The 72,089-nt window shown below is 38.3% G+C and overlaps 1 protein-coding gene and 1 long non-coding RNA gene across 2 annotated transcripts; both read left to right on the top strand.

Annotated features, from left to right (window-relative positions):
• Window positions 1–16,968: 16,968 nt before the first annotated feature.
• On the top strand, window positions 16,969–59,983 carry LOC114651471 (high-affinity choline transporter 1). Its single transcript, XM_028801334.2, has 9 exons — window positions 16,969–17,410; window positions 19,077–19,308; window positions 20,952–21,065; window positions 21,571–21,726; window positions 43,286–43,434; window positions 46,127–46,270; window positions 50,151–50,304; window positions 51,705–51,922; window positions 57,873–59,983. Exons 2-9 carry the CDS (start codon window positions 19,125–19,127, stop codon window positions 58,521–58,523), a joined length of 1,770 nt encoding a protein of 589 aa, XP_028657167.1. The 5' UTR covers window positions 16,969–17,410; window positions 19,077–19,124; the 3' UTR covers window positions 58,524–59,983.
• Window positions 59,984–60,235: 252 nt separating this feature from the next.
• Window positions 60,236–63,752, top strand: LOC127527701 (uncharacterized). Its single transcript, XR_007934864.1, has 3 exons — window positions 60,236–60,499; window positions 60,545–62,533; window positions 62,684–63,752. It is a non-coding gene; the product is annotated as an uncharacterized LOC127527701 (long non-coding RNA).
• Window positions 63,753–72,089: the final 8,337 nt, after the last annotated feature.

Here is a 72,089-nt window from a genome sequence, read left to right as displayed (position 1 = left end):
GTTTCTTAGCAAAATTGAGACGAGCCCTAATGTTCTTTTTGCTTAACAGTGGTTTGCGTCTTGGAAATCTGCCATGCAGGCCGTTTTTGCCCAGTCTCTTTCTTATGGTGGAGTCGTGAACACTGACCTTAATTGAGGCAAGTGAGGCCTGCAGTTCTTTAGACGTTGTCCTGGGGTCTTTTGTGACCTCTCGGATGAGTCGTCTCTGCGCTCTTGGGGTAATTTTGGTCGGCTGGCCACTCCTGGGAAGGTTCACCACTGTTCCATGTTTTTGCCATTTGTGGATAATGGCTCTCACTGTGGTTCGCTGGAGTCCCAAAGCTTTAGAAATGGCTTTATAACCTTTACCAGACTGATAGATCTCAATTACTTCTGTTCTCATTTGTTCCTGAATTTCTTTGGATCTTGGCATGATGTCTAGCTTTTGAGGTGCTTTTGGTCTACTTCTCTGTGTCAGGCAGCTCCTATTTAAGTGATTTCTTGATTGAAACAGGTGTGGCAGTAATCAGGCATGGGGGTGGCTACGGAAATTGAACTCAGGTGTGATACACCACAGTTAGGTTATTTTTTAACAGGGGGGCAATTACTTTTTCACACAGGGCCATGTAGGTTTGGATTTTTTTTCTCCCTAAATAATAAAAACCATCATTTAAAAACTGCATTTTGTGTTTACTTGTGTTATATTTGACTAATGGTTAAATGTGTTTGATGATCAGAAACATTTTGTGTGACAAACATGCAAAAGAATAAGAAATCAGGAAGGGGGCAAATAGTTTTTCACACCACTGTATTTGACAAAACTTCTGTTGGGAAACGAGTGTCCAGTGAACAGAGTGCATCGGTGGACAGTTGGACGATTAATTGTTAGGGTAATAGTGCACAAAGTGGACTCTGCATCACTAAAAGTTATATCCTCCAATTCTTGTTTTTAACGGACTTTTAGAGTGTGGACTGTGTGTTTTCCTTTTAAAAAAGGAAATTCATTCCTGATATTTTTAGATTTTGCTATGTTCGTTTATCTTTTTAATGTATTTTATATTTGCGGTGGGTTGGCACCCTGCTCAGGATTGGTTCCTGCCTTGTGCCCTGTGTTGGCTGGGATTGGCTCCAGCAGACCCCCGTGACCCTATGTTCGGATTCAGCGGGTTGGAAAATGGATGGATGGATGTATTTTACATTGTCTTATGTAATAGAAGTTACTGTTGCTTTTTCCGAAATTACTGTTGTGTCTTTCATTGTGTGTTTACTCAATGCTCAATTTAAAGAAACCTGTGTGCTATTATCAGTAAATTTCAAGAGTTCCCAGTCTCTTACTAAAACTGGGTGGCGTAATCAGATATTTTAACAGTGTCTAGGGTTAGATTACCTGTAAGTGTGATCAGACACCTGTCACACATACACTAGGGACAATTTAGGATCGCCAATGCACCTAACCTGCATGTCTTTGGACTGTGGGAGGAAACCAGAGCGCCCGGAGGAAACCCACGCAGACACGGGGAGAACATGCAAACTCCATGCAGGGAGGACCCGGGACCCGAGGTCTCCTAACTGCGAGGCAGCAGCACTACCACTGCGCCACCGTGCCGTGACTTTAAGACCTTCTTAAACAAGAAAATAAAATTCACACTATTATACTTAAAAATGTTCTGTCAGCGAACTGGCAGATAAACTTTTGAGCCAAAACTTGAGATGTGCTTAAAAAAACAAAGACAAAATATAAAGTTAAATGAAAGTGAAACCGAATACGAAAGACAATAAAGTATATCAAATCAAAATTAAAATAATCGTGATCGAGAGAAGAAGAGGGTCAAAACTGAAAGTACATGCAAGAAAGAAACACAAAGATAAACTATGAATACTTCAGAGCTTTGCTGTCCGCAGATTGGATAAGGATTTGCAGTCATAGTTGTCATTGTATCGCGTCACTTCAATTTCGCATGGGTCACAACCTCAGAGGCTACACTCCTAGCAATGCTAGAAGCAGACATAATGACAGAAATAAACTCCAGTGGCCTTTGTGGACCCAAAATCATACCAAATCATGACAAAAATAAAGCTTCAGAATTAACCATTCTAAATCCAAAATTCCCGTAAACTAAACAAAGTGACTCTAAACACAAAACAACTGACCAAACAGGTTTCCCAATTTACTTATTAAGTTAAGTGAATCTGAATTATGAAAACAAACAACCGGTGGCAATAATTAAAAGCAATCACTATGAAACTTAGCAGCTGAATTGTGCTGACAGCTGGTCAAAGTAGAATCAATATACACTACAAGAAGGATTTTTGGGGGGATAGGGATATACTGTGCAAGAGCTATTAATGTGTACAGCCTTGTTCACTCAATCAAGAGAAAAGAACTCCAAGAATAATGAAATCAATCAATGAGTGAGTCAAAAATAAGAGCAGCCCACAATCAATCATTGTTTAAGGGGAAAGAAAACCAACAGTCATTTATTCAATTATTCAGTCAAGAAGAAATACAACCCATGGTCAATGAAACTGAAAATATGTAAACACAATAAAATTTCCCTAACTTCATTTTGCATACTTTGTATTCCTTCCTTCCTTCAATTCCTCACTTTGGTAATAAGGGGTACAGAGTGATATATGGCAGGGTGAGAGTGATTCTGATAGCCTCAACCTTTGACCTGTTTATTTCTGTATCCTCCATGGCTAAGGATGTTTTCAAATCAGTTAATTTACAATGTGGAATATAGCAAGTCAGCAGACAGACAAATGCTTATCAGATTGATGGATGATGGATGGATGGATGAATCGATCAATAGGTGTATGCAATGGACTAATACATACTTTGAGCATTTGACCGAGTTTCTGATTTTCAGTTTCTTGTTGCTACAGTACAAGCTTGTTTCTTTTTTTTAACAGCAAAGAGAAATGTGATGTCTAACCGTGACAGTGTAACACAAATAGTGTATGACCATTGTTTCTTTTTTCTTCATTGTGACACACTACATGACCACTTTCTCTGAAGACCATTTCTTCAGATTTGACTAAATCAGGGGTCTCCAACACGTCGCTTGCGAGCTACCGGTAGCTCGCAACCCCTTTCCAAGTAGCTCGCCAAAGGGTTAATGAATCCTACATAAATTTGAAAACTTGATTAGTCGAATTAGGGGTGGGCGATCTTTCCAAAAAATCATATCACGACCCTTTTAACACAATATCACGATCCACAATCTGAGTTGCAATCTGTCTTTTCAATGTGGCATACACTTAAGAGAATATCCAGACTCAAACTCATCAATACCTAAGTAACACTTTATTTTAAATATCAAACAAAGTTGAATTCAATTGTTCTCTCGTTCGCTAGCTAAGCGGAGTTGTGGAATACGCCCCGAAGGTGGTGAGTGAGTGAGGAAGGCCCCTCTCCTCGGCTCCCGCATTGTTTCTTGGATATGAGCAAATAAATCAGTACCACAAGCAAACTATGATACATAGCGAAATGAGAGAAGTCGCAAAATCAACTGGAATGTTCAAGCAAATTATAGAAAAAAACCCGATCTTTCTGCAGGAACACTCTGGGAAACTCTAAAGGCCTTCTTAAGAGGCCAGATTATTTCATTTCTTTCCCACAGAAATAAATTAGAAACCAAGAAAGTGTCAGAGCTAAGAAATGAAATTACTAGAATAGATGAAGAACAAGCCAGGCGTCCAAATGAAGTTCTCCACAGGAAAAGGCAGGCCCTACATACAGAACTTAACATCTTAACAACTAAAGAAACTGAACAACTTATTTATAAGTCTAGACAGCATTACTATGAACACAGAGAAAAAGCTAATAAGCTTTTAGCTCAACAAATTCATAAACAAGAAGTTCACAATGCAATACCAGTAATCACCAACAAGAATGAAGAAGAAATCATCGACCATAATAAAATAATGCACACATTTAGAGATTACTATAAGTCTTTATATTCCACTGAGCCCAAAGAAGACAACACACAATCTAATGCATTTCTGTATAATTCACAAATACCAAAAATAGATGCTTTAAGTGCTGAGGAACTGGATAAACCTCTAACGCTAACAGAATTACTAGACGCTATAAAGTCACTACAAAGCGGGAAATCATCAGGCCCTGATGGTTACCCCGTAGAGTTTTATAAGAAATTCTCCACTCAGCTAGCTCCACTCTTATTGGCAACATTTACAGAAGCTAGAGACAACCAAATACTACCTCAAACATTTCGACAAGCATTAATCACCGTCTTTCCTAAACAAAATAAGGACTTGTTACAATGTGCATCATATAGACCAATTTCACTCCTGAATAATGATGTTAAGATACTCTCAAAAATCCTAGCTAGAAGGATGGAGAAAGTGCTGCCCTCGGTAATATCACAAGATCAAACTGGATTTATTAAAGGCCGACACCTATCTTCAAATCTCCTACGCTTGTTTAATGTTATATACTCACCAGCAAAATCAAACACCCCAGAGATATTACTATAATTAGACGCAGAAAAGACATTTGACATGATCGAATGGAATTACCTTTTCACTGCATTGGAGAAATTTGGGTTTGGCCCGAATATTTGTGCTTGGATCAAACTACTGTATACCAATCCAGAAGCTTCAGTTTGTATTAATAACATTTGCTCAGACTACTTTAAACTAGAACGTGGTACCAGACAAGGATGTCCCTTGTCGCCACTGTTGTTTGCAATCGCTATTGAACCACTGGCGGTTCACTGCCGAAATTCTTATCAGATAAAGGGGATTGTCAGAGAAGGACTGGAACAGAAAATTTCTCTATATGCAGATGATATGGTCTTATATATATCAGACCCAGAAAACACTGTCCCCGCTGTTTTAACAGCACTAACAGAATTTCAAAAGATCTCTGGTCTCAGAATTAATCTGAATAAAAGTATACTCTTTCCAGTGAATTCACAAGCATATAATATTAGATTAGACACCCTACCTTTTACCATAGCAGATCAGTTTAAATACCTAGGGGTAAATATCACAAGTAAACATAAAGCTCTTTATCAACAAAATTTTGGCGTTTGTATGGAAAAAATTAAGCAAGACTTGCATAGATGGTCAACCCTTCATCTCACTCTAGCCGGAAGAATTAACATAGTTAAGATGAATATCCTTCCTAAACTCTTTTTATTTCAAAACATTTCAATATATATCAATAAATCATTTTTTAAACAGTTAGATTCAATAATAACCTCATTCATTTGGAACTCAAAACACCCACGTATCCGGAGAGCGACCCTACAAAGACCTCAGGCAGAAGGTGGCATGGCTTTACCTAATTTTCAGTTTTATTACTGGGCAGCAAACATACAAGCCATAAAAACCTGGACACAAATAAATGAACATACACAGGCTTGGTCTGCAATAGAAGTAAAATCCTGTAGTACTTCTTTATATTCCCTGCTCTGCTCTCCAATAAATGAAAGTTATCGTAAATATACTAATAACCCAATTGTGCTTTACTCACTCAGAATATGGAACCAAATTAGGAAGCATTTTAAGATGGAAAATCTTTTATCAGTGGCACCTCTGCAAGGGAACCACCTCTTTCAACCTTCGCAAGTATATCCAGTTTTTAATACATGGAAAAGTTTTGGGATTAAAATGCTCAGAGATCTTTATATAGACAACATATTTACATCTTTTGAACAATTACATTCAAAATTCAACCTCCCAGCTACACATTTCTTTTACTATCTTCAAATTAGAAATTTTGTTAAACAGAAATTGCCCGATTTCCCCCACCTTGCACCCTCCACAATGCTGGAAAAAATACTGCTCAATTTCGAGGAAACAAACACTATTTCCGCAATATATAAAATCTTATTAGAGTCCCTACCTTTCAAAGATCCAAAAGGACATTGGGAAGAAGATCTCTTAATCAATATATCAGAAAAGGAGTGGAAGGTAGCAAAGCAGAGAATTCACTCGAGTTCTATATGCGCAAAGCATTGAATTATTCAACTAAAAATTATATATCGAGCCCATCTGTCTCGCTTAAAACTGTCCAAAATGTTTCCAGGGCAGGATCCAACCTGCAAACGCTGCAACCAAGCTCCTGCCTCACTGGGTCACATGTTTTGGGCCTGCACCAAACTAACATCATTTTGGACAAAAATTTTTAAGTGCCTCTCAGACAGCCTTGGTATCACAATCCCTCCCAACCCACTAACAGCTGTGTTTGGTGTCCTTCCAGATGGACTGGAATTGGAGAAGGACAAGCAAATGGTGATTGCATTCACTACACTCTTGGCACGCAGACTTATTTTGTTAAATTGGAAGAATCCTAATTCTCCTCTTATAAGTCAGTGGGAAACTGATGTTTTATATTATTTGAAATTGGAAAAAATCAAATTTTCAGTTAGAGGATCTGTACAAAATTTTTTCAAAACTTGGCAGGATTTAATCAATATTATTTTAGAATAAGAGAAATAACTATTATTGCATTTAACTCCCTTCTCCATCTCTTATTTACATAGATATTTACCTCTCCCTTTCTTTTGTTTAATGTTGCCTTATTAAAAAACCTAAAGCAATTTTCCTTTAGCTAAGCTCTCCTTCTCAGGGGTGGGGTTTAATTAGTCTTCAAATTTGTTAGGTTATAAATTGATCTGTTTGTATGGAATGATTACAATGAAAATGAATAAAATAAAAATATTAAAAAAAAAAACCCGATCTAAATCCGGTAAGTAGTTCTCTCGTGAAAAGCGGACAGACATACAGACAGACAGACATTGGATTTTATATATTATATATTAGTAAACCTTCCAAATAATGTGCAGTTAAAGTCTCAACAGCATTCTCAGCATTTCTGGAGCTTAGTAGAGCCAGATAACTATAAGAATCTTCACCAAGCAGCTCTGAAAATGTCTGCTTTGTTTGGGTCTCCATACCTCTGTGAGTCTGACATGAACGTCATGAAGTCAAAGTTCAGAACAAGACTGACAGACGAACATTTAAGTGACTCTGTAAGAGTGAACCTCAGTGGTTCCACTCCACCATACACCTGCCTCTCTTGTTGACTCCATGAAGTGCCAGTCATCTGACTAACTAAAAAACACATCACACATGCAACTGGACCTGTGAATAAAGTGACACAGTGACATGGAACAAAATGACAAATGAAGAAGTCAGATCTGTGTATTTGTAATTGCATTGTTTTGTTTTGACAGCATTCATGTTTTAATCCAATAGTGTGACATACACTAGAAAATGCATACAGACATACAAAATGAACTTGCAGGTTAACTAACTATTTTTGTGATGTTTTAATGCAAAATGTGAGTTGTGGACACCAACATTTTGTAAATGTTCAGGTAAAACAAGCTTGTTCAGCTTGTTTGGGTTGAAATAAGCTATGAGAATAAACATTAGAAAACATGAGTAGCTCTCTGCCATTTTCATTTTGTAAAAGTAACTCTCAGGGGAAAAATGGGTGGAGACCCCTGGACTAAATGTTTGTGATAGTAAGAGCTCTGGTTTGATTGTTTCACATAATGGGGTCTCTAATCATTTATGAACCACAGAAAGCTTCTGGGAGGCACTGTTGTATGTATAACAGTGAATACCAATTGTGAAAATATCCATATTCAGTAATATTAGAGAGGTGACCCCATGGGCTCAAAATTCCCAAGTATCTCAGGTTAAGCTGTTGTGATCCAATGTGAAGTGTTAAACCCGAATAACGCTTTGAACAGTATTCTGGTGCCATCTAGTAGATCAAATAACATCATTCTGCAAGGAATTCATGAATATTTCAATGGGTTTGGGACAGTGAAACGATGTACAATGGAAATGCCATGATATGCCTGGTGACTTCAGTCGCATAACACTGCAGTGGACTGCAGCATCTATGTGTCAAAAAGTCAAGAAGATTGCGATCAAATAGAAGGACATGAAAGATGTTAGCCCCCTAAGTACTGTTCACAATGTAGCAACTGTTAATATTCATGTCAAGGGAAATGTGAAAGTCACCAAACCTTGCCTTGCGGTAGCCTACATTAATACAACGGGGAGGTTGATCATGGGGGTTCAGGCACTGACATTCTACTTTATCATGCACAAGCAGCAGAAACAAAATCGTATAAGGAAGTAACACACGTGATCAAAGGAGTGAACTTATCGGTCAACCTGGTTTTTCTCCTCCTCCATTCTAAGGAGACAGACAGAATGAGAATTAGTGGTAGTGTTACCTTTAATTCCTTTCCCATATTTGCTCAGCACAGGCCCATAAAATGCACAAAATGCCCACATGTCTGACAACATCTTTTTAGCAGTTTTACAACCCAATAATTGTAATAATTACATGTTTTTCTTCTTCCAAGGCGTTTTGAGAAAATGAAAAATTTCATAGCTTTGTGCCACATCTTTTTTGGATATTGGCATTGCCATTTTGCAAGTCCTGTTTCTGAGAAGCAACCCCCAGTTATTGGGGGCATGGCCAAGGAGGTTGCAACATCTGATGTTGTTATTGTGATGTCTTTTAAGGTTGTCGCCTTGTTCTCATCTGAGTTTTTACATAATCCCAGTGCTAGTCTGCAATTCTTTTGGTGATACTTAACTTTCTAATTTTAAAACTCTGCTCTTTGTTTTTGGTAGTTTGCAATTTTTTTTGCTAGAAATTTAAACTTAACAACTGTTCAGCTTGACTTTTGGGTCTGATTTTAAATATAGTCCTCAGACTAAAATCAGACTAGAAGTTTGTGACAAAAGCCACAACTAACAATTACTTTTCCTAATTGTAACAGGTTTTTGTTTTTTTTTTTTTGTTTTTTTGGAGAATAGTGTCAAAGTCTTAGTTCATCCAGAATCTTGGACACTTGGCAATACAGTATGTGCCACCATCTCAAACAAGCATAGTCATATCACTAGTTCTCTCTCATTTATAGGCAGAGTTAACAATATCTGCTTTCAGTTTCTCCAGCTGCGGAAACCAATCACTACTGGCCACATACCCATGTAGCAGTGTCACCTGGCAGAACTTCAATTTCAAAAATCCTTGGATCACAGTATCACTAGGCAGCTTCGGCAAGTTTGTTCTGGGGCTGCTGGGAGGTCGAAGATGAGGCACTGGATTTAGAATGAATCTGTGAGAAGCCAGTGAGGGGACTCATAGTCATCTTTTGTGTTCTTTGTTTAGCCTGCTTTCACCTCTTGGATTACAGTTACCAATATCATGAGGATAATAATTTCCCTGGATTTGTGTTCTGCATCCTGTGCCTGGTTTGTTAATATGTTTTTTTTTTTTGGCTTGGAAATCATCATCCATGGACTGCCCTCCTTCCATTATAAATCATCAATAGACAACAGTTCCACAGGAGGACAAACTTAACATTTCCTTTAGGAGGATGTTCACTGGGAACATTGTATTCTTTTATTCTGCCATTAGAGGTTGTAATTTAACCTGACAAAGGACTTTCTGACATTGTGTGTTATTTATTTTTTATTTAACATCTTATATGTAAATATCTACATGTGGAAGTGTGTGTGTCTGTCCAGCCTGGAAGTGAGAGGTGGAGTCGGGCTAAGGGCTTCATCTCCAAGGATACGCAAGCAAGGTCAGCACATCGGCAAAACGAAAACAGAAGCGTGGTGAGGAAATCGACAAAATGGTATCCTTTTTACTTTTCCTTCCACTGCTAATACACAAGTGAGGCGAGCACGTTGGCAAAACAAAACCTCTGAAGAAAGACTGTCGCTTAGCCACTAATGCACAAGCGAGGTAAGCACATTGGCAAAATGAATCTTCCTAGGAGAGAGATGCCCAGAGTAGTTCCTTTCAATTAATTGACATCTCTACATTTCAATTTTTTTCTGACAATTTCAATAGTTTCTAGGACCCCAGGCATTTTACAGCACAGGCTTACACAGCTAGTTATTTAAAAATCTTCTTTTGAGAAGATTAGAACGTGGTACCAGACAAGGATGTCCCTTGTCGCCACTGTTGTTTGCAATCGCTATTGAACCACTGGCAGTTCACTGCCGAAATTCTTATCAGATAAAGGGGATTGTCAGAGAAGGACTGGAACAGAAAATTTCTCTATATGCAGATGATATGGTCTTATATATATCGGACCCAGAAAACACTGTCCCTGCTGTTTTAACAGCACTAACAGAATTTCAAAAGGTATCTGGTCTTAGAATTAATCTGAATAAAAGTATACTCTTTCCAGTGAACTCACAAGCATATAATATTAAATTAGACACCCTACCTTTTACCATAGCAGATCAGTTTAAATACCTAGGGGTAAATATCACAAGTAAACATAAAGCTCTTTATCAACAAAATTTTGGCGTCTGTATGGAAAAAATTAAGCAAGACTTGCATAGATGGTCAACCCTTCATCTCACTCACTAGCTGGAAGAATTAACATTGTTAAGATGAATATCCTTCCTAAACTTCTCTTTTTATTTCAAAACATTTCAATATATATCAATAAATCATTTTTTAAACAGTTAGATTCAATAATAACCTCAATCATTTGGAACTCAAAACACCCACGTATCCGAAGAGCGACCCTACAAAGACCTCAGGCAGATGGTGGCATGGCTCTACCTAATTTTCAGTTTTATTACTGGGCAGCAAACATACAAGCCATAAAAACCTGGACACAAATAAATGAACATACACAGGCTTGGTCTGCAATAGAAGTAAAATCCTGTAGTACTTCTTTATATTCCCTGCTCTGCTCTCCAATAAATGAAAGTTATCGCAAATATACTAATAACCCAATTGTGCTTTACTCACTCAGAATATGGAACCAAATTAGGAAGCATTTTAAGATGGAAAATCTTTTATCAGTGGCACCTCTGCAAGGGAACCACCTCTTTCAACCTTCGCAAGTATATCCAGTTTTTAATACCTGGAAAAGTTTTGGGATTAAAATGCTCAGAGATCTTTATATAGACAACATATTTACATCTTTTGAACAATTACGTTCAAAATTTAACCTCCCAGCTACACATTTCTTTTACTATCTTCAAATTAGAAATTTTGTTAAACAGAAATTGCCCGATTTCCCTCACCTTGCACCCTCCACAATGCTGGAAAAAATACTGCTCAATTCCGAGGAAACAAACACTATTTCCGTAATATATAAAATCTTATTAGAGTCCCTACCTTTCAAAGATCCAAAAGGACATTGGGAAGAAGATCTCTTAATCAATATATCAGAAAAGGAGTGGAAGGTAGCAAAGCAGAGAATTCACTCGAGTTCTATATGCGCAAAGCATAGAATTATTCAACTAAAAATTATATATCGAGCTCATCTGTCTCGCTTAAAACTGTCCAAAATGTTTCCAGGCCAGGATCCGACCTGCGAGCGCTGCAACCAAGCTCCTGCCTCACTGGGTCACATGTTCTGGGCCTGCACCAAACTAACATCATTTTGGACAAAAATTTTTAAGTGCCTCTCAGACAGCCTTGGTATCACAATCCCTCCTAACCCACTAACAGCTGTGTTTGGTGTCCTTCCAGATGGACTTGAATTGGAGAAGGACAAGCAAATGGTGATTGCATTCACTACACTCTTGGCACGCAGACTTATTTTGTTAAATTGGAAGAATCCTAATTCTCCTCTTATAAGTCAGTGGGAAACCAATGTTTTATATTATTTGAAATTGGAAAAAATCAAATTTTCAGTTAGAGGATCTGTACAAAATTTTTTCAAAACTTGGCAGGATTTAATCAATATTATTTTAGAATAAGAGAATTAACTACTATTGCATTTAACTCCCTTCTCCATCTCTTATTTATATAGATATTTACTTCTCCCCTTCTTTTGTCTAATGTTGCCTTATTAAAAAGCTTAAAGAAATTTTCCTTTAGCTAAGCTCTCCTTCTCAGGGGTGGGGTTTGATTTGTTTTCAAATTTGTTAGGTTATAAATTGATCTGTTTGTATGGAATGATTGCAATAAAATTAATAAAATAAAATAAAAAAATAAAAAAAAAAATCTTCTTTTGAATTTACTATAAACAACAATGCTTTCTTATTTCCATTGTTATAGAAATTAAATTGGAAATATATTAAAGAAAGAATCTTGTCCTCAATTAGGACCATTCTGAGGCAGTAACCAGGCAGGAGGAAGCTCATCAATTGCATCCTTTATTTTCACTACAGCAAAATGCTGAACAGGGAGCATTCATCACAGTAGTCTGTTACAGGACAATCAAAAAATAAGGGCAGAGGTACTTTTTAAAAACAATTGAATTTAAATAACAGTGCTGATTAATGGCACATTTACTCTGATTGGTTCATTGGCTTACACCCAAATAACTTACCCAAATAAAAGTCTATTCTATTACACCCTTGTTCTTTTCGTATCTCTTGGGTTCAGCTATTACCCTTGAAATCTCTATGTATGTAACAACTGTCCAGTCTTGTCTACACGACTCTGTTGATCTCTTAATCATCTCCGTGTACATTTTGTGTATTATATCAACCATTCTCCTAGTACATTCTTGTCTTTAATTCACTAAATCATTTCAGTAGTATACTTCATGACATTTCTAAAACAAATGCTTATATTTTTCAATGTGCACTGCTAACCAAAATACTTAACTATTGTTACCTCTCACTATATATGAGTGTATGCAAGCTGGGTGCTTTCCTGGCATCCCAAAATAAAATAAATCACTGAGCTGTAGATTTTGGAAGCACAGAAGTGCTTGCAGGAATTTGCATTCCAGTTCTGCTTCCCTTTCCACTCTCAGCAACATAATAAACTGTTCCAGGCTTTTGCACATGGAGAAAGGGCTGTAAATAAGATGATATTACATGAGCTAATGGTGCAAATTTGGCTTGTGGCAAAACACAACTATTTCATGAATCGTTTCGCTCATCACTAGTTGTCAGTAAACAGTGTTTTTTTTCCTAAAGACGGAATGAAAATATAGTAAGACAAGAAAACTACACACAAAAATATGAACAGAATTAGCAGTTGAATAGTAGAGGTGTCATCTTTGTCAAAATGTAAATTCTGCATTAACTGGATTAAGAATGGAAGGTGATAAAGGGAATATAAAACATAGATAAAATAATCTGTGCAAACAGTTGTAGCAGTGCTACCATGGGAAGAACTCCATTTCACAGCAGCCCAAGGGGAATTACCCACATAGGATGACTGAAACGGAATCAGGGGCTGCTGGGGACGAAAGAGGCCAGTGGGAAAGTTGAAAAGGGGGCCTGGCGGAGCAACTAGAGATCGGTGTTTTTGAGTATCCTGTCCAAAGGTTTCATCCTAAAAGTCAATTGTGCCCTGTATTTTTCCTGTTAGGATGAATGGACTGTCTCGTGCCTGCTTGTTGTGTGTATAGTGGTGGATTAACCTGGAAATCTCATCCCTTGCTGCTCAGGACTACCAGTAGGACTGTTTCACTCATTCACTATGGAAACTGATCTCAGGATTGTCATTTTGACATCAAACCATTTCATCTGCTTTTGCTGTATTGCACTGTATAAGGACATTGTTGTGAGTGTTTATTGTTGTGGTTCATTGTTATGTTACAACTGTATCGCCGCAGGGGAAAGGGGAGGTTTGTCTGATTGTTGTTGTTGTGTATTGGGTTTCCCATTTAATAAATTATTTATTCATTCATTGGTTTTGTGTCTCTGCTTGTGAGTGTGTGCAGCTTGGGCCAAGGCTGGGTGTGTCCCTGGAATCTCCACCAAAAAAATCAATAAATCACAGTCTCATCGATGGTGTGAATCTTAGCGGCACCGGATCACTACACAGTTTTATTTTAGGGACTATACGGTATACCAGTAAATAGTACAGATCCCACATCCTATATTGGAATCCAGCACCAAGTCCTTGTCTGGGTTGAGTTTACATTTTGTAGCCAATTTCTTCCTGGATTTTCCTCTGTGTCTTCTGGATTCCCTTCAAGTTACCTAAAACCTAAATTGATTAACAATTTCAAGTTGTACCAATAGGGCGGCACGGTGGCGCAGTGGGTAGCGCTGCTGCCTCGCAGTTGGGAGATCTGGGGACCTGGGTTCACTTCCCGGGTCCTCCCTGCGTGGAGTTTGCATGTTCTCCCCGTGTCTGCGTGGGTTTCCTCCGGGCGCTCCGGTTTCCTCCCACAGTCCAAAGACATGCAGGTTAGGTGGATTGGCGATTCTAAATTGGCCCCAGTGTGTGCTTGGTGTGTGGGTGTGTTTGTGTGTGTCCTGCGGTGGGTTGGCACCCTGCCCAGGATTGGTTCCCTGCCTTGTGCCCTGTGTTGGCTGGGATTGGCTCCAGCAGACCCCCGTGACCCTGTGTTCGGATTCAGCGGGTTGGAAAATGGATGGATGGAAGTTGTACCAATACATAGGAGCAGGTGCTATGAAATGGGAGATTCCTCCAAAACAAAATGGTGGTGAGGCTTCCTAACACAAGCAAGGGAGCAGGCCAGAATCCTAACTTCTAGCAAGGGGTCACTCAAATTCAGCAAGACCCCGAATATACCTACTTGCTTCAATTGGAGCAGAGCAAAAATGGGAAGTTGGAAGAAAAATGATAAACATCACCAAAAATAAAACAAAAGCCACACAAGTGGAGGGGTATCCATAAGCCCTTGATTTGTATAGAAAAGAATAAACAGGAATCTTAATAAATGAAGGACTTATTTAATAATAATACAAAAATACAAAGAAAATCTCAACAGAGGAAAAGGAGATACACTCAGTTTCCTTAAAAGGTAATCCTCAGCAAATCTTCTTTAATAAAACCCCTGTGTGTGTCCAGTGTCCGCGTGTGTATTTTTTGGTGAAGTGCACATGCGCGGGGCACGGTGCGGTGCTTCAAAGGCCGTCTGACGCGTCACACAAGACAGAGAAGGCAGGACTTATAAAATATCGTGCGGCCGATCCAATTGGATTTCGATAAATGAGGTAAGACCTAAAACATAAAACACAAAAAATCCAATCGGGTACTGAGATGCGGAGACCAGCTTCCCCATTGTTGTGCAAGTGTTCACTCTGAGGATGTCAGTTTTGTGATTAAGAAGCTTGGTCCGGTAAAGTGTAAAGTGTCACTCGTTGAAGGGGTTTTCCTAAATATATGAATTTTCATGATATTACAATACAATGACTTTTAAAAGTAGATTTATTTTCGCGCACATTAAATCAGTTGCTGGGGAGAATCTGCTGATTGCCCACTGTTGTGACAGAAAATTAAACGCATATTATGGACAGCAAAGCCAGTATTACTGTCAGAGAAAATTACAGGCATTTTACGGAAAAAATTTAATGAGGTAAAAGGTCCCTTGCCATTTACTGTTCCTACTAATGTTTATGGACTACTGTTCTAGCACCCGTTATTGTAACGGGCTTAATGTCAAGTAAGTAATAAAAAACAGAATCCTTAAGACACAGCAAGAAACAACAAAAACCCCAAAAATTCAACAACAATAAATAACAAATGAATGATCTGCTACTCCTGAGCCTTTTCAGCTTACTTAGACATTTTAGCCAGAGGGAGGGCACTGGAGTGGTGAGGTCAGGCTGTCCCCGCCTCCTGGGCTCCACCCACAAAGAACAAGGAGCCGCAGTATATTTGAAGAGACAGTGTGTAATTATAGAAGAACAAATCAAATCAACACAAATAGCATAAAGACATTAAAGAGTAATTAACAAAAACAAAGATAAAACATAAAATGCACTTAACTTTGAACCAATACATAAGAGCAGGGTCACTGACAGGGAAGGAAAATGGGAACCGTTGTCCTTGGCCTCTGGGCTGTTGGAGAAAAATTCATTGTTTTTGTAACTGCGCCATTGGGGATAATTTCGGCAAGAGTGATGGCGAAGTAACGGGTCATAATGATTCAGATTCTGATTCTGAAGTTACTTACATAAAAAGCTGCTTATCATAAGAAATTACTCACTTATGTGCAACAGTTTACTGAGAATACTTGTCCATGTAATTAGACCAGCCTTCTGCTCTTGTCCAATCGAAAGAGAGACTGCGTGTCAAGTGAATTTTGTAGATGGCATTAGCCTGTGAGGTGGGTTCTGTGGAAATTGGTGCAGCACGGTAGGTCCTGTCATTTATTGATATTTCTATTTTGACCCCACCAGCATGAAGAAAAAATTGCCTACAGTGAGTACATAGTTGATCTAACTTTAGTAAGTAGTGCCCTACAATCAAACACTGATGTAAGGATTTTTTTTAATTGTAATTTTATTGATTTTTTTAAAATAAAAAACACACACTCCATACACATAACTCGAGTTTTACAAAAATAAAAAAAAAGAAAAATCAGTTCTGTGTGGGGTCCTGATATTGGAGTGTGCCCTGTGATGGACTGGCACAGTGTACAGGGTACAAACCTGCCTGATGCCCGGTCCTGCTTGTATATTCTAAATTGGATTAAGTGAGTTTAAGATGGTTATTTTTTAAACAATGGGGGAAAAAAATTATTTAAAAAATGTGGCTCTGCTTCCTTTTTAACTTGCTGGTTATTAACCAGAAATGCACAATTGTCCTCATTTTTATTTTTGATTCTACCCGATTTTCAACAGAGGAAAACAAATTGAATACCAAAGCACTTTCCTTTATGAGACAGTATGCTGTTTTTTTTGCTGGAAGTTTTACTTAATGAACGCATGAAAATGTATCTCTCTTTTTTTGTTGTTGTTGTTTTTGCTGGTGACTTATTACTAGATAGCTTTACTGTCCGGTTTAACTTGTAGCTTCATTTCGCTTTTCATATGTACGTGCTTGGCTGCTAACTTAGCAGGGGTAATTTACTGACAGTGACAAAATACCATACATAGTGTTTAACGCTGAGAAGAATACATCATGATGTTGCTCTTTGCTAAATTAACACCAAGCATTTAACAAGTGGCAGAATCTTCAGCCCAGGAGCTCCGCCGTCTGAAACAATGTCACCGTTCGAGTCTTCAAAAGATCCTTCTACAATAAGCCACCTGCAGCCTTACATGAAAACAAATTTATCCCTTGTCATTCGAAAATAGTTTTGCAACGTCAAACAATTCCAGAATTTTCAAATAATTATTCAAACAGCGAAGCGCTCCTAGAAGTTCAGTGCCAATCGACCCAAGAGATACGTGCGTCACGCTAATTTTCAATTAACCTCCAGTGCTGCTTTTGCCCATCCCTCGAAGACCTTCGGGGAAACCACTGTTCGTTTGCACAGTCTGACATCGTTATTCATAAAGCGGCATCCATCCACTCGCTGACGTTAGTCTCCTCCGAAGCTCTGACGAAAACTGCTACTTTAAAAGGAACCGTTCAAAAAGTAAATAAAGAAAAATTAAGAGCACTCGCGGTGGAGCGCACTCTGCTACTCGAACGGCGCCAACACACTGGGGTTCTTACTTTTGTTCGTCGCCTGTTTCTTCCAGATTCATCGGTCGTATGAGCAACCAGGTTCGCTTTTTTAAGGTAGGAAACCTACTGGATCGGCCAACGTGCCTCCATCCTTGTTTCGCTGTCTCTCGGGTTCTCCCCCTCTCTCTCACTCTCACTCCCCGGCTGTGTTTCTCTGTTTGATGTTCTGTATTGGTGATTAGGGATAAAAAAAGGTGTCCGCTCTCAAAAAGCGCAATCATCGATTCCCTAAAAATGCTGCGTGCTGCAGACTTGGAAAGATGGGTAAAGAAAAATTCAATAACAGCTTCCAGTATTTCGAGTCAAGGTAAATTACGACCAATGAAACTGTCTGTTATCCATTAAATACATGTAAAGAAATAAATGAGAAAGAGAAAGATTTTAGTGGTAACGGTTTTGTTAAAACGTTTCAAAACGCGTTCCATTATTTATTCAAGCAAAATTATTAATTGCAGAAAGAAAGAAAGAAAGAAAGAAAGAAAGAAAGAAAGAAAGAAAGAAAGAAAGAAAGAAAGAGAAAGATTATGTTGGAACATTTTTGTTTAAAAGTAAAAAAAAATAATAATATAACTTTAATCTTCCCAGTAGACGAATTGATGTAATTTTTAAATAAGAAAGAAAGAAAGAAAGAAAGAAAGAAAGAAAGAAAGAAAGAAAGAAAGAAAGAAAGAAAGAAAGAAAGACTTTTAAAATAATTTATTTACAATAAACAACCTCCACACAAGAGACAAAAGAATATTGGTTCTTTTTAAAGTAAATTATCCGTGGAAGAAATGTATATTAAATTAACTGTTTTCTTAATAACAAGGCTGCAGAAACGAATATCATTAGAAAATTTAACTTGTACAACACTGATGATGGCTAGCTATTAGGATCCGTTTTCGCCCATAATAATAATAATAATAATAATAATAAAATTGAATGCTGAATTCCTGTTATTTAATCTTCTGACATTGTTTGTGGAGGTTTTATCTATTGGTGAACCTAAAATCAACAGGCAAAAAACAGGCAAAAACATAAGAAAATAGGAAGGACTCCTTAAACAGATAGATAGATAGATAGATAGATAGATAGATAGATAGATAGATAGATAGATAGATAGATAGATAGATAGATAGATAGATAGATAGATAGATAGATAGATAGATAGATAGATAGATAGATAGATAGATAGATAGATAGATAGATAGATAGCATAAGGCACTATATAATAGATAGATAGATAGATAGATAGATAGATAGATAGATAGATAGATAGATAGATAGATAGATAGATAGATAGATAGATAGATAGATAGCATAAGGCACTATATAATAGATAGATAGATAGATAGATAGATAGATAGATAGATAGATAGATAGATAGATAGATAGATAGATAGATAGATAGATAGATAGCATAAGGCACTATATAATAGATAGATAGATAGATAGATAGATAGATAGATAGATAGATAGATAGATAGATAGATAGATAGATAGATAGATAGATAGATAGATAGATAGATATTATTTGTACCCAGAAGGAAATGTAGTTTTTACGGAAGATAAATATTATAACAAACAACAACTCCCCCCCAAACACGTATAGAAAATCGGCCGCGCGGTACTGTATAGCTGCATGGACCGCCAGTGCTGTTTAAGTTTTCTGTCTCGTTATGTTTCTAGCCAGGCTTGTCGGAAGAAACGCCCATGTAACGCGTCTTTTTCTTTTCTACAGTGATCTCCATGAAGCAGTGAGCGGAGCTGCTTGTGGCTGCTGAAGAAGATGGCTATTCATGTGGAGGGGCTTGTAGCAATCATCCTGTTTTATGTTCTGATCCTTTTTGTTGGAATATGGGCAGCATGGAAAAACAAAAACTCTGGAAATGCAAGTGGGACAGATCGCTGCGAAACCATTATGGTCGGTGGGAGAGACATTGGACTGTTCGTCGGCGCTTTTACAATGACCGGTGAGTCTCGGGGATTGGGGGCGTTAAGGATTATGGCAGTTGCAGTGGGAAAGCCTTTGAATAAACCCTACAGTATAAAACACCGGCGAGAGTTTGATCTAGTATCTGTCATGGTGTAACTGATCATGGCGTGTTTCACACGAGAGACTTTCTGTGGCTTAACTGACACGTGAACAACTGTACAAATGTCAAGTCTGCTGACAATGTAAAAGTAAGTTTTTGGAGCCTACTAGCAGAAAAAAGTGTGCTGGAAACCTTGCTCTTCACTGTCTTGCGCAATGCTTTCTATTAACATGCCTAAGTGATTTCAAATATTCTGTGACTGTGGCAAATTTGATTAGAATTTCTAATAAATATACACTAGTATAGTAATTTAGGGGATAACTGCAAAAACATATTGTATATTATATAGGACTTTACATTTCATTGGATTCTACCAGTTGCACAATAGAACAGAAGCACTGGCACGTTGAGTGACTTGATCATTTTCAAATAGTTATTATGTAGTGGAGACAAGGACTGCTCACCTTGTGCTTTGGAGTTCGATGCCATAGACGCTACGACTTACACTCTGTACAATAATGAATATACAATAGGCAGGGCAGTTTTTAACATGATAGATATAAAGTTTGCAGTATAAAATGAAAATAGATAGATAGATAGATAGATAGATAGATAGATAGATAGATAGATAGATAGATAGATAGATAGATAGATAGATAGATAGATAGATAGATAGATAGATAGATCGCACTCGTTTAATGGTTGTTTTGTGAACATGGTTTTTGAGTTGAAAGATGTAATTGTTTACAAACGTTGCACAAGTCCGTACAATCATTGAATACCATGGACAGCGCAGTAATCTGTCCGATACCACGATCGCTTTAGCTCTGTAAGAAGGGAACTGGCAAAACAGCCTTAAAGGAACACAGCTTTATATTACATTTTGCATTATCTGCGGTTTTATTTTTTTCTCTTTCCCTTGTTGTGATGTTATGATTGAAACTGGAACCTTTTTTTAAAAAAATGTACATGTTTTCATTTCTAATTGTAATATTTATATATTAAAAGAGACATACCCTAACCTACCGAATCCATCCGTCCTACGTCAGTAAGACGAACCGTGAAGAAAATGCGTGATTTACTGTATTTCATGGAATTTTGTTTAACTTTTCATCCATATTGCTGTTGGCGTGTAACCGTTAGCGGTCGCGACCTGCCCAGATCTCGGCAGCAACAGGCGCGAAGGAGAACATTGTCCAAGTCTGCTCGTGAACTAGAAGTGCGCTACCATTTATTTAAGAAAAAATAAAAAGAAAACAAAACAAAACAAAAACGAATTATGTTTCTAGACGTCAGCCGAGCCGACAGCGCCTGTTGGGAGATAACATGCTAAACACCCAGATGGCACTCCAGCTTAGGATCGAACGAGAACCCAAGCGCTATGAAGCAGTTATGCTTCCCGGTGTGACACAATTAATAATTTCACACTCATCAGCTGCCATCAGCCTCCTGGGATTGTGAACAAAATACACATCTTTAAGGTTTCCCTGTGTAGTACTGCTTGTTATTATAGACGGTAAAGTGAAGCTCGTAAACGGGGCTAACCTTTAGGAATCTGAATGTGTGCATCTTTTTTTCAGCGACCTGGGTGGGCGGCGGCTACATCAATGGAACAGCAGAAAACGTCTTTTTACCCGGGTATGGTCTGGCATGGGCACAGGCACCCTTCGGATACTCACTTAGTTTGGTTGTAGGTATGGTCCTTTGTATCCTCTTTTAATTTTATTGTCTTTAAATAGTATTGAGCAGCGAAGCATGGAATGTTTATGAAAACATTGAGTTCTCTTCTTGCAAAAGCATTCAGTCAAATTGTGGTTTTCCTAGTTACATTGTGCAAAAATTTTTAAGTACGAATTCCCTTGAAATCTTTGAACGATTTATTCATTAACAAAAATAGTGAAAAATGGCGAGACTGTTTAGACTGTTTGGATAATAAAAGGCCATCATCTCGTATTATTATTATTATTATTGTTGTTGTTATCATTGTCACTATTGGTATTGTTACTGTTGTAAAATTCTAAAAAAAAATCTATAGAGTTTTGTTAATTATATTACCTTTCTAAAAAAGATTAAGACAGAGGGACGATTATTTTATCAATAAAGTTTGTTTTATATAATAACAAATTTTGATTTTTTTTTTGGGGGGGGGGGGGTGAGGGCACTGAATTTTTACAATATTACTCTTCTCCTTTTTTTCAGGTGGTTTGTTTTTTGCCAAACCCATGCGATCTAAAGGCTATGTTACTATGTTAGACCCATTCCAGCAAATCTATGGAAAAAGAATGGGTGGGCTGCTGTTCATTCCAGCCCTAATGGGAGAAATCTTTTGGTCTGCTGCCATTCTCTCTGCACTGGGTGAGTCCATTACAAAAATAAATGTGAGTGGTTTGGTTATCTATCTATCTATCTATCTATCTATCTATCTATCTATCTATCTATCTATCTATCTATCTATCTATCTATCTATCTATCTATCTGTCTGTCTGTCTGTCTGTCTGTCTGTCTGTCTGTCTGTCTGTCTGTCTGTCTGTCTATCTATCTATCTATCTATCTATCTATCTATTTTCATTTTATACTGCAAACTTTATATCTATCATGTTAAAAACTGCCCTGCCTATTGTATATTCATTATTGTACAGAGTGTAAGTCGTAGCGTCTATGGCATCGAACTCCAAAGCACAAGGTGAGCAGTCCTTGTCTCCACTACATAATGACTATTTGACCATTATCAAGTCACTCAACGTGCCAGTGCTTCAGTTCTATTGTGCAATTGGTAGAATCCAATAAAATGTAAAGTCCTATATAATATTATACAATATGTTTTTGCAGTTATCCCCTAAATTAATATAGTAGTGTATATTTATTATTATACATTCTAATCAAATTTGCCAATTTGAAATCACTTAAGCATGTTAATAGAAAGCATTATGCAAGACAGTGAAGAGCAGGATGTAAAAGTCAGACAACCAGCAAAAAGCAACTTCTCTTTTTAACATTTTTCCATACAGTGACCGCATGCAAATACACCATTAGGGGTTAAAGCATTGTACTGACATGAGCAATAAAACTCAAGGTGGGACAAAGCATTCACATGTTTTGATCACACATCCTTTTTAAAGATTTTCATTTTAGATTTCTATTGTACAGTTGGTGAATTTTAAATGTGTACGGTTTTGTTGTGACTCAGTTTTACAGTGAATTTGAATGTGTGCCGGGAGAGCCTTTGACTTGCTGTGAATATGATTTGAATTAAATGGTTTGAGACATGTATCATGGGATATCATAGGTATTTGTACTGGAGTGATCCACACAACTCCAAAAATCTGGGTTCAAATCCTATTTGATGTAGTATCACTAAAGGTTTGATGAGCAGAAAGCTTTCAGAACAGCAAATTAATTTAATTTCTGTTCACATGCTTTTTCTATCTATCTATCTATCTATCTATCTATCTATCTATCTATCTATCTATCTATCTATCTATCTATCTATCTATCTATCTATCTATAATATAGTGGCTTTCATATCTATCTATCTACAAGTAGCAATTTCCTTTTACATATCAAGCTAGAATATTTCCTGTTAAAAAGCAACTTTTATATCTATTACTTTAATTTTATTATTATTTATATATATTTATATATTTTATTCTATTTCCTAAAATTGCACGGGTGGCACAGTGGATAGTGCTGCTGCCTTGTAGTAAGGAGACCTGGGTTCACTTCCCGGGTCCTCCCTGCATGGAGTTTGCATGTTCTCCCCATGTCTGCATGGGTTTCCTCCCACAGTCCAAAAACATGCAGGTTAGGTGCATTGGCGATCCTACAAATTCTCCCTAGTGGGTGCTTGGTGTGTTTGTGTGCCCTGTGGTGGGCTGGCACCCTGCCCGGGGTTTGTTTCCTGCCTTGCACCCTGTGCTGGCTGGGATTGGCTCCAGCAGACCCCCGTGACCCTGTGTTAGGATATAGGGGATTGGGAAATGACTGACTGACTGACAACATTACACTGGCAAGCTACTCAATCAAACATATAATAATAGTAACATAACAAATACAACAATTTTCTTCAAAACCAATACAGAAAAACAAAGAAAAATAGAAATGCAATGAAATTAAAATCAAGCAAGATTCAGCCATCACCCAAACTATCTATATGTCTCACTTTCATACCACACATATTCATTAATGTACTGTACTGTATAAACATTTTGTCATAGCATGTGGCCCTGGGCTCTAAAGCACAAGGTGACCAGTCCAGTTTGCAGCACACTCTTTAAAATTAAGCTGCCAGAGTGGTTCTTCAGAGCACTGTCATAGGGGAACCATTTTTGGTTCCCAAATGACCCATCTACATGAAGGTTCCAAAACCACCCTTTATTTATTTAGATCCATAAAAGGCTCCACACAGTAGATAGCTATGAATAGATGGTAGCAGATTTGTGAAATACAAGTGGGTCATGATTTTAAAACGAATGTTGCTGCATAAAATACCACAAGCTAAGTCCGCATTTTATTAATTTGTTAGTGTCCTGTTAGGTAGCCTATACCAAACATGAAAGATTTTGGGTTTTTAGTACATACTTAGAAGTTTTCCAAAGCACAAAGAACCAACTTCATATGCAAAGGATTCTTCCTAGAATGAAATGGTGCTTTGTCAAGCTGTGACTCTATGAAGAACCACACAACCCAGTAAAGAACCATAAAGTGACATTAAAGACACATTTGTAGGTTTTCTGTATCTTTAAATGCTCACTTTTTATTATTATTATTATTATTATTATTATTATTATTATTATTATTCATTTTTTTCCATGGAGTTTGCTTTCTTGATTGTATCTGAGATCAGGCAATAACAGATGAGCAGAGCAGGCTCTGGTGCAAATGACTCTGAAAGAAGCAGCCCCTCCAGTGTTACTCACATGTGTGCTTATTAGTAAATAATTGTCTAAATAACCAGAATATGTAAGCATACAAAAATATTTTAAAGGAAAAAGAATAAATTCTTACCTGTCTAACCAGGGGTGGATCTACCATCAGGGCCTTGTGTTGGCAAGGGGCCTTTTCACCAAGAAACCTCAATAAAACATTCAACAATCTGCAAGTCAAAATAATCAATGAGGACTCCCTCAACCACCCTGTGGGGAAAATAAATCAATCAAGTCTAACACCAAAATCAAAAGGGAGAAATACTGCGCTACATTAAACAACTCGGTTATTGTATGCTACTTTGTTAAGTGTATGATCGAGTGTTAAGGAGCTAAGTCACCCAGGGGCCTGAGGATTTCTTAATCTGGCCTTGCATCTAATGTATATTAATCTCTGCTTCATTCAGGAAAAATATAGAATAACCAGTTTGTAATCTCTGAATGGTTAAAAAAAATTATGAAACTGGGAAATAGTGGCTTGTCTTATTATGGTAGGGGTCCAATTAAGAGAAGAAGTAGGTTAGGACAAAAACCTGCAGCCACAGACGGCCCTGAGGATTGAACGTTGAGAGCCACTGGTGGATATCATCATCTAGTCTGCTTAATCTATAATAAAGTCTATTTTCTCTTTTTAGAATACATTAGATTATCTTCAGAGCATAAAATTATGACTTTGACCATTTGTATTCCACCAGTATCACCTCACTCCAAATGATCTGGGCTTATTCAGTCCAAATTCAGAGTGATCCTTTTCAGACACATGCAGTAACCCTGGGCATGGTGTTAATCCATTGTAGGGTCTGCTTACCCACATACCCCACTCACTCACACATACTCAACATAAGATTCCCAAACCCACTCAGTCCATTTGAGGGTTACAGTACATTGAGGCTGGAGCCTATGACAGTCCTGGTCAGGACACTGGATGATTAAAGGGTCAAACTCACACACCACCATATTCTTTCATACCATGGGTTGTTTTTGAGTCACTAATTAAAAGATGATATTTTTTCTCTGGGATGTGTTGCTGAAATCCATTATGGGAATGTCATCCATTTTTAAGAACTGTTTAAATAGAAGGTTATAATGGGTAACTGCTACTGTCTTACAGATTCAAAAACCTGGCCTTGAATCTTATGCCCAGTTTAGGTCCATTTGGTGTTTTCATATTCTTCCTGTCCCCATGTCTCCACATCCACATAGACGTACAGGTTAGGTTAACCGTTGACTCTAAATTGGTCCTGTTAAAGTGTGGGAGTGTGAGCCTTGTGATAGACGTTGCAAATTCCAGACTTTATACATTTTTTGCTGATTTTAGAAATTGTTCCCATCCGTATCTCTCTATTATAATAAAAAAAAATCTTGGGAGACGAGACTTTTTAGAGACAAGATGTTATCTTTTCTCAGAGAGAGACACTTTCAAGTCCCACAAGATGAGACTTTGTGCCAAGAGATTTAATCACGTCCGGGGCCAGAAATAAAAGACAAAGAGTAGATGACGAAGTAGAACGTCGTAAAGAATTCAAAAACGTTGGCATGATACACATGCAGAACAGGTTAGAGATAATGGAAGTACAAAAATTCGAAAGCCTGAAAAAAATGATAGTGAAAATCGCATTAGCACAAACAAATGGAAATTATTACTCGATTAAATAATGGAACAGTGTAAGGAGATTGAATATATTGTTTGCATTTAAACTTTAAGTTGGAGACTAATTCGTGTTGACATCAGGGAAAAATTGTGTTTCTTCCCAATGAAGAGTTGTATCCGCGAGAATTAAAAGATTTGTTGTTTGATGAAAGTGAAATCTCGCAAGAGAAAATTTCAAGCCCCATAAGACAAGAATTTATGCAAAGAGATTTCGAAAAATCCTGCCTACATCTTAAACATTTACAACCACGCACACGGTACAATCACAATAGCATTTGTGTGAATGCTATTGTCAGACACAGTTCGTGTAGAGAGAAAGAAATGATATTCATTCACGGGCAGTTATATGTTGTGTTGTCATGATGTAATTCCAAAAACGGAATCAAAATTCAATGCGATGTTGACGAAAAGGTAAAAGCAAAAACAGATTGGATATACAGTATGTACTTGCTGTAGATGATATGACAATAGTATGTAGATATTGTTTGGCTTTAAACTTTAAGTCAGAGACTTGTAGATCGTCTAATTCATGTTGCCATGTTGTTTCTTGACTCTTGTGACCCATAAATATTTTGGCTTGTGGACTGCCATTTTCCACCATTTGGTAGAACAGTAGATGTACAGTACGCCGTGTGTAGGGTTGGTTTAGGCCTTGAAACCAGTGCTGCAGGACTAGGCGCAGGCCCCACTAGACCCCGAATTGGATTAACCAGGTTCAGGAATGATGTATTAGACTACTTCATTATTATCAGCACCTGTTTTATTCATTTGTTTATGCTGTTGTAAGCACATACCATAGTGGTGCTTAAAATCTACTGGCAGGCATTGTAGTAAAAGACATGGAAAAAATCTAGACTTTAAAAAACAACACAAAATATCCTTGAAATAAGGTATTATCTGCACTGAAAACCTACAGCCATTGCAGCCCACTAGAAATGGAACTGAGCCTACATTCATACTACTACATATTCATTTAAAAATGATGTTAAAGGAAATGGCCTCCATCTGCATGAGCATTTTCATATAATTTAGAAACTATTTCCATCCACACCAAAGTGACTGAAAACGCATATGAGATAGTCGTTTGCCTACACTATGCATGCACACAGCATAGACGTCTTACCCACCAGTGATCCTTGAAGGAATATTAATGCCACCAGGCATGAGATTTATCATAAAACTGGAACGATCGGTAAATTATTTGCCTTTTGTGCATTCGTGCAACATTCAGATTGGTATAAAACATAACTTAGATGCATACAGGTAAGCAGCTCAACAACTGTCATGGAAAGAAACATCTCCATGTCCGTTATGTTAGTATATGTTTCTCTTCCATGAAGGGTGACCAATTAGGGAATGAGATGATGTAATGAGCAGGAGCCAATCAGGTACGGGCCACGTAATTAGCATGAACAAATCAGAGCGTGATTAGAATCTTCATTTTTGCCCATCCACACCATTACACTAAGGCTGCATTATCAGAAATGTACTGCTCTGGAAAGCGTTTTCAAAAGTGTTCATTTTTGAGAACTGAAAACACCAGGGTAGTGTTAATGAAAGATAAATATGGAAACTAATGTCCACATTTTTAAATGAAAATGTTGTAGTGTGGATAGGCTGTAAGTTCCCCTGCAATTGATAAATACTTTAGCTTCTCTACAGTTAAATGTTTGAACTTTGTCATTCACTGTGGAATTCAGATCCAGTCGTCGTGCGCCACAGTGGCTGCAGGTTTTATTGCAGCTATTGCCTCAACAGAAGGCTGCTTTGTGTTTTGTCACATTTACAGTTCAGCGACCAAACACTGAAACAATATTGTAAAAAAACCCAGAATTATTAAATATTAAACAAAAAGATTAGCTAATCAGTCAGTCAGTCATTGTCCAACCTGCTATATCCTAACACAGGGTCATGGGGGTCTGCTGGACCCAATCCCAGCCAACACATGGTGCAAGGCAGGAAACAAACCCCGGGAAGGGCACCAGCCCACCGCAGGGCACACACACACACACACACACACACATACCAGGGGCCAGTTTGACATTGCCAACCCACCTAACCTGCATGTCTTTGGACTGTGGAAGGAAACAGAGCACTCAGAGGAAACCCACATGGACACAGAGAGAACATGCAAAGTCCACACAGGGAGCACCAGGGATGTGAACACGGGGTCTCCTTACTGTGATGCGGTAGTGATACCACTGCATCCATCAATATAATATAATATCCATCCATCCATCCATTTTCCAACCCGCTGAATCTGAACACAGGGTCATGGGGGTCTGCTGGATCCAATCCCAGCCAACACAGGGCACAAGGCAGGAAACAATCCTGGGCAGGGTGCCAACCCACCGCAGGACACACACAAACACACCCACCACACACTAGGGCCAATTTAGAATCGCCAATCCACCTAACCTGCATGTCTTTGGACTGTGGGAGGAAACCCACGCAGACACGGGGAGAACATGCAAACTCCACGCAGGGTGGACCCAGGAAGAGAACCCAGGTCCCCAGATCTCCCAACTGCGAGGCAGCAGCGCTACCCATTGCGCCACCGTGCCGCCTATAATATAATATAATATAATATAATATAATATAATATAATATAATATATCTGCGGTGGGCTGGCGCCCTGCCCAGGGTTTGTTTCCTGCCTTGTGCCCTGTGTTGACTGGGATTGGCTCCAGCAGACCCCCGTGACCCTGCAGTTAGGATATAGCGGGTTGGATAATGGATGGATGGATAATATAATATAATATAATATAATATAATATAATATAATATAATATAATATAATAATATAATGTTTCCTGCCTTGTGCCCTGTGTTGGCTGGGATTGGCTCCAGCAGACCCCCGTGACCCTGTGTTCGGATTCAGCGGGTTGGAAAATGGATGGATGGATGGATAATATAATATAATATAATATAATATAATATAATATAATATAATATAATATAATATAATATAATCAAATCAGTCAGTCAGTCATCGTCCAACCCGCTATATCCTAACACAGGGTTACGGGGGTCTGCTGGAGCCAATCCCAGCCAACACAGGGTGCAAGGCAGGAAACAAACCCCGGGCAGGGCACCAGCCCACCGCAGGGCACACACACACACACACACCAAGCACAATTTACGATCGCCAATGCACCTAACCTGCATGTCTTTGGACCACTGCGCCACGGTGCCACCCATAAGATTAGCTAATTCCTGATGAAATTAGAATTAAAAGCTAAGTGGTTGCTTTTTATTATGTGTTGTAACATGGCTTAAAACATACTGCCGCAGGGCAGGCTAAAAGTTGGGGTACCAGCCGGGTCACTTCATTTAGTATTACCAGAAATACACACAGCAGCAAAATGAAAACAAAGAAATTGTTCTGTTTAGCCTCGCTTTAATAATAATAATAATAATAATACATTTTATTTATATAGCACCTTTACCATGCTCAAGGCGCTTCACAGAGTCTTAGAAAAAACAGCAGGGTACATGTAACATTGGATGCAGATGTTTTCCTGAATAGAACAATGAAACAGATAACAAAGCATTAAATAGAATACAGGACAATAAATCAGAGTAAAATACTAAATTCAATACTAAAAGAAAAACCTAACAAATAACCTAATTTGTGATATAACAGACACACAGATTATCCTGAGCACATGGACAGAGTGATAAACTGAAAGAAAGGGCTGAATGTTAAGTGAAGTTAAAAGCCTAAATGGATGAGTTGTAAGTTGTTTTTTAAAAGAATGAATCTAATTGCTGATCTAATTAATTTCGGGATGCCATTCCAGAGCCTCGGTGCTATGGAGCTGAAGGCCCTGCTGTCACCCATAGAGTGCAGGGTAGTATGAGGCACAACAAGATTACCAGAATCAGAGGACCTTAGTAGGCGAACAGAAGCATAGTGATGGAGAAGGTCACTGGTGTAGTCTGGAGCAAAGCCATTTAAAGCTTTGTAGGTCATTAATAGAATTTTATATTCAATTCTGTAAGACACAGGGAGCCAGTGAAGGCGAAGCAGGATGGGTGTGATGTGCTCACAGCTGCTAGTCCGTGTCAGGACTCTTGCAGCTGAGTTTTGAATCAACTGGAGCTGTGATAGAAGATTAGAAGGGGCACCTGCCAGTAGAGAATTACAATAATCGATGCGGAATGTGATAAAAGCATGGACAAGTTTCTCAGTGTTAGAAAAGGAGAGGAAGGAGCGAACACGTGATATGTTACGGAGGTGAAAGTAAGAAAGTTTCTTAATGTGATTTATGTGGGCAGAATAAGAAAGGGAGGAATCAAAAATGACACCAAGATTCCTTGCATCAGAAGAAGGTCTGATGAGATCACCATCAAGAGTGAGTGAAAAGGAGCTCACTTTCTTAAGTAGCATTTTAGTCTCAATTTGCAGGAGTTCAGTTTTGTTGCAATTTAATTTTAAAGAGTTCTGCTCCATCCAGGTTTTAATTTCACTGAGGCAAGTTGAGAGCTGAGAAAACTGTGATGAAGTTGCACTTTTGACATTGAAATAGAGTTGAGTGTCATCTGCATAAAAATGATAACCCAGTCCATAGCTACGAATAATATGGCCAAGGGGAAGCATATAAATACAGAAGAGAAGAGGGCTGAGGATAGAGCCCTGTGGAACTCCTTGTGCTTTGTTGAGTAGCATTGTGACTTTGGATTTGGATTCTCTGTTCTCCTCTTTCAGCGGTCAACGTCTGACGCCATGCTCTCTGGTTGTCTCATTTTTATACTGTCAGTGCCGGAAGCGGCGGAGGCTTCTCTAAGGTGTGGGGTGGAGCTTTTTGTCTTCTTTTGATGGCTATTTGATGCTACTGGGAAAGAGGTGATATCATTAGCATCAGCAGCCCCTGTCTTCCCAGGGTGAGACTGCTTCACTTGCCAGAGCTAGGAAGGGGGCATCCAGGCTTACATGTGTGATGGTGTATTGATTACAACTAGGCCCTTTAATAATTCTTTAGTCTTCCATTCAATTGTCTATTCCATTACACGAGAGTTTTAATGGGTTAATAAGAATGTATGTCTGGTACCTCATTATCAGTCAAATATTTAATACATTGTATATGCTGGCTTACTTCTGCTTGGTGTTCATTGTACCTTCTTGCATCATGCCTCAACATACATTATGTATTCATGTAGCACAAGCTCAGTATGAGAGAGTGTATTATACATGCTCATTCACTAAAATGTACTTCAGTGTTGAAAATTCATTTGCATTAAATCAACATGTCTGCTGCCGGCAATGAACTCAGCTCACAACAGTCAGTCAGTAGTCAGTAGTAATCACAGCACAGAGAGAAATCCTAGAAAAAGCCATAGCATTTCTGTAATATCACCTGCACTACTAAAGATCGATTTCCCTTCCCTGAGTAATTCTTTGGAACTAACTGACACCCCTACAATATTTGATTCTAGAAACAGCATGTTTTGTGCATGCCAGGGGGCACAAGTATTTCTTTATAAACATATAATTCATCGCAATTAATTGGAGGCTCCCATCATGGGTTGTGAAAAAAGCCCAGTGTGTTTACTGATAACTTGGTTTACATAAAAGCTCAATAATCTGAGCCGATGCTAGTTGAAGCCCATATGAAGCCCTAGGTGGAATGTCCAGATCATGAGCCCCTTCTTATTAAAATGGTGCACCTTAGTGTTTATAGTGTTTGACTTTAGCTGAAAGGTCTGGAGTGTGCTCCCCTTGAGTTTTATAAACAGCACCTCCCAGGTCACTATGTCCTAGGCAGTCGCCTAATGGATTTACCGGCTCTGATCTGAGCTGTGATGCTCCTCAAGTAATTATTTAGGGTTTGTTGGTTTCTCTGTGGCTTTAAAGGGGGCACTTATTACCCCCACCCAAACCCAAATTAAGCCATGGAGGCCAAAATTATACTAGCAAAGTTTTTATTATCACAAAATGTATATTACATCACAATGGTACTGGGCCATGGTGAGAAATGAAACTACCAATGTGTAGCATCCACCAGGATGATGTGTTGGCAGCCATTTTTAAGCCAGTATGCTCACCACACACTATCTATTAGGTGGTGAAGAGGTGAGAGAGATAGTTAGTCAATAAGGGATAAGAGATGACTAGGGGACTAGAATGACCAGGCTTTGGTGGGAAATAAAACCAGGACATTGGGGTACAGTACACAATACTCTTTTTGAAAGATGCTCAGGGACCTTTTATGACCAGAGGATCTTGGTTTTACATCTCATTCAAAGGGTATCACCAAGTTTTTCAACACTGTCCCCATCACTGCACTGGGGCATTGGGATCCACACACAGTGTGGCCTCACCAACTCCTCTTCCGGCAGCAACCCAAGCTTGCCTAGATGGTCTCCCATCCAAGTACTGGCTGGGCCCGAACACGCTTAGCTTCAGGTGGATTACCTGTTGTGTAGTGTAGGTGGAATGGTTACCTTAAGGTATCTCCTTCTTTTTCCCCTGCTCACTCCTTCTGCATTTCCTTCTTCTTTGGCCCAAATCTCCTCCCAACTGTTATGTTCACTTCACCTGTAGAAGGGAGATTCTTTTGTGCTTCTTAAAGGATAAGTTCAACATTTTTCAGGTTTTGCTTTACAATCATGGTATATATTAATTTGGCACATACTGTACAATTGTGTTATAAAGTAAAACATTGTTTTATAAATTATAAAAATACCTTGCCAATTCTTGCACCTTACAATAGGGCTTAAGGTAACCCGGATCCAACCATGAAAAAAGGCTTAAATTTACTAAATATGTCCATTTTTTGAAGCAAGAATGTTATCGGATATTCATCCACTTCTTGACATTGCACAAATATATTAAAACACAGACACAGACAGACAGACATCATTTTGTCACCCAACACACGTTTATTTACAGTCTATTATGTACAGTCTTAAATGCCACACACCCCAAAGTCCAGGCCAACCACTATGCCTCACTCTTCAGGCCGCCTCCGTGTCTCCTCCTGAGACCTTGTCCAACTGATCTCCCGACTCCAGCCTCATTGCGAAGGGAGGCAGCCCCTTTTATTAGCACCCGGATGTGCTCCAGGTGTGTTCCAGCAATCTCCCACGAACACGCCCCAGTTTGGCGGAAGTGCGGCTGTGTACCCGGAAGCACTCCGGGTGTCCCCACTCGTCTTCCCCCCAGTACTTCCTGGTGTGGCGGAAGTGCTGGGGTCCAGGGTTCTCCAGGCATGGAGGCGCCCCCTGGCAGTGACCATGGGCCCCTACAGGGTTGAGCTTCCCAGCTCTGTACCTGTGGCCCTCAAAGGAACCAGGGCGGTTGCCCCCTCGTGGTCTGGAGGAGGCATGAGCCCTCCTCCTGTCTTTCTGGGTGTCCTGGCTGGGTGCCATCCCCAGCCGCGTGCCACACATTCTAAATTATCTTATGAATTATCATTTATATTTTATTGCTTATTATTTGGTTGACGACTTTATCCAAGGTCACTTACAACATTTGAAATACAAATGGTTTTGTTTTTCCAATTGGAGCACAGGCAGGTGAAGGTTATTGCTTATGTCAGTTAGTGACATTGGAGCCCACAACCTCAGCATTTAAAGCCCAAAATCCTTAACCACTATGCAACACTCTTCAGTCCTGCTTCAAATGAAAGGATTTTAAAACAAAGTCCGGTAATCGACTATTTCCTGTCAAATTATGCTGAGCATATACACAGAAGAATTTCAGCAATGACTTTGAAAAGGATTCAGTAATAAACTGGGCAAACTGAATTAATTATAGCTCAGATTATTCAACATTTAAATGCCCAGCATTGCCCATGATCCTCTTTAATTTCAGATAAAATATTGCTAGCAGCTTATCGCCCCTTGATCATTTAGAATCAAAGGGAACATTAGGGAATGCTGAAGACAGCATTTGTGGAAGCTTTTAGTGCCTGTGACACAGGGGTTAAGTAGTGTGATGTTAACAGACGTAATTTCCTTCATTGATGATTATGGTAGATGGCCGACACCTACTACATATCCAAGGTGCTTTACAAATTCAGGATACACGCCAAGTATTTTTATACAGTTGATTCAGAGGATGCTGTTAAGTGACTTATTTTAAAGTTATACACTGCCTTAGAAGTAAGTAGTGAATCAACAGCCTTGGAGTTTAAGATCTAATGCCATAGACATTCTGTCATGGCCTTTTTATTCAGACTGTTTACAAAGTTTATACATCCATCTCTAGAACATAACTAATTTGACAAACGAGAGGAGACCACTCAGTCCATCAAGCTCATTTGTTTAGATAATAGCTAAACTGCCCCAGTATCTCACCCAGATACCTCTTAAAAGTTGTTAAGGTTTCTGCTTCAACTCCACGACTCAGTGATTTGTTCCAGATTCCCACAACTCTGTGCGTAAAGAAGTGCTACGTGGCTTCAGTCCTAAATGCTCTTCCCCTTAATTTCCACTGACATCCTCAAGTATGGGATTTACCTTTAAGCTGGAAGAATTCTGCTGGATCTGCTTTATCAATGCTTTTGAAAATGTGAAGATCTGGATTACTTCTCCATGTAGTCTCTTATGTTCTGTCGGAGTATGACGTGTCCGTAAGTCCCATGATGCTCTTGGATGTTCTCCTCTGCACAGCTTCAGGTGCTGCTATGTCTTTCTTGTAGCACGGTGTCCAGAACTACACATAATACTTCAGAAACCATTTCACTAGTGCATTATACAGTCTAAGCATAGCGTCCCTTGATTTATATTTAACAGTTACTATGGTATAACCGTAGTACTAGGGTGTTGTACCGTGTTAGCTATTATGAGTGTAGAGAAAAGCCAAGCAAAATGACACCTTTTATTGGCTAACTAAAAAGATTACAATATGCATATTGTAATCTTTTTAGTTAGCCAATAAAAGGTGTCATTTTGCTTGGCTTTTCTCTATGGTATAACCTAACATTTTATTTGTCCATTTAGCAGATTCTGCACCTTCTTTAGATGATGAAAATGTTGCTATCAATATAAACTCCTAAATCCTTTTCAAAGGTTGCCTCCTGAATGCCATTATCCCCTGTCTTATATTTATAATTGACGTTCCTTTTGCTCACATGTAGCAATTTGTATTTCCAATTGTTCACTCAGTTTTGAAGGTTGTCCAAGTCTTCTTGAATTTCTTTCTGCCTCCTCAGTATCTGCCATCCCTCAAATTTTAGTGTCCTTTGCGAATTTCACAAGTTTACTTACTATACCAGAATCAATGTCATTAATATAAATCCAGAAAAAGTAATGGTCCAAGAACATACCCCTGAGGGACTCTACTGATGACTTTTCCACATTCTCCTCTTACCTCTACTTTTTTTCTCCAACAACAACAACATTTATTTATATAGCACATTTTCATACAAAAAGTAGCTCAAAGTGCTTTACATAATGAAGAAAAGAAGAATAAAAGACAAATAAGAACAGCTAGTTAACCCATTAGATCCAGTTTTGTAAGTTCCCTCTGATGCCTGCAGCTTCTAGTTTCAAAATTATTTGTTATTGTGAAAATATGTGCACACCAATAAAATAGGAAAAGGCATAAGGCAAAAAAATAAATAAATTTGATTTAAAAAAAACCTGATGTATGCACATTTTTGTTCTGTTTACCTTTACAAACCACATGAGTGTATGTAAACACACCTTGAACGTTGCCCTTCAAACACCCCTATATGAAGCATGCCAATCAACCTCATACATATGCAGTCATGATGCTGTAGAACTTGATTGGCTGGTACAGCAGCCTCTCACCTGATCCATTCAGCACCTCCCCCTGCATTCAAGAGTATCTGGTTGTGCTCTGCAACAGAGAGCAAAAGGCCATATGTGGCACTATAGCACCTCTCTTCTGTGTTCTGGGTGTCAAGGAATGGCATAAGGAGCTAGCATCTGGCACATGTAATGATATGATTGCTATTAGAATGAAGAGTACAGGCCATATAAAACACTGAGGGTTCAGCCAGTTACCTTACCAAGCCAGCCATCGTGAACAGTATCGTCAGATCTGCCAAAGCCTCAAAATAAATTAATCACAGGTTGAACAAAGCCACCAAGCCACAACATTTGACAGTCTCATCTTGGCATCACAGATGACTTTTGCGTTAATGGAATGACACTGCTCATGGTTAACAAAAGTAGCTTCATTCCTGCTAGATGCCCTTATTGCAATATGAGTGAAGTAAATTTGCTCTGATTACATTAGGAGAACTGGGCACTGCTGTAAAACACCTTGTCATGTTAGGAAAAACATGTTATGTTTTATGTATGTGCACCTACACCATACTAAAACTGGATATAATGGCTTCCAGCACTGCAGGTAGGATGGAATGAAGCTTGACAGAGATATTCCTGGCTTGTCAACCAGTTTCCTGACAAGTGACAACAGGTCAATTAATGAAAAACCACAAAAGCTCTTCAGGGCAAATACGCAGCATTGGCCCTCTTAAAAGGGAACTAAAACAGAGATTGAGGCTTAATGTGTTTGTCACATCAACTCACATTCGAATGATGACTCAGTGATATGAATTGTGATGATTATCAATCATCATTGGCTGCATTTCCCTACTTGATCAAGGGTGTCATTTCCCAGTTTCACCAAAGTGTTGTGTATGTATGGGTCAGAGTAATATATACGCAAGCTTTTGTGTCAAGTTTTCTTTTATAGATCCTGACATTACATATGGGGAGTTGAATATTTCAGGCTTCTTTTGGTTTAATAAATGAGGCTCCAGTTGAGAACTCAGTAGTGTGTTAAATAACTTAATCATAACCTCCTTGGACTTGTACTCTTCATATCAGAGTGCTGTATAACCTGACATTCTGCTATCCTTGTTAATGGCTTCTGAAGACAGTTGATTAGCATCAAGTCCACTATGACTCCTAAATCCTTCTCATAAGGCGTACTTTCGATTTTCAGATCTCCCCTTGTGTATTCAAACTGAACATTTTCACTTCCTATGTGTAATATTTTACATTTACTGACAAGTGATGACAGACATCCATTACATGTAGAACTAAACGTCAGTAAATCAGGAAGGATAGTTGCTTTGAAAACCCACACAAATCGCTCCAGAAATTTCTTTCTTCCTTGTGCCATTCGACTTTTCAATAAGAAATATCGGAGATAATGATTAAGGTTTTGATATATATCCTGTAACTTTTTTTTGGGTGTAAATATGCATTATCTAACTGCCTCACCTTAACCTGTCTTATTTCTATTTGTTTGTTTTATTTCATTCTGTCTGTTATTAGATGCAACTGAGAAGGCAAATTTCATGTTTTCTTGTGTAAACATGACTAAATAAAGAAACCATAAACTTTAATAAAGAAACCTTAAAAGTAAATTTTATCTGCCACAAATCTGCCCAAACCTGTATGCTATCCAAGTGCCTCTGTAATGATTTCATATTTTCTAGAGCCAAAGCCAACTGGGAACGCAGTCTGCCCTAGAGAGTTCCTTATCTTGGCCAGGAAGTTAGGATTCTGGCCTGTTTCCTGTGGTTCTTTTTGAAGATCTCATAAGCTTTGCTCTTTTATGGTGGTAGACTGACAACAGAAATAGGGACATTTGTCCTAGAAATTTGATTCTGTTCATCTGGACAAAGTTTTTTAAGTGGGAGAAATATTTCGAGACTTATCCAAGTCTCTTCCTCAGTCTCAATTGACTGCAGGTTTCCCCAACCTTATAAACCGTACCTTTGCTTAATCACAGAGACTAGCACCATTGACAAAGGGCCAGTTGATCAGTGATATGCAAATTGTCCACTGATTAGTAGACGTGTGAACCATTCATAGAGGGTTGAGGAATGGCTGCCATCACAGCATTGTAAGATGGCGACACATGTACCCTTAGGCCCCCTCCTCTGTTCAGAGATGGTCGTTCCTTTTTCACGTAAATGGCCTCCTTGATTCCTCTCTCAAACCAGCGCTCCTCCCTGTCCAGGATGTGCACCTCTTCATCTTTAAAGGAGTGACCACTACCCTGTAGATGTAAATAGACTGCGGAGTCCTGGCCTGATGAGGAATCTCTTCTGTGTTGTGACATGCGCTTAGCCAGTGGCTGCTTGGTTTCCCCGATGTACAATTCATGGCACTCCTCCTGGCACTTAACTGCGTAAACTATGTTACTCTGTTTGTGCCGTGGGACCCGATCCTTGGGATGGACCAATCTTTGGCGTAGCGTGTTTTGGGGTTTGAAAGCCACTGAGACCTGGTGTTTCGAGAAAATGCGTCTCAGCTGTTCCGATACTCCTGACACATACGGGATCACTAAGGGTTTTCGCTTAGGCAGTGGATGTCCTTCCTCTCTCATGAATCGTTTGGAGCGTTCTTTAGGTGTCCTCCCTGCTTTGACAAAGGACCAGCTGGGATATCCACATTTACTCAGGGCCTTTTTGACGTGGTGTTCTTCTGCTTCCCTGGCCTCTGAGTCTGTGGGAATGGTGTTAGCTCTGTGTTGTAGAGTCCTAATGACACCTAGTTTGTGCTCTAGTGGATGGTGAGAGTCAAACCTTAGATACTGGTCCGTATGTGTGGGTTTACGGTACACATCCACTTTCAAATGTCCCCCGTTGGCGATGGAAATTTCACAGTCTAAGAAGTCACGTCTACTAATCAGTGGACAATCTGCATATCACTGATCAACTGGCCCTTTGTCAATGGTGCTAGTCTCTGTGATTAAGCAAAGGTACTGTTTATAAGGTTGGGGAAACCTGCAGTCAATTGAGACTGAGGAAGAGACTTGGATAAGTCTCGAAATATTTCTCCCACTTAAAAAACTTTGTCCAGATGAACAGAATCAAATTTCTAGGATTTCCTTACCTGGATTATTGAGCATGCATAGGGACATTTGTGCTATCAACACAAAAAGAAAGCTGTTTAGTTCTATCTGGAAGCATTTAAATGTGTCAGATCCTCATTAATCTGCCTGCTATTTACTATTTAAATAAAGAACTCTACTAAAAAAGAAAATCAGCTCATTTATTTTTCATCACATGTAGACATTTTGTCGAGTTTTCAGGCGTGTTCTGGTAGTACGATCCCCACTTTGCCAATTAGAATGACAATCTTGGCAACCAAAATCCTAAAATGCATTGGAAACAGAAAGAAATGTAAAGTTCCACAGCAATTGTAAAGCGCATGTCCTTAACCTGTTTTCTAGGAATTAAAAAACAGAAACAGGTGTTGGTAGGCAACAGCAGGGTGGTGGGGGGGTTGAAATGGTGTTTTTTATTGTGTACTCATGTTGAAAATATGCAGTATGTCACATTTTGTAAAAAAATGCAATGCTGTTCCTCCCTTTGATGAGAACAAGAAGCATAACTAGAATTGATCTTACAGTTGGACAACAGATTGCATGCATTATGATCACAGGCAAACCTGAGATTGTGAATGAGGTTTTAGGGAACAACATTCATTGTTTTCCATTTCAAAAAATACTCTTAAAACCTTCAAGAAACAAGGTTTGCAATTGTGAAGTCACCTGCAAAACGAATTTTAGCATTTCGTGTAACTGTTTTGAATCAAAGGTTGCCTGTTTCATTCATCACTACCTGTCGGGCCAGTACTGAGAATTAATGTAGCCAATATTTGGTATAAGGCAGGGTGACAGCTGTAGCGTTCATATTATCAAATGTACATGCTTAAGTGAAATTCTAATTTTCATGTCTTACCAAAACACAAATTATTACCATTCTTCAACACCATGATCAAATAGGGATGTATTAAAATACAGAACTTCATTCTAATTAGTAATAATAATAATAATAATTCTTTACATTTATATAGCACTTTTCTCGTTACTCAAAGTGCTTTTCATGGTGGGTGGGGAGCCACTTCAACCATCACTAATGTGTAGCACACACCTGAATGATGTGACGGCAGCCATTATTGCACCAGTACACTCACCACACATTAGCTATGAGGTGGTGAAGTGGTGACAGAAAGAGATAGCCAATTAGAGATAGAGGATGATTAGGAATCCAGAATGACTAGACCATGGTAGGCAATTTAGCCAGGTCACCCCAATACAATCTGCTTTTTACGAAGGATACCCAGGGGTCCTTAATTACCACAGAGAGTTGGGACCTCAATTTTACATCTCATCTGAAGAACAGCACCATATTTACAGCACAGTGTCCCCTTCACTGCACTGGGCCATTGAGATCCACATTCAGATCACAGGGTAAGTGCCCCCTGCTGACCTCACCAAGAACTCTTACAGCAGTAACCCAAGCCTTTGCTAGATGGACTCCCATCCAAGTACTGGCTGTGCTTGAACATGCTTAGCTTCAGGTGGATAACCTCTTGTGAAGCGCATGTGGAAAAGCCTAAATTAGTTTACCTGATGCATTAAAGACATGTAATTCAATCTATTGTTGCTGGGGGCTACAGACTAGCTGGACAGAACCCTGGGTGGAGCACCAACTTGTCTAATGCATGTGACTTCACAAAACATTTGTAGGGTCAAATGCAGAATGTGGTTCTCTTGAAACACACAAGTTTTAACAATAAAAGAACATTTAAAGCACAATTTCTTACTGCTCTACCACAGAGCTGCACAATAATTAACCAACCATCAAGCGCTAGCTGACCTATACATACTCAGTCCAGCGGGACAATTGACATTATGTAAGTAGTGTTAAAGCACCTCTGGACTGTGGGAGGAATCCAGTTTATACAGAGGAAGTCAACGTGAACACTGGAAAAATATGCAAACTCCACACTTAAGACCCCCTCCAGACAGGATTTGAATCTGAGGACATATTACCAGAATAAGCAAATTATTTTATATTTGTTACAAGCAAAGCAAGCAGGCATTCCATTTACAAAATTAAATTTCACTCTCAGAGTCATGAGGCCAACATAACGGCCATATTACTGTCAGTACTAAATATGCATTATTGGATGAACCAACGACTGAAAAGACAAAATCTGCATGAATAATATTAGAGACAAATGCTTTAATCACTAGAATGTACGGCGGGCAAGTGCTTAGTGGATTCAGCATACTGGGTTTGAATCCTGAGCCCAGTCTGTGTGGAATTTGCATATTCTCTCTGTTTGTCTGTGTATTATCCTATGGGTACTCCAGCTTTCATCTCACACCCCCCAAAGGCATAAATGACAGCTCTAAACTGGCCCTTTGTAGGTGTGAGCTTGAGCGTGCCCTGTGTTGGTGTCCCATCTAGGGTTGGTTCTTGTTTGGAGCAGGTCTGAATTGGATTAATTGGGCTTGAAACTTGTTTTGTGAATTTATATTACTATTTTGGGGTGCAATGGTGGCACAGTGGAAAAGCCCATACCTTTTCCTGTTTCCTTCTACAGCCCAAAGACATGTAGGTTGGGTGGATTGGTGATGTTAAGTTGGCACCTGATGAGTAATTCTCAAATGTATATTTTTGGCTGTATCTTGCAATATTTCTTAGCCTTCTGTAAAACACTACATTAAAAAGATCTATCTATCTATCTATCTATCTATCTATCTATCTATCTATCTATCTATCTATCTATCTATCTATCTATCTATTTCTTTGCCTTCTTCTTCTTATGATGATGATGATGATGTAGTATTGTCACATGTACAGATTACACTGAAATGGTTTCTTGCATGAACAACCAACATATTTCATTGCCACTCACCGGTGCCATGAAAACCAGAATGTTGTATACCACATAACTTGTTCAATGTTACCTCTAGTTTACACACTACTTGTTTAGTTTTGTATCCTTGTGGAAGAAACACTGAGAAAACTTCCAGTACAGTTAATTATTAAACAGCCCAACAAGTGCTTTTGCATTTAATGAATTAAAATGGCATTGAGTAGAAAATAGATCAGCAATTAGCGCTGCTGTTTCAGGCACCTAGCGTTCCGAATTTAAATCCTATATTTGTTCGCTGTCCATGTGAAGTCTGTATGTTCTCCCTGCTCTATTCATGGGTTTGTCTACCACATTCACAAAGACGTATCTGTGATTTGTGAACCAGTGAATCCAAGTTGAGCCCTGTGGTGGACTGTTTCCTACCTAATGCTGCCATGACGGACTCTGACCTGCTGATGTGTATGATGTCAGAAAAAGGAGCAAATAAAATTTTTAAAAGATGTTGCTATGTTTGAGGTTCTAGTGTAATATTTGCCCAAAAAATTATCTAAGAAGCAACAATAATATTGTCTAAGAATATATTTATATAAATTGGGTATATATGCAAGTAAGAATTTTACTATATTCTGTACATGTGACAATACTACTGCTACTTTACTGTTAGCATTTCATTAGCGATGTTATCTGAAGGTCACTTACACATCCTAAATAGCTAACATAATATTGTCAAACTCATTTAATCCTATTCAGCATCCCACACTCAACGCACACAACAGATCAGTTTGGCGTCATCCATCAACTCAACTATTAGGATGATGGATAAACTAAAACAGAACCCTGACAAAATGCATACAATCACAGGCAGAACCTGCAAAATCTATCAAGGGTTCAAAGTGATATTTGAACCCTGAATACTACATCTGTAAAGTGGCAGCACTAATCACTGTGCCACCTTTACCCATATGAGATCCACTTTGTATGTGTCTGACTGAACCAAAGGCCATTCAATTTGGTCACACCAGCCTGAAATTAGCATGTATTTGTTTGGGACAGTACTTTGAAGATAATTTCACCTTACCAAAAGTGACCAGCACAATTGTTTAAAGCAGCTCACCCTTTTACTGTAATAGTTGCACTTCATTTCAATAGTCAAGACAAAAAAAAAAGTATAATTTGTCCTACTTTTAATATGTCAGGCTATCCATTTATTGAATATCTTTTTGAACAGGCTTCTTTCAGTTGACCTGAAAAATTATGTACAGGGTTGTATCTCCTTCATCCCAGAAATGTCTTTGAGCATGAGTGCTTTAGAATTTAACATTACCAACAGAGCAGACATATCCATCTACAAAACATTTTAATTTAAACGGCTGCCTTCACTGAAGGTTATCATCAAATGCAACTGGGAACTGGTCAGTGAAAATTCAACTGTACAGGAATTGAAAAGATTAAGGGTCCCATGATCCAACACTAGAGATGACAAGGCACGATAGATAGATAGATAGATAGATAGATAGATAGATAGATAGATAGATAGATAGATAGATAGATAGATAGATAGATAGATAGATAGATAGATAGATAGATAGATAGATAGATAGATGGATGGATGGATGGATGGATGGGCGGGCGGGCGGGCGGGCAGGCTGACTGACTGACTGACTGACTGATTGACTGATTGATTAATTGATTTTGCTTCATTAAACCTGTTGCTTTTTTCCCCCTTTAGGTGCCACTCTCAGTGTCATAGTGGATATTGGTATCAACATGGCAGTTATAATTTCTGCTCTCATTGCAATCTTTTACACCGTGGTTGGTGGATTATATTCTGTTGCCTATACAGATGTAGTGCAGCTTTTCTGTATTTTTTTAGGACTGGTAAGATTTCCTGTTCCTGTTTTTTCAAATTGATATGTAACTGTGGAATAAATATGTTCAGTCATTGACATAGGACACATAGGGATGTCCGAGACTTTTTTGCTTTTACTTTTAAGCATAACCTGCCTTGATCTTGTACTCCACACACCTGGTACACTATGCTACCTAATATCGTATTAGCCTTCGTAATGGCATCTGAACACATCTGGAAAACTAGCCCGCTATGACTCCAAGGTCCTTTTTAAAGGACATACTTTCAAGTTTCAAGCCACTTATTTTGTATTCACATCTAACATTCTTAATTCCTACATTTAATACATTATATAGGCTGAGTCAAAATGATGTTAGCACTAATGGTATTGCTATGTATATACTTATATATAAATTTTGTGTACAATTTATGTGCCACATATGTTACAGTAGATGAGCTCAGTGTTATTAGGTGTTGTCACTGATTACGAATCCGGTTGGTACAAAAACCTGCAGCCACAGGGGTTCCCCAGGGACCGAGTTTGGGAAACACTGCTGTAAATCATCTTCCACATATGAAGTATGTTTTGTGAATAAATTGTTTCCGCCATTCAAATGTTAACATAATTTTGACTCACCCTGTATTTTCCCAAGCCTGAATTTTCTCCAGGTCTCTTTGTATAGATCCATCTGATTTTAGATTATCTGTCATTTCACCTAGTGCTGTATCATCTTCAAACCTAACCAGCTTGTTATTAACAAAGAATGTCTACATATATTAAAAACAGCAGTGGTTTCCAGCACTGACCCTTGAAGGACACCACTTTGAACATCACCTTTTTCTGATAAAGTTCCTTTCACCATAACCTTAGCCTCCTGTGTTTAAGCTCACACCCACACACTGCACTCCACATTCTGACTTTTTTTAGTTTGATCACGAAAAACTCAATTACGATAAATGTCATCCTATGATCCTCTCTGGCCATATGCTTTTGTTGCTTTGACCATCATCCATTTTAAATATTGCTTTACATAAAAGACACCTCCTCCACCTTTTCAGTTTTTCTTGTCTTTCTTCAACCATTACAGCAGAACAACACAACAGAACAAGTTACACATGCATCTGACATTTTGTAATTTCTATGATATTATAATTATGGGTAGCTATACATAATTCCAATTCACTTGCTTTATTCTTGATACTCCTAGCATTAAGACAAACAGTTTTTAAGGTATTACTGATTTTACTTTGGTTTTTTACCTGTGAGCTATACATTTCCAAGTTTTGTGCTACAGTATATAGTAATCCTTCTAATCTTGTCCATCTTAGTGGACTGGCGCATGACACCACATTGTGAGATCTGGTCTTCAACTTTGCATCTGACTCTTAATTTGCTTTGAAGAACTTACAGCCTGCTCTCACATATGTCTTTTTTAGCATCGTGAACAATGACAACTTTGTCCATCCTCACCCTGAACATTTACCGAGGACTCTTCTTCAGGTGATCCATTGGGGCTAAACATCCCTGCCTAACACTCCAGAGTTATTTAAACCATCATCCAGCAAGATCCTGAAAAATTGCTAGACACGTCTAACTCTGGGGTTGATGTTCTTGCATAATGTGCACCTCTTGACTAGCATTTAACTCTGACCCATCTGTCTCTTCCTCACTGGTCTGGAGTCTCCCCCCATTTCCAGTTTAGCAGGGCACACTACTTCCTTGAAGGGCACATGGGCAAAAATCTTCCAATTATTTTTTACAATGGATTAGCCAGCATTTCATGCATATGCAGGTCTCTTAGGAGCAGTCCTCATTGAAGTCAGCTTCCAAAACATCCAACATCAAACAGAATTTAAACTGTAGATTAACTACTTAACCACATTTTCTTAAATTTAGATATTAATTGATAATAAATTAAATCCATTGCACCACTGGGTTGCCATAGAACATATTGAAAGGTGTTTATAAAGCATATACATTATATGTTGTGACTACAAAACTATAAACATTTACTTTTGTGTTGAATAATTTCACTTATTGAGTGTCTCCCCATTATGCCCAGGAAGTCATGACACAGGAATGATTCTTCCCCCGCAACAGTGGATATAAAATATAACATGTTGTCTTTTTTTCCAACATGAGACCAGACTCATCTTTTACATGTTAACATACCATAAAAAGAACAACACAAGCACTCTAAAAAACTAAGCAAGCAATATCAGATCAGCTAATATTCATTTAATATCTGATCGATCACGTGCAAGGCAGGTATGTCAGAGTTAATCTTAAAGCTATCATATCATACGGGTTTTTTGCCAGCTCTAATCATTGTTAGTCCCAAGCAGTTATTGAATTTAAAGTGCCTATGCACTTTAAAATCCTGAGGCCAGCTTAAGATGTGCTTCCTAGGAGACATGTAAGTCAGCAACCAGGAAACTATTGGGTGTTTCCAGCAGGGGCTATTAAATTGTTTTTTACTTGATGACCTGAAACAGTAAAATGGGATCATGTTCTGTGACACATATTAAAATCAGGTTTTGTATAATAGCTTATATTCCACTTAATTGTAACAGTCATACTTTTCTTTATAAGTTACCACGATATTTAATTACTCTTAATAACACAGGTTAGTTGTAAAAAGAAAGTAAAGTTCATTGTATTGATATTCTTCTATCTGTTTCATTAAAGCATATTCTATGTGTGATTCTTTTCATTGGCAGTGGATCAGTGTACCTTTTGCAATGTTCAATCCAGCTGTGTTAGACATTGGAAAAACAGCTGTTCAAAAAGTCTACCAAGAGCCCTGGCTTGGGTCGATTGAATCCTCAGATATTATGATGTGGCTGGATAACTTCTGTCTGTTGGTAAGTTTCAAATTTAATTAGCAATTTCATTGTAATCAGCCTAGATACGGTATATGGTGCTCTATATGATACAGTGGATTCAGAAACTATTCATACCCCTTCATATTCTGAATATTTCATTGTGCTGTAGATTTAATTTTAGATGGATAAATTTGTCATTTTTCCCATGAAGCTGCACTCATTAACCAATAATGACAAGCTGAAAATTTTTTCAAGAATGGTTTGCAAATGTATTAAAAACCAAAAACTGAAATATCTCATTCATAGAAGTATTCAGACCCTTATTGCAGGACTTTGTGGAGACCCCTTTGTCAACAATTCCAGCTTCAAATCTTTCTGGGTGAATCTCTAGAAGCTTTGCACCCCAGCTTGTGGGCAGTTTATCCCGTTCTTCCTGGCAGGTCATCTCAAGCTCCATTAGTCTGGATGACAAGTATCTTTGTGTGTTTCTACAGATGTTCTATGGGGTTTAAGTCTGGACTTGTACCCCCTAGAACATCTCCAGCATTGTTTTGGCTGTATGCTTCAGGTTCTTGTCATGCTGAAAGGTAAACCATTGCCCAAGTCTGAGATCTGTTAAAGTGCTCTGTTAAACTGACCATTGGGTTTTAGGTCACCTCCCTGACTAAGGCCCCTCTTGCCTTGTTTTTCATTTTGGCAAGATGGCCAACTCTAAGATGAGATCTGGTGGTTCCAAACATTTTCATTTCACAATTGTAGAGGCTAGTTGTGGAGAACATTCAAAGCTTTTGAAATGTTTTTATCCCCTTGCCCTATTCTACACCTAACCACAGTTTCATCACGGAGTTCTACAGAGAGTTTCTTGCACTTCATGGCTTGGTTTTGTTATTATGTTCAGTATGAATTGTGGGACCTCTTATACACATGAGTGTTCCTTTCTAAACAATGTCCATTCAGTTCAATAAATTTATAAATAAATTTGCAAATGTTTCTGTAGGCACATTTTCATTTTGTCATTATGAATTATTAAGTGCAGATTGGTGGACAAAAATGTTAAATGTGCCTCTCTATTATAAAAAGAAATCTTTGGGAGGGAGACTAGGGAGACGAGACATGATCTTCTCGGAAGACAATTCAAAGTAACGTGAGAGACACTTTACCTTGCTACCAGCTCTTAAAACAATGACAAACGACAAGCAAAACACGCAGCTTGCCAGCAGCAGAAACCCAGCAGATGATCCGACCACTTCTCCTTGTGTGCATTCAGCCATCCTAACCCCTCCTCCCCCCCTTCACAATGCGAGCGGCAGAGATGCAAAGTGGCAAAAGGACAGCTGCTGTACAGGCTTTAAAATGATCGACAGGCAGCGCGGCAGCAGCAGAAAGACAGCAGATGATCTGATAGCATCTCATTAGCATGCGTTCAGCCGCCACCCCCCCTTGCCCCCCTTGACAACGCGAGCAGCGTTATCCGTCCTGCGAGAAAGAGATTTAGCCACGCCCAGGGCCGGAAAGAAAGGACAAGTATTGTTTTTACAATGTCACGTGAGGCAAGGCAGTGAGACATCATTTTCCACGGACATCTAACCTAGCAGTTGTTGGATTGCTGTTGGCAGACAGACATCATGTGCTCCCAGCTGTTAAAACAATGACAAGCGACAAGCAAAACACTCAGCTTTGCCAGCAGCAGAAAGCCAGCAGATGATCCGACTGCTTCTCCATAGCATGCGTTCAGCCGCACCCCCTTCACAAAGCGAGCAGCGTTATACGTCCTGCGAAAAAGAGATGTAACCACGCCTGGGGCTGGAAATAATGGACAAGTATTGTTTTTAAAAGAGTTTTAAAGTAAAAGTGAAAATAATGCATATGTAACAATTCTCATGAAACTAACAATTTCTTTAAATTGTATATCCGGTAAACCAAACCTGGGGGCTTTTAAATTAAATCTACAACACAAAGTGTGCAGAAAGTGAAAATCTGATAACTGTCAGAATTCACTGTAGGGTACGTAAGTAAGTAGATAGATAGATAGATAGATAGATAGATAGATAGATAGATAGATAGATAGATAGATAGATAGATAGATAGATAGATAGATAGATAGATAGATAGATAGATAGATAGATAGATAGATAGATAGATATGTCACAGGTGTCTGGTCACACTTATAGGTAATCTAACTTAGACACCATTAAAATATCCGACTACACCACCCAGTTTTATTAAGAAACTGGGAACTCCTGAAATTTACCAATAATAGCACACAGGTTTCTTTAAATTGGGCGGTGAGTAAACACACAATGAAAGACACAACAGTAATTTCAGAAAAAGGCAACAGTAAGTTCTATTGTACAAGACAATATAAGGTACATTAAAAAGATAAATGAAAATAACAGAACATAAACATATCAGGAATTAATTTCCTTTTTTAAAAGGAAAATACACAGTCCACACTCAAAGTCCGTAAAAACAAGAATTGGAGGATACAACCTTTAGTGGTGCAGAGTCCAGTTTGGGCACTGTGTTACCCCAACACTAAATTGTTCATGGATGCACTCTGTTCCCCGGCAGAAGTTGTGTCAAATTGATGACTCCCTGTCAGCGTCTCTTCGTTGTTCCTTTTTCTTCCACTCTGGGCTCCTTGTGTGGCTGGGACCTAGGCACGCCTCATTTCTCATCTGTCAGCTTCGCTTGGTCCTCTCATGCGGCTTCCCTCTTTCTCTGGACCCACAACTGGTGTCTCCTTGTGGAGCTGTCTCTTCCTCCCTGGAAGTAAATGTTGCCGTCCTTCTGCCTCACGTCATGCCAGCCAGGTACCCTTGTCTGCCTGCGAGCCCCTGTGCCCTGTCTGAGTGTCTTGGCAGCGTTTCCTGTGGACTCTCCCCTCCGCCTTCTGCTACCAGGAGTTTATATTTACTTCACCCCTCTGTTGTCAGTCCTGGACAAACAGTTTAATCAATGGCACATCTAAATTGCCTGGGTTTAACAATTAATAAAAACACAAGTTAACAAAATGTATGGTTACCAAACATTAATAAGTACAGATATGCTGATTAGGAACCAATATTCCCAAGCCAGGTAAATACAGACATTCTTCTAAGGCCAAACTTCAAAGCAGTGATTCCCTTGCAGGACAGCAAATACCATTAATAAGTACAGATAGCCTTTTAACTTCTCACCCCCCAGTCCCAACAGTGGGTGCCTAATGGAGCCACCCAGTGCACAAAAAAAATGTAAAAGTGTCCCCCTCTGACAGATAGATAGATAGATAGATAGATAGATAGATAGATAGATAGATAGATAGATAGATAGATAGATAGATAGATAGATAGATAGATAGATAGATAGATAGATAGATGTTAAAGGCACTATATAATAGATAGATAGATAGATAGATAGATAGATAGATAGATAGATAGATAGATAGATAGATAGATAGATAGATAGATAGATAGATAGATAGATGTTAAAGGCACTATATAAAAGATAGATAGATAGATAGATAGATAGATAGATAGATAGATAGATAGATAGATAGATAGATAGATAGATAGATAGATAGATGTTAAAGGCACTATATAATAGATAGATAGATAGATAGATAGATAGATAGATAGATAGATAGATAGATAGATAGATAGATAGATAGATAGATAGATAGATAGATAGATAGATAGATAGATGTTAAAGGCACTATATAATAGATAGATAGATAGATAGATAGATAGATAGATAGATAGATAGATAGATAGATAGATAGATAGATAGATAGATAGATAGATAGATAGATAGATAGATAGATAGATAGATAGATTTTTAGTTGTCCTAAGGGGGGTTGAGCTTCAAATCTTTAAATACCTCAGACATTTTTCCATTTCTGGAACCTTTTGTGTTGAGTGTCTGATTTCTTTATTTTCAGATGTTAGGTGGAATTCCATGGCAGGTTTATTTTCAACGAGTTTTGTCTTCCTCATCTGCAACATATGCACAGGTATTGTCTTTCCTGGCTGCTTTTGGCTGTTTAGTGATGGCTGTGCCATCTGTCCTGATTGGAGCCATTGGGGCATCAACAGGTAAGAAAGATGTTAACATTGTATGGTTTATATCTCAAATGTCTGAATAACAGTTTAAGCAATGAACTTTACTATAATGTGTTTTATCTATCTATCTATCTATCTATCTATCTATCTATCTATCTATCTATCTATCTATCTATCTATCTATCTATCTATCTATCTATCTATCTATCTATCTATCTATCTATCTATCTATCTAGCACTTCATTTGGTTATGGTAGAACACCCAGTGCTTAGGGAAATTTACAAATCAGGATTGCATTCAAATGTTATGATTAGGTAAAATACATAAAGTGTATGGATACTGTATCATTTGGCAATGGGTACAATGTGAGCCCATCATGCAGCACAATGGTCTTTCCAAGAGGTAATGTTTCAGAGTGCTTTACATTGCTAACCACAGAAATCGTTTCACTGTGGCACACAATGCTCGTAGCTTCAGAAGCCTTCAGGACTGGTAATACTACAGGGCATCTCCATGTTCTGCCCAATTTTTCCTCTGGTTTATTGGACACTCCTAAATTGGTCCAATATGAGTAAGCATACCCTGCAATGGACTGATGCCTAGGATCAGGGTGGGTTCCTGCCTAGTGGCAGCCCCCATGACCCTGTGCTGAACTGAATGCTTTTGAAAATGAATGAACGAATAAATGTTTGACAGCTCATCTTTAGTCACCTGGGTTCTATGCTCAGTTAGAATGACTAGGGAGTTGCAAATTCTCCAGATATCACTGTGGAACTCTGATCTTCTCTCATAACTCAGTGAAGTGCAGATAAATTGCTGTAGGTATGAAGGAGCTCCAGTAGTAAACCCAATATGACTGTGGTATCCAAGTGTGCTTCTTCCTTGTGCCTGACACTGACAAGATAGACTCCATTATCAAACCTTTTTAATTCTATCCAGGGACACAGGGGCCTGGTGCTACTCTTAGTCACACAGGATCTCAATTCAGTTACCACCCCTGGACTGGCCATTTCAGGTCTCATACATTCATTTAATGAACAGACACCAGTCAACCAAGCAACAAAAGATTTATTGTAGATTAAAACCTATAGCACACACACAGAAAGAACATGCAAATTCCAAACAGATGCAAACCCAGGACCTTGTGGTATGATTTCCAAAGTTTTTATTTCTGCACCACATACCTGTTAGTCTGGTATGTGTATCCTGTATGTTTGAAACAAATCAATGGAAAGTGGCCATGACTGCAGATAGATCACAAGATTAATCAAGTGAGCTTTATAAGAAAGAAGGTCAAGATGAATTTAACTTCCATTCTTGTTTAACAGCAACAATGTGGCTCAATGGTGATGTTTAGATTCATGACTATCATTTACTACAATTAATCCTATCTTTTTATTTTTTCTTTTATTGTGTACTTTATAATGAACAGCATGGAACCAGACCACATATGGGTCAGAGTGGCCACAGGACAGACATCAGTCTGATATGATTTTACCAATAGTGTTGCAGCACCTCTGTCCACCATACATTTCTTTTTTTGGCCTTGGTGCCGTGTCAGCTGCAGTGATGTCTTCTGCTGATTCCTCCATTCTATCTGCAAGTTCCATGTTTGCACGAAATATCTACCAGCTGGCTTTTCGACAACAGGTATTAAACATTCTATTCATTGTATACTGCAAGCCCAAAAGTAACAAGTCAGACAGCTACTAGTCACTACTATGTAACAGGAACTTAATAAAGGCTTGTTTGGACATGGTTAGAACATGGAAGGAATAAATAAATAAATAGGGTCACTTGAATTTAAATGCTGAGACTGAAGGGGCATCTTATACATAAGCAGGCAGACCATTCCACAGCTTCAGGGCCCTGTAACTAGAAGCTTCACGTCCCACTGTTATTTTCTTAATCCTTGGAATCTTAAGTAGGCTGGCATCTTGAGATCTCAATGTGTGATCTGGCTTGTAAGAAATGAGAAGTTCAAATAAATAGGCAAGGCTTTATACGTTAAAAGGAGGATTTTGAAATCATCCCTATACATAACCGGAAGCCAATGTAGGGACTTGAGAACTGGAGTCATGTTTGCACTTTCTTGTTCTTGTGATATTTCTTGCAGCAGCATTTGTGAATTAATTGAAAGCTGCATAAAGAACGATTTGAAAAAACAGTGAATAATAGAAGTCAATTCTACTATAAATAAATGTATAAAATAATTTCTCTGTATCCTCCTTTTTTGGAAACCATCTTCATTTTCCAGTGTTTTTAAGTTGGAAAATAGTGTGTATTTACATGACATACTAGAGTCAAAGATAAACACCTAAATTGCTTGCTGATTCCATGAGACTAATGGTGACTCTAACTGAGTTTAAAAAGTGACAGAATGTTGTTGTGGTCAGCGTCATTTTCCCCAGTAAATAACATTACTGGTAATGTCATCTTGTGGTTGTACTTCACTACAATTTTACAGATTTGTTTTTGTATTTTCATTAATAGTTTTGATTATTACCTTCCATAATGTCAGTTAGTTTCTGGTTTTGCGACAGTCATTTGTAGAAGGCATGTGGTGTTAGTAGGTTCCATACTATATAAGAATTGGGGGGGGGGGGGGGGGGGGTCCCCATTCATTTCTTATCAGAACCTGAAAGACTTTGCTAGGAAAAATAACTCTTCTTGTGTTCACTTTATCAAAGCGTAAGGATTTTGGAATTGCACTCTGACCCTGAGTTTAAATGTGAACCTAAAATAGCTATGTCTCGTCATTTGTCTGGCTACTTACTGTATTTCCTTGTAACGTACTGCATTACAGAATTTGGTTTGTATAAAGCATAAATATTTAAAGCATATTTTCTTTTTATGGAAATAGTTAAAAGGCAATTGAATGTGGCAGGTGAGGTGGTAAAAAGGTAGTAGTAAAGAGGTTCCAGTAAGAAAATGGCTATGCAGCTGAATGGGTGTCATGGATAAATCCCAAAAGCACGAAACGGGGGAAATCCTATCAAAAAACCCTGGCTAGACACAAAAATGGCCTTGTAGAATCTTTGTAAACTAAAACATTTATTCTTCTGAAAAAAAAAAAAATTATTCAGTAATAATGATGCTGCATGGAGCACAAAAGCAATTGGATTTGTCCAAAACAATATGCAACCAAAAGTCCCAATACGAAATCCCAAGCATGGTTAAAATACAAAGTGAAATGTCAAATATCCAGTAACCTTAACAACAACAACAACATTTATTTATATTGTACATTTTCATACAAATAATGTAGCTCAAAGTGCTTTACATGATGAAGAAAAGAGAAAAAGACAAAGTAAGAATAAAATAAGAGAACACTAATTAACATAGAATAAAAGTAAGGTCTGATGGCCAGGGAGGACAGAAAAAAACAAAAAAAAACTCCAGAAGGCTGGAGAAAAAAAAATCTGCAGGGGTTCAGAGGCCATGAGACCACCCAGCCCTCTCTAGGCATTCTACCTAACATAAATGATCAGTCCTCAAATAAATATATTATAATTTGCAAAAAGCACAAGAACTCACCACTCCTAAGCACATTTGAAATGAACCACCAGGAACTGTGGGAGACCGTCTGGATTTACAGGTGAAGGGCAGTTCCTGACAGTGACTGGCAATCATTGAAACATAAACACAATCAATGGCAAATAAACAAATGAAATTGATACATTAAAAATTAACAGAGATGATATAAAACATGAATTTGGACTACAGCCAGGGGAGGAGCCCTGAAAGAGATATAACAGTATGTGCGCCTGTGGCATGCATGGTTACAGGTGTACTACATGGCCCAGATGTGACTCTGGGTAGGAGAAACAGATAGCCCAAAGCTAACCTGTCATGGTTGGAGAAAAGGCAATAAGAAATTTCTAATGCAGTATTGCGAGACACTCGTAAGAGAGAGTTTGAGTCCTGGGAAAAACAGTAGAAGTAGTAGTACAGACAGAGAGATGTTGAAGCTCATCTGGCTACAGGCTTGTATGTGTGTATAAGTGTGAGTTTGAATGCAATTATGTAAGCCCTTCTAGTCAGAGTGAGCACGTAGTATAGCCATCATTCCCAGGTGCTTCCCAGCTAGAAGAATGGGATTTGTGTCGGATTGGTCGTGAGTGTAATGACATTGATCTGTGAATTCGAGCACTAATAGTGATGTCTGTATTTATTTATATACAAGAAACAGTAGTGTTTGCAGGGGGTTTTGTAAATGGTGTGTTTACGATGGTTCAAGTAAAGAGTTACTTATTTCCAAACAACATGTCGCTGAGTTATTTTAACCGACGATAAAAACAATACAATGATATGTGAAGTGAGACAGTCAATGTTAGGGGATGTCCGTTTTCAACGTATTTGTGGAGAAAAATCTGGCTAGTGTATAAGAGGTGGGGGAGAGAAAAGACTGGGATGAATTTTGGGTGAGCTAGCTTTGATTTGGTGTTTTTGTTTATAGTTTTTGAAGAACCTTATTTTTCCTAAAGTGGAAAAAGATCCTCCCATGGGTTGTTTTTCCTAAATATCCATCCATCCATCCATTATCCAACCCGCCATATCCTAACTACAGGGTCACAGGTGTCTGCTGGAGCCAATCCCAGCCAACACAGGGCGCAAGGCAGGAAACAAACCCCAGGCAGGGTGCCAGCCCACCACATTCCTAAATATTTTTCTTTATATTTTATCTGTTTTTATGTGTGTCACTGCTAACAAACCATTCGAATAAGTAAGTATTTTTTCACATTTATAAATAAAAAAATCACTGAAATTTTTGTGTCTGTGTCTCAAATCTCTCAACCACTTATCGTTTGGTTTCGGTTATGACTCCAGATGCCATGGGTTTGAGTTTGGGCACAGTGTATCACACTTCTGGTTATCCTTCAATATGGTTTTTACAGATTTGCTTTCCATTTTGACTATTTATTGGACTATTGATATTACATTTTGACAATTTTGATGATATAATTTAGTTCTAGGTTCTTTTACAGTCATTCGTAAATGGCGTATTCAGCATGTGATGTCAGGCAGTCTCATATTATATAAGATCAGGTGGCTCTTTGCATTTCTTATCAGAACCTTTAACATTTAATCAAAAAGACTTTGCTAGGAAAAATAACTTGTGTTTACTTTGTTCAAGTGCAAGGATTTTGGAATTGCATTCTGACTTTAAGTTTAGTGACTCTATAATATTTAGCTGTCTGGTTATTGTTTTACTGTTTGTCCTTTATTACAGTTTTGCCTGGCATTTCCTATCTCTTACACATGCTGCTCATTTCCAATCAGAAATATTCTGTTCTACAGACACATATTATTAATTGTAATATTTATCTATGATAAAGGGCTGCATTTCTTAAACTTTTTTTCACAACACCAATCTTGCCCTTTTAGTGTCTTCCAGACCCAGCCTTTGACATGGGGGGAGTATCTACCCTTGGATAATCGCCTCCAACAGTCATAGTAGTGTGTGTGTGGGGGGGTTCCCCATTAAGAATTACTTAACACATTGATGCTGCATCATTTATTATTAGGATGCCGCAGTACTGGTCTATGTATATCTTATATATAAACGTCTACATGTGTGTGTGTTTGTCCGTCCCGGAAGTGAGAGGTACAGGGCTCCGAGGATAAACAAGCGAGGGCAGCACTTTGACAAAGCAAAACCTCTGAAGAAAGAGGCAATCGCTTAGCGGCTAAAACAGAAGCAAGGCAAGCACATCGGCAAAACGGTATCCCTTTTACTTTTCCTCCTGCCGCTAATACACAAGCGAGGCGAGCACGTCAGCAAAAGGAAACTTCAAACGAAAGACCACAAACAAAGCATGTCAGCAACACGAAACCTCCTAGGAGAGAGATGCCCAGAGTTGTTCCTTTCAATTACCTGATATCTCTACATTTCAGTTTTTTTCTGACGATTTCAATTGTTTCTAGGACCTCGTGCTTTTTACAGCACAGGCTTACACAGCTAGTCTTATATCTAAGCGTGGAAGAGTCTGTGTCTGTCCGGCCCGGAAGTGAGAGGTGGAGTTCGAGTAAGGGCTCCACCTTAGAGGAAGCAGAAAACTCACATAGCCACTAATACAGAAGCAAGGCCAGCAGCTAAGCAAAACTAAACCTCAGAAGAAAGACAAAGTCGCTTAGCCGCTAACATCGGTAAAACGTTATCCCTTTTACTTTTCCTCCCACCACTAATACACAAGCGATGCGAGCACATTGGCAAAACAAATCCTCCTAGGAGAGAGACAACCAGAGTAGTTCCGTTCAATTACCTGACATCTCTATATTTCATTTTTTTTTCTGACAATTTCAATAGTTTCAAGGACCCCGGGCCTTTCACAGCACGAACTTACACAGCTAGTATGATAAATAACAAACTCTATCAAAATTTTTAAAAATGTAAATGTGAATATGAATAGAAATATGTTAGAAAGTAACTTTTATTATGAACACTAAATCTGTCAAAAATGTAAAGAAATTGTTAATTACTTTATTTTCACCTGCAACATGATTAAAAGTCTGTCACTTGATTGAGAGCCCTAGAAGGATAGCAGTATGCAGAGTGCAGGCTTAGAAGCACGTATCATAAATATCACGTGTTTCTTTGTGTTGTCCACATTTGATGCACACAATACTTTTAATTGTTTGTGACTGTTTGCAGTTAGTCTGCGACAGAATGCCTATGTTGTGCTGTCCTGACAGTCGTTACAAGTCGGACGCTTTGTGATGAAGAAATGCCTTCACTATCGCCATCAGTATCAGAGTGTACAGGTTCCGTGTCATCTAATTATCACTAGCTCAATCACAGTCATTATCATCAAAATTTTTATTTTGTAACAGATCTAGTTGTTTAAAAACATCAGCAGCGTTATACTTTTTTTCAAAACGACTTAACTGCTGGACTGTCTATTTATAGCACTAGTTCCCACAAACTGTTGCGTCTAAAAAAAATAAATTCTATGGCTATCCACTAGATAGCAGCATTATAAAGAGACGCGGCAGCAAAGTTCAGCAGCAAATTGTTGCTGCATACTGAGATACGAGTTCTTACTTACGTCACGTCTTGACAGACTCAATGAGATATGATTTAACTCGTACCTCACGTTCAAAGTGTTAAACAACTTGTGGAAACCCATTGTGAGACACTTGGCAAACCATACACAACCCATACAGCAGTAGGCAGCAACCTGAGATCTATTTTGATCAAGAAACTGTGATATAGAGTGTTTAGTTCTTTAACATTTAATATGATAGATAGATAGATAGATAGATAGATAGATAGATAGATAGATAGATAGATAGATAGATAGATAGATAGATAGATAGATAGATAGATAGATAGATAGATAGATAGATAGATAGATACTTTATTAATCCCGATGGGAAATTCACAAATATATAAAAATATAAAATATATAAAAATATATACATAAATATATAAAAATATACACAATTTATTAACATACTGTATTTCAAAGTAAACATCTATGGTACATTTTCAATGTCATGGAATGACAGAGTTAAAATCTTTATTTGTTCATTCAATTTAGGCCCTGAAAATGTGGCTTCCTAAAATAAGTACTGAATGTTGTTTTTCTTTTCACAGGCATCCGACAGAGAGATCTTGTGGGTCATGCGGATCACCATTTTTGTGTTCGGAACTGTAGCAACAGCCATGGCCCTGCTAACAGGAACAGTTTATGGACTGTGGTACCTGAGTTCAGATCTCGTCTATGTCATTATTTTCCCCCAGCTACTCTGTGTGCTGTTCATCAAGGGAACAAACACTTATGGTTCAGTGGCAGGATATGTTTTTGGGCTGCTTCTGAGAATCGGTGGAGGAGAGCCATACCTGAAACTGCCTCCGTTCATCTATTATCCTTGGTGGGAGACAATTGGAAGTGTCCATCCTTTGACACATACAGAAGAGTACACAATTGTCCAGAAATTCCCCTTCAAGACTGTGTCAATGATTTCATCCTTCTTAGGAAATGTTTTAGTTTCTTATGTAGCTAAATATCTTTTCGAAAGTGGTCTGTTGCCACCAAAGTATGACTTCCTCGAATCTGTTGTTGCAAAGCACAGTAAGGAAAATATGGATAAAACAATCTTGGTGAACAATGACAATATTGTCCTTTCAGAATTGGCACCAGTAAAACCAAGGCACAGCATTGTGCATGCAGCGGCTTTCATAAATAAAGAAGCACTAAGTGAAGAAGACAGCAGCCCTGATTCACCAAATGATGGAAAAGATTAATGTTTCCTTCAGCTTCCAACATAGCCTTAAACGAATGGAGTAAAGTGTACAGAAATTTGAAATGGTGGCTTTGGCAAAAAGAAAACAACAACAAAACAACATTTTGTTGGTATTAATTTGCTGCTATATAATTTATTTTTTAATGAATAGGCAATGAGGGCATACTGTTCATTATGATAGGATAGGCATCTGTTAAGAGGTGCTGGAGAATTTGCCGTTAATTTATTACTAGTGCAATACTACGACCTGGATGATATCCTTATTCATGTTTGGAGGCAGTGTCTTTCATTTGAAAAGATATGTGCAACTTTATTTTTTTAATTGTCCAGTATTGGATAATGTAAACAGAATATAGGAAATGTTATAAAGGAACCCGTAATAGCAATAACAGGTCATCTATGAGCAATAGACGAGGTGAACTCAACAGGCTGTGGCCTGTGACTGCATTTAGTTGGCTCCCAAGGGTGATTTAATGCATTTTCATTTGGAAGACCAATTCTTCACATTTTTATAGCATATGAAGGCAACTTTAATTACATATACCCTAAATATCATTATGGCAGGGTTCACTAGGGGCCCCAAATACCAGCATGCTCTAGGCAGGTAAAGGGTGGGTGAGCATGTTGTCACATTTTTGCTTTATCGGTCAGCTAGGTATCACTGCTAATGGATATGACCCCTAGGGTTAGCCCATAAATATGTGACAAGAACATGCAAAACTTTGAGGCAAAAGTGATAAAGGCTGCCTGCTATCATTCAAAATTAGAGTGCATAGTCTCCACTAACAATGATGTTAACATCTGCGTAAATAAACCAAAGCAGAAGTTGACATCATTCCAAAAATTTTAGCATCCAAAAAACTGATTAACCTTCCGGTTGTCAAGATGATCTGGAGTCAAATAACTGCCTAGGAAAATTTGAAGATGGATAATAAGAAGGAGAAGAATCAAATTCTAACATGCAAAAGGTCATACTAAGAAAAGTCAAAGTGAAGTTCAACAAGGCCAAATCTGCAAAGCAGAAGCTGAAGTCTAAAGAAAACTAGTAATATTCCTATGCTACTATGCTATATACTGTATCTTTATTCTTTAAGAATGTATCCCCAAAACTGGACATCCTTCCTGTGGTGGTCCCATTGTAAATCAGGTTGGTGCAATTGCAGCATGCATTCAGGAATAATGAGACTAGTGAGGTGGTGCACACTGCAAGACATACAATTGTGGTGACTACAAGAAAAAAGAACCAAGAAATGGAGTAGTAATTTGCTCTGTTTAAAATATTTTTTTCTAATCTGCATTTATGGCTCATTTGTAGCTTTGAACATCAAAGAATTATTTATTTTTTATTCTTGCTCTAGGAGAAATTCATTATGATTTATGTTTTCCACATCACTATTTTGCTTTTTTGTAGGGGCTGTCATTTTTGTGAGCTGGCTACCATAACACTACAGACCATTGCTAGTGAGCTAGAGAGCGGAGTGGTGGCTCTGAGGCTAGGGATCTGCACTGGCAATCGGAAGGTTGCCAGTTCGAGTCCCGTAAATGCCAATAGGGACTCTGCTCTGTTGGGCCCTTAAGCAAGGCGCTTAACCTGCAATTGCTGAGCTCTTTGAGTAGTGAGAAAAGTGCTATATAAATGCAAAGAATTATGGTCCAAGGATGCTATAAGCACAATGCTTTTTAAAATGACAAGTTAGATAGCATCCAAGACTGCGGATACACTTAATTAAAATCTTTAGCAGTGTTCAACGTGTGGCACGTACTTATAGATTAAGAATTTACGATTCCTTCCTTGACAATGAATTTAGTTTATGGACTAGTAAAGCATGCAGAACTACAGTCCTAAAATAAAATACAAAGAACTTTCACTTAATAATTAATTCTGAACATGTATGTACTGCATCCTGGGGATTATTAATTGATAGGCTTGTAGGGATTGTGCTTTAATTACGGTACACTTTTCTGCCCACCAGTAAAGTGCACAACAGATTGCTCCAACCTAATATTTTTTTAAATTTCCAGAACAAGTCAGGTCATAAGCTTTCAATTAAGACAGAGATCAAGGTTCTAGCCTCGTTAGTTTGAGAGTAATCATATGACAGGCATTAGAATTTTATAGGTAGACTTTCGGATTTGGTAATTAAGGTTATTGGTTCTTTCAGTTTTGATCCTTCTGTATTTACCTACCATGTATCTAATTTCATTCATCTCCAAATGGAATATCACTACTAGAAAAGTACTCACATTTCAGGGTTTTTGATATCGGAAGTAAATGTCAGCTTTCCTTCTCAATACCCTCCAAACACTTACTTATGTAATTGTGAAAATATGTCTGGTTTCGAAGACTTTCAGAGATTAAGAGGTGACATGATTGAAGTGGGGAAGGCACAGTGGTGTAGTGGCAGTGCTGCTGCCTCACAGTAAAGTGACTGAGGTTTGCATCCTGGGTTCTCCCTGCATGGAGTTTACATGTCCTGCCAATGTTTAATGGGCTTCCTCTGGATGATCCATTTCCTCCAAAACCATGCAGATTATGTGATTTGGCAGGACTAAATTGGCCTTAGTTTATACCCAGTGATTGTTGGACTTTCACTCAGTCCAGGGTTTGTTCCTGCCTTGTGCCCTGTGCATGCTGGGATAGGCTCCAACACCCCCGTGTGAGCCTGCCCTGGATTAAATGGGTTAGAAAATGACACGACATGGTTGAAATGTTTAACATTTTGAATGAATGGAGTTAGTACAATAGGTCTCAGTTGTTACTTTAAAATAAATTCTGCAACAAGAACGCAAGGACACAGTTGAAAGCTGGTTAAGAGCAATTTTCACAAAAATGTTAGGTTTTTCTTCAGGGAAAGAACCATAGACCCAATGAAATAAATTACCAATTAGTGTGGTGGAGAGTAGGACCCGCAGATCTTGACTTGACTTTTGGTACAATTGAGATGAATGGATGGATGAGATTGTTGTGTGGAATGGCCTGTTCTCATCACAATGTCCTAATGTTCAAAAGCTCTAAGTACTAAACAAAAGGCAAGTTTACTAGCATAAACCCCACCACTGACCCAGAATGTAATGCTGGGTGAGTCGGCTGTAATGTCAGGGCTCCAGTTATAGAAATACAGAAGCCATTAAACTACAGTGTGCCCATAAAGCACGTTGGAAAAAAGTTCAATAGAGAGGGGGGCTACAGGGTACAGTATAAGATGGCACCAAGTAAGGCTGTCGTGTAGCAAGCTCCCATATTCAGCATTTACTGTGGACCTTGCTCACAAGTTTATCACTCACATTCATGTTAAGTGATGGGGCAATAAAAGTGATTTGACTTGACTTGATAAGACTTCTTGTTCAAAATTTCCATTGACTCATTATGTGACCCTACAGAAGTCTTCCATTTACAAGTTTAGAGCCGATAACATGTCATTGCATATTCATATTCAAAGTAGGAGGCAACCACATACAGCAGGGGTGTCAAACTCAGTTCCAGGAGGTCTACATTGACTATAGCCACTTTCTCCATCAGTAGCCAGTTGCTGCTGCTAATCAAACAGACTGCTTTGGGTTCATTTTAACTGATGTGCTTGTTAAGTCTCAGACCTCTTAATTTTTTCTTTTATTATTGATTATCAGCTAAGAAAAAAATGAAACTCAAAGTCAGCTAACTGAGATCTAAAACAAGGACTTCAAAATCCAATTTTATAATCTGAAGCCATTTCATGTTACTTAGGAAACCTGTTATTTAAATTCCATGGCTTGTTGGTTCAAGCAGGTCCTCCATCTTGCAGGGAAAACTTGAACGTTGGTGGCTGGATTTTCACTACAGTCACTGTAAAAAAACTCACACTTTTCCATTCCATTCAAACTAGTGCGGTTGCACAGCTACACTCAGGTCCTGATTTGGGATCCTGAGGTGGTTCGTCATGTGGTGGGTGCAGCAGCATGCTGTGCCAATGCGTGATACCCAACCTCTCTCTCCTCTCTCTTTCACCTGATGGACACACAGTACATGTACATGTGAATATCCTCTTGGGATTAATAAAGTATCTATCTATCTATCTATCTATCTATCTATCTATCTATCTATCTATCTATCTATCTATCTATCTATCTATCTATCTATCTATCTATCTATCTATCTATCTATCTATCACAGGTGCAGATCAGATCAGATCAGCTTGTCGTGTTGGCTCACTTTGCATATCATTGAGTATGCACAGAAATCTGGTTTCTAAACCCTTATTCTGAATATTTTGAGAAATCAGGTTAACACATGTATATTTTTCTGTCAGTAACCCGGCTATTTGGCTGTGTAAACCTTTAACTGGGTTAAAGTTAATGATTTCTTAGTGTCTCTTTGCTTCACACATGCTTTCTACTGGTAGAAGATGGTCGAAGTGTCCGCAAGATAAATCTCCTGAGGCAAATGCTTGGGCGATTACATTACTCCTTCTCCAGGTTGAAATTTGTTGTTGTTCAATGCCATCCTTCTATGGATTGGTCGGTGGCTATTTCACGCTCTCTCTGGGGCTAATGAGATGGTAGGCATTCGACTCTTTCCACCACACAGATAGCAAGCCATTTCCTTGTTTGACCAGGTATTAAACCTGCTATTGGCTCTAGTTGGTTGTTGCCTACTCAAGATGGTCCTCTGTCTAACATAACACGAGACCTGCTGCTGCGCGAGTCTTCGCCACACTCATTGGCTGACATTTTCAGGATTCCTGTTGAGCCTGTCCACCTTGTGTAGCACCCTAGGTGGTACGTTGGTTACTGCTAACCGCTGATGGCATAGCCCCAACAGACAATCCCCTACTTAGTCATTCACTCCTTCACCACACTAAGGTGAGAGTCGATCTTTGATGGAGCCTGATTGAAATTATCTGTATAAATATTTCAGAAATCGCTATATATACTCATTCTATTGAAGTAAAAATACCAGCATTATTGTTATGTCAGCAGTACTAGAAGCTGCTCCTTTGCAGGGTTCAATTGTATAGCCAAGCAGAACAGAGTGTGTTGCATGCAGTCTGCTAAGAGAAACATATTAATAAAGTGTCAGTTCTGCTTTAATCCAGTTATCTGCTATAGATATGCTGAAAACACTGTGACTGGGTGATGTAGTGGTTAGTGTCCATATTTCGGATCTTCTGTTGTTCAGGTTAAGGATGTAAAAAGGGGATGGATGTTATTTACTTCACAGCACATAAAGGACTAAACATATTAATAAAACATGAGAATTATCACAGGCTTCATGCTGGTTTTGTGATTCACGGTGGATGTTTAACTCTTTTATGTGCAGTTTAATGCCGTCGGACTGTTTTGCCAAAGGAGAACTCCAGTAGCGTACTTACGCATGTAAAGGGAGGCCTTTTAAAAAATGATTTCTACTTTTAATGGGTTGCTCACCTTATTCCGGTTTTGTGTGTGCCTGTTTTATGTAAACACACACATTGTTTGATTGATTATTAAGGAAAAAAAAATTAAGTGTTCTAATTTTGATTTTGGAGAAAAATTAATTAAGGGTTCTAAATGTTAAAAAGCAAGTCAGTTACCATTAAACTAAAAGAAGTGTGCTTCATTCTGAACAGTAATTGGCTAGTAATTGACACAGTGGCTGGAATGATAACCTGCTGGATCCTGAGTTTGATACCCCTGACGCACAGGGTGCAGGCACACATCAGTCAATCTAAACGGGACATCAGAATCGGGCACGTTGTGTAAAACCTCATGGATGCCATTTCATACTGTGCCGCTAACACATTGCGTCATGCCAAGTGAATCAATTATTCTGGCTGTGGGGTAGTTATGGCAAGATTGTAATGATTGTGCTATATGACAAACTCATAAGAGAATGGCAGTATACAAAATCTCTAAATTATAGATTTAAACCTTACAAGTGACTGGCTTACTGTATGATGTCATTTAAGCTGCCATTTTAATAAAATCTGTTGAGCACATGATAATGATCACGATGTAAAGATTCCATAACAGATTAAACATGCTTGTATTCTTGCTTGTGCTTTATGACAGGGCTGTCCTGTAGCTCTTCCATATATTAAATAGTCCAGTTGTGCATAGCAGATCTTCTTCATCATGCCAAAATGTTCATGATGAGGCCATTTGTTTTGTTTCAGCTTCAACAACACATTGTATGTTAAAATTTTTGAATGATAAAATGTCTGATTTTGATTTAATTTTTCCAAAAAATATCCAGCCAATGAGAAATGTTAAAAATGAGCACTGTGTTATATTGCATTTTGTTGATTTGGATTTGTCCTGAATGTTAAACTAGGGTGACTTAGATGGCTCTTTCTGTGCCAGCATGCCTGACCTGTTCTGGATGTTCACTTTATGACCTTCAAGAGTCACAGAAAAGTAAATCAGCCAATTAATTTGGAGGCCCAACTAAGTTTTTAACTAGCCATCTCATGTATAGTATTTTGATATAACAGTCTCATATCTTCTGTTGCCGGTAGGAGGTGTAACAGGCCTCAAACCCCAGACATAACTTTACCCACACAAATCCCAATTTCAACGTAAGAAATACCATCAGACAGGCTTCTTCTATCTTCCTTAACACAATTCTTTTTCTTTCCTTTTTTTCTTCTGAAGATCTCCAAGCGAATGTCATCCTACTCCTACTTTCTTGTCTTCTTAGGAAATCAAAGCCCTTTATTACAAAACAGGGCCTGTTAACACCCATTGAGGCATTCCTTGTTTGACTTTGGGTTATATGAGAAGTAAATTGTTGTTGTCCTCACTGTCACCCAAGAGGAAGGCAGTGCAGTTTGTTTGCATCCTGGACCTCGGAAGTTTCTCTGGCTCCACCAAGAAACACTGCTGGGTCAGGCAGAACTTGCCTAGAATGGAGGAGCTTCATCCTGGCATCACCCAAGTACCCCTACAAGGTTACCTGCCAGGATTACAGCTCCCATGCTCTCTTACAGGAGCACAAGTCGGAGCCTGCACAGTGTACACAGGGGACATGTGCCTCCAGAAGGCCATCTCCCCCTGTTTATCCATTATGTGAGAATAAAAGCGACTTGATGCAACTTGACTTGACTTGATAGCTTCCTGTCCAGGTACGGAACTGCCATCTATCCCAGTCAGGATTCCAGCCTCACCTTGCCTTCTATGTCACTTCTTCAACTAGTTTAGGGTCATAGGGGCAACCCTGGGCACCACCCACACCCACAGTGATGTGTGGCTAATTAACATAATATAAGTGTCTCTGACATAACGTTTATAATTCAGCCACACTTGATAGCATTCCGGTTAATGGTATTTTGTGTAGCCAAAGTATTTTATACCTAATTATCTGTACATTTTTAAGCGCCTTAATTAAAGGAATATGAGGATCCTAGTCTGATACTATGCAAATTTAAATTCAGTGTGTCAGGCACATTATCATATATTAATCCAACTGAATGTAAGACTTTTAATGTGGGAAAAGCATTTTTGGTTTGCTTCCAGTGTTTTTCTGTTAATACATTGGGGGTGTCCATAATTCTAATTTCTTGAGCTTCTTCAAGAATGTTGTTTCGGTTTTAGCCCTGTAAACGCAGTAAGGTCTCCTAGAAGGTGGACATATCCTAGTGATTACATGTTGTAAACAATAATGAATATTTTTTGTCAATGTCAGATAGAGTATATGTAAATCTGTAAGACTGTGTACAGTAGATACCTTCCTCTTATGTACGTTTACGATGCAATAGTTCTGTTGTCAACTGTGCCAATAGAATTCATAAATATTGTACAGTTTTTAAGTTATGTAAGGATCATCAATAGAAATATATTTATTTATTTATAAAGTGTCCATATTAAAATTCAATGTTATATAGATAACAGAAATAAATTATATTATTTAAAAAAAAACACTATTTTTGGTAAGTGGCTGATGGAACCGTCATTTTTTGAATCTCTTTTCCTTTTTACACACAAAAACATTAGATGTTGTGAAAATACTTATTATGTCTATTACTTTGAAATGTACATTAAATGTTGAAGATATCCAACCAATTGTAATATATTATTTAAATTCACCCACTGGAGCTGGGACCAGTGCTTTTAACTGTTAAGTTAATTAAGAACACGTGCTTTCTACTTACATATAATGTTTCTAGACATTATTAGGTTTCTATTTGTTTCCATGAGTGCCACCATTCTGATTTATGTGAGTTTCTTTTTGTTGGACATTTTTCTTATTTTTAATCATTTGAATTATGAGGGCAAATCAAACAGTAGACACATTTTGATAATTACGTAGTAACTACAATGGAGAGAAGCTAACGCAATACAACACAGTCACAATGGATTATGGGTAGTTCGAACATGCACAGCAGTGCGCTCTGCTATTAGTCAAGTTGAAGTCAAACATGGATGCTCCTCTGAGGGTTGGCACCATTGTCGGACAACACTCCATAGTGAGATTTCTTTGGGCAGAGGGAGTGAAGCCTGCTGAGATTCAGCAAAGGATGTTGGCTCAAACTGCACTAAGGGACTAAGAGAATCATAATGGGGTTTAGAGATTGTGTTTATGGAACTGGGCACATATAAGGAGGTTTAGAGAATCTGCCTATTATAGGCTCACAAATTAATGACATATTATAGGTTCCAGTACAGAAGAAATGTTTAACATGTATGACAGATCTCCAGATGGCAAAGAAATCTTGTAGCGCCAACCAGATCCTCCCTTTAATTGTCCGTGGACAAACGAGAAACAAACAACAGAAATTACTCTCTTTGGTGTATGTCCCATATGCTGGGAATTTCGGCAAATGAAGTGGTGTGGGCTTGTAGACACTGCTAGTGGAGCTCTCTATTCAGTAATGACACCTCCTTCAGGGAGCCTGGATTTTATGCTGGTTGAACTGGAAGGGGTGGGATCAAATGCCTTTATTGTACAGCTTCTTGGCACTGTGGGGAAAGAAGGAAATGACAACATTAGTGGCAACACCCCCTCTTGCCTCAGCAGGTTACTACATACCTCAGCTGAGCTTGCGAGGAGGTCCGCCAACACACATGCATGACATATGGTATTTACTTTATTGTCAAATTCTAAGTGCCACAGTTCTGGACTCCATATGTACTTCAATATCATCTCTGCATAAAATACGACTGGTACTTTCACATCCCCTTTTATAACATGTGTGATAACACAAAACTCTGAAGCAGTCAGACCAATACCAGTGTTTCAATGATGTTCGAAGCTTCATTCCCCATCAGTCACATGGTAATGAGGTTTGATATCCTGTTTCAACTCCTTGGCCTTCATTATAACATACAAGCTTTGAAGCCTCGGTGCCAAACATCCTATTACCACTTCAGATTTGCATTACTGTTCTTATTGTATGCAGCTCTAAGTTTTGGACTGTCTGATTTTTTGATCGTTGTTGCTTTGTATCGTGACTAAGGAATTGGATTTTGAATTGACATTGTTTGATCTCGGTTGCCTTTTGACACACCCATTTTGGATTATTTTTAACATTTTTTGTTTTGGTTTTGATAAATATTTACTTCTTGCTAATAAGTGTCCCCATGTTTATAAACTTCTCTTTGATTAATTTGGAACCAGAGATTTTTAACAGGTTTCCTCAACTTCATTCTGATTTTTAAAAGAAGATATCTTAGGATTGCTTTCGATTTGGACTTTCCACCTCTGGGTGTCTTTGCTCAGAGAAAAACACATTGGGATGCTGTTATCAGCTTCATCCTGGGCTTAAATGATTTATTTTTCTGTTATGGTTTTAGGGAGTAGGCAGGTAGGAAAGCTTGAGGCTTCACAAAGGTGTAGGACGCATTCTGATACATTTTGGCAGTTTTGGTTTTAATGCCTTTTTGAGTATTTTGCCTTATGGAAAACTAGAAAATTTCCCATCATGGGGGTTCCGAAATGCCTGAAAATCCTAAGATGTATTCTAGTTCATGTCTCTCTTGACTTTAAACTAAATTGGAAATAAATAACACATGAGAAAGGAACAGAGGTGCAAAAAAAGGCAAAAACCTGACATTATTAGGCAAAATTGCTGCCTTAAAATGTCATGCAATAAAGACAAACTAAAACAAGGAAAGAGTAACATCATTGGCCTAAAAACTCTGTACCCGCCACAGTTGTTTGCGTATTTAGCTGGCACTTTTACATAAAATGACACCCAAGTGAAGGCTTTTCTATGTTCGTACAACTTATGCACTGGAAGTGATTTGCTATTAAACTCCTTCCACTGATGCGTTGGATGAAGATATTAGGACCAAAAAAAGGTGGCACTATGGAAAGGATGTCTGTTATCATCATGCCCACTTACAATGTCAAATCAAAAGAGCTTCGGGAATCCCTCAAAGCAACACAACATTTCAATGGAGTCTCTGACTACTGCCTGTGTCCTTGTCAGCAGAAGTAGGTGCTGTTCTAAGAGACGGGCAACAGCGTATCTCATCCATCATCAGTGGACGTTTCAGTGTCACATGGTTTCCCTGCTTGTATTATAATCTTGCTTTTTCTCAGAAATATTTTTTACATTTGTGTTGACGTATATTTAAAATTACTCTGTATACTTTGGGGTCCAAAAATTCATGAAACATATCTTCAAAATCCTCTCATTGAGATGCAGCATCCTAGTCCCAGCACTTCTTCCATTGTTGAAAACTTTTCTAGTACTCATCTTTTGTTACATTATCTACACATGTTTTTTTTCTGGATTTCTTCACAGGTAGCAGATCTTCTGTACTTCAGTCCCAATTTTTAAATTTCAGGGCAAAAATAACTCATAGTAAGTGAGATCGGGTGAATAAAGGGAGTGAGAAGCAACTAACACATTGTTTTTTCAGTCAAAAACTCTTTGACTAACAGTGCAGTGTGTGCAGGTGCACTGTCATGGCGCAGAATGCAGTTGTGGGTTCACCTCTTCTCCAGAGTTTTTTTCATGATGCTTTGTTGTACGTTCCTTAGCAGTTGAATGTAATGGCCCTGAATGACATTCTGTTCACAGGGAACAAACTCTTTATGAACAAGTCTGTCGATGTCGAAAAACACAATAATCATTGTTTCTTGAAAATCTGCCATAGTGGCTGGGAGAAAGTAAATCACTGAAGTCTCCCACTTGATTTCAGAATGAACACCTGAAATACGCACTCAAAAGACTCTGCATGATGCCACTCGGCAGACTGATTGACACCTGTTCAACACCTACTGGCATATTTAATAACTACACTCTACACCCATGCTATTGACCAATTCCGCCAAAATGTTTTATATTTAGGTTTGACTGCCAATACTTCAAATATATCTTTACTTTTTTAAAACTGACTCCACATGTTCACTCCATACTGAGTATTTCAGGTTTCATTTTATATATTCATAATTCTTCTCTATAGTATCAAATGTGGCTATATTCAAGTGGAATCCTGTTATAAAGAAACTCATGGGACCATAAAAATATTTCATTATAACAGAAATTTCGTTATAATGAATATCGGGAAAATACGTATACTGTTGTGACCGGGGTTGCCAGCAATTCCCCATGTCTAACGGCGTAGGTGCAAGGACAGCTCTTTAACTACTCTGCTGCATCTAGTAAACAGTAAACCAAGGGTGAAAGCAATTGGTTGTCTTCTGCAGTATGAGGGATATCGCGCACAGTTCTCGGTGCACAATGTTTAACATTTAACACCAGGCTTTGATCTGCTCTTCCTCGCACTCTCCTGATCTCTTTTCTCCAGATCACATGTGCTACAGAGGACGATCGCCCGTCCAGCTCCTGTTCTCAATGAAGTTGTGAGAATGTGCCTGCCGTCCCTATACAGTAATAAAATCTTATATTTTCCTTGAAAACCTGGACTCATCTTCCTGTGTCTTGTGTAACTTGACAATACCTGTCTAAAAAAATCAGGAGTGGTCACCCCTAAACTTTCTTGTATACTCAGATATGGGGATGGGTATTTGAGGAGTAAACCACAAGACAATGATTACATTTTTATATTATGTACATTAAAGAACCATCAACAACAAAGCAAATCAAATTAATAATATATTAAACAATTATTATAAAAGTAAAGTTGAATAAATCAGACTCTGCATGATAATTTTACTTTGGTGAACAATTCAATTAAATTCAGTAAAATTGCCACTTTCAGTAAGTGGAAGTGGGTCAAAAGTTGCAAGAGACTTTAGTAATGTAATATTTGTACACAAAATTTTGTTTAGGTAAAGCAAAACCGTTCTCAAATATGTATGTATTACCATTTGAACGTCAAACGAAAATTTGGGATTATCTTGAAAACCGGTCATTTTCGAAAAAATGCAAACAGACAAAAAAATGCTTAGAATGTGGTGCTTTACTATAATATGATGTGAAGTTATCAAATTTTTTATATTTTTGGTGAAACGTTTCAGGTAAAGTTCCATTTCTGGTTAGCAGAAATAGCTCAAAAGTTGATAGAAATCTACATTTTGTGCCTAATACTTGTATCCAAAATTTGGTTGACCTAAGTGAAAGTGTACTCAAATTATCGTATTTACATACACACACACACACACACAGATATAATTCCAAAAGTTGTATTTTTGGACTCAGGGAGGTCTAAATCATCGAGATTCATCAAAATCTTGAAATCTAATTTTTGGACGATTCCAATACTTTCCCTATACTTTGTATTTGAGAAAATAAAAACAGTGCTTCTTAAACTGCAAAAAATATTTCATTTTAAAATGGGACATTAGATGTAACTTTTTTTTTACAGGAATACATGTATGAACACAGATTGAAAACGAGACATTAGATGTAACTTTTTTTTTACAGGAATACAGGTATGAAAGCAAAGTGAAAAATAGGATGTTAGATGAAGAGCAAGGCACGATTCCAAATGCTTTCACAATTGTATTTTTCTTCATTCCAGAATCAACTTTTTCCAGGATTGTTCATTTTCTTTCAACGTAAACTGACGTTGTTTCTCAACTTTTTCTGTTCATCTCAAAGAAAACTTTGAGAAGCATTATGAAACTTGAACAATATAGTATCTGCACATGACACAACTACCCACGTGGATGCTAGGGAGAGCACTGACTCAGAATTTGGCTCTGTGTATTTAAAAATTAAAAATATTTCCAAGCTCAGATAGATAGATAGATAGATAGATAGATAGATAGATAGATAGATAGATAGATAGATAGATAGATAGATAGATAGATAGATAGATAGATAGATAGATAGATACTTTATTAATCCCAATTGGAAATTCATATTCTCCAGCAGACAGCATACTGATACAAAAAACAATATTAAATTAAAGATTGATAATAATGCAGGTAAAAACAGACAATAACTTTGTATAATGTTAACGTTTACCCCCCCGGGTGGAACTGAAGAGTCGCATAGTTTGGGGGAGGAACGATCTTCTCAGTCTATCAGTGGAGCAGGACAGTGACAGCAGTCTGTCGCTGAAGCTGCTCTTTTGTCTGGAATCAAGAAAAAAGAGAAAAATAAAAGTAGAAAAATAAAGTTGTACACGGAGCTGCTGAAAAGGCTGCCACTCTCGGCGGCGCCTGAGTCATAAGGCGTGTGAATTAGCAGTCTGA

Source organism: Erpetoichthys calabaricus, chromosome 4, assembly GCF_900747795.2.
Source record: "Erpetoichthys calabaricus chromosome 4, fErpCal1.3, whole genome shotgun sequence".
Classification (NCBI taxonomy): Eukaryota; Metazoa; Chordata; class Cladistia; order Polypteriformes; family Polypteridae; genus Erpetoichthys; species Erpetoichthys calabaricus.
The sequence above is the reverse complement of the archived record's forward strand: the minus strand, read 5'-3'. Positions and strand labels throughout refer to the sequence as shown.

Excerpts from the sequence above, each read along its gene's own strand:
- LOC114651471 (XM_028801334.2), top strand. The coding sequence starts at position 19,125 with ATGGCTATTCATGTGGAGGGGCTTGTAGCAATCATCCTGTTTTATGTT. Across the intron at positions 43,435-46,126 it reads TCTGTATTTTTTTAGGACTG|TGGATCAGTGTACCTTTTGC; the intron begins GTAAGATTTCCT and ends TTTCATTGGCAG. Across the intron at positions 50,305-51,704 it reads AGCCATTGGGGCATCAACAG|CATGGAACCAGACCACATAT; the intron begins GTAAGAAAGATG and ends TATAATGAACAG.